The sequence below is a fragment of the Phaseolus vulgaris genome, chromosome 3 (assembly GCF_000499845.2).
Source record: "Phaseolus vulgaris cultivar G19833 chromosome 3, P. vulgaris v2.0, whole genome shotgun sequence".
In the NCBI taxonomy this organism is placed as follows: Eukaryota; Viridiplantae; Streptophyta; class Magnoliopsida; order Fabales; family Fabaceae; genus Phaseolus; species Phaseolus vulgaris.
In genome coordinates this window covers 51,976,797-52,047,343 of record NC_023757.2, presented here as the reverse complement: position 1 = coordinate 52,047,343, position 70,547 = coordinate 51,976,797, and the positions used below count along the sequence as shown (strand labels likewise).

The following is a 70,547-nucleotide window of genomic DNA, read 5'->3' as shown; positions in this document are numbered from 1 at the left end:
GAGGGACGATATTGGATTTAGGCGTGTTTGTTGTTGATGAGCTACTGGAAGGATGGGTGTGGTAAGGTAAGGGAAAACGATTTTGTTTAGGTTTTGATTGTCTTCAATTAGCTTTGCTAAATCAATGGCATGGGATATAGAATATGGGTTCAAGATGGCTAGCTCTATGTGTATCTCAATATACAAACCATAAATGAAGCAGTTAAGTATAGTCTTTGGAGTGAGACCCACAATACAATTGCATAGTCGTTCAAAACAACATTGATATTCAGTAACTGAGGTTGTTTGTTGGAGTTTGAACAACCCTACCTGGTGATTTGTATATATTGATGGGTCAAAATAGAGCTCCAAGGCCTGTGTGAATGATAGTCAATTTGTTAACAAATTGTTATTGTGCAACCATTTGAACCAAGAAAAAGTCCATCCCTACATATGAAATGCAACATGGGTACACATTGGTTTGGCGATATCTGCTAGAAGGAGAAATATTGGTCTGCTTGAAAGAGTCAATCCAATGAGTTGTTGTCATCAAAGAAAGGTAGGTTGAGTGTCGGTGATCTGAGAACAGGGGGTGGAGATTATTGATGCTGGGAGTGAGATTGATTTGAATGAGTCATTATGTTTATATGAATATTTAAAAATTATTATTGTATAGTAATATATTTTGAAGTTATTATTATGCCTGTTTGTAGTTTCGAAATGTCGGCAATGATCATATACTTTAACTTAGAAAATAATTAATGTTGATATTGAAATTTAGAATAGACAATGTTGATGAACCTAAAAATATTAATTTTGATTGTAATGGCATATTTGAAGTCAAATAATTTGGATATAATTTATTTAATTATAAAATATGAAAGATGAAATTTGTAAATTACATATTTGCATTTAAATTAATTTATACTTTTTATAAAATTTAATTGATCAAAATATTAAATGTTATAATTGTATTTGTGAAAGACATTTTGACATGGCACATGAAAGAGCTTGGTCTTTGTATTTTAACGACAGAGACATGGGTGACAATGTTGTCAATGTAGACTTTAATTTAATTTCACACTTGCAACAACAATTATTGTTGTGTACGAATAGTAGTGATGATCATTTGCATCGTTGCTTGTGGATTAAGTATGTTGCAACTGTCAAGTAGTATGACAAACAGTATTAGGAAGTTCGTACTAGAAAAATAGCGTCTTGAACATGAATTGATATCATACTTGGTGCACACTAAACAATGTTGTGATATTATTTGAATGAGACTAAAACATTTATTAACTTATGTTAGCGATTAAGGGAAACTAGTTAGTAAAGGATACATTTTGGTCAATAATTAAGGAACAAGTCATTAATTTCAACACATCAGTAGACATAACATAGAGAATCGAAATGTTTCATTCTTTTTTTCATTGATCCTGGGAAATAGAATCCTATCACTTTCATAATGTGTTGAATTCAATTTTGATGTTGGAATTTTCAATTCAACCATCTAGGAGCAAGGTGCAACCTCATATCCTAAACAACAACCAATTTTATCCATACTTTGAGGAACAGTAAGACAAACTAAAGTGTAACTTCAGATACATGATGTATGACATGATTGTTAATTACACTATGATTTTTTGTTACCTTTAGAATTGTTTGGGGTTCATAGATGACCCTCATGTACGTGTAAAGGTCTAACAATTGGATGTCCCTCGCTTTTATGGAAGAAAAGATCTGTCAACTCAAAAATGTATTTGCAGTTTATGATTTTGTTCACATATGTTCTAGCTGGGTGGTAAGAAATAATATCTTATTCAAGAATATTAAAGGATGTCCTTATTCAAGAGGATCTGCTAGTAATACATGAAGCCTAGTTCAATTTGATTTGGTGTACTTCATGTGTGGTAACTTAGTACTTAGTGCTAATTACTATAAATGCAATGATTATAGGAAAACATTATCTTGGGGATATCAACTTTATGTTAAAATCATAAATAATAACACCATATTTCACCATTAGATACCACCTAAAAGAGTATTTTCGAATAGGTTCACAAAATCCACGAGGGTTGTTTAATCAACGTCATTTGTCACTTTGAAATATAGTTGAAAGGATGTTTAGTGTGAAAAAATGATTTCCAATAATAGGTAGTGGAACAAAACCCTATTACTCCTTTGAGACAATGACAAATATAGTTTCAGCATGTTGCATTATTTACAACTTTGTTCGCATGGTGGATATTGATAAGTCATTAGTAGATGAAGTAGATTGAGAGTTGATGGAACAAGATGTAGATATTTCCCTCTCTTAAGTTCTTGAGAATGATTATAGGTAAAGGTCAAACATTAGAGATAATATAATTAATTAAATATAGAGAGATTATGAAAACAATAAAAATCATGTAACAAGTTGTATTTTGAATAAGAACTTTCTTTGCTTCTATTTTGATATCATAAGTAATTTGTTTCTTAACCATGACTTCACATCTCTTGTGTTACCATTATTGGATGAGTTTTGTTTGCTATAGGTACAACATGAATAAAGGAAATAATGTTGTACTAGAGTCATTTGCATGTAACTGTGAAGTCAAAAATAGACTGACGGCATGGACTTATGACTTTTGTCAACAATGGTTAATGAGACATAATTGTGAAATAGGGTCGATAGAAGATAAATGACTCAAGCCTACAGTGACATTATTGAGTCTCTTCGTCACTCTAGTTTAGTGGTGATAACAAAAAACAATGTAAGAAATAGGCAGAAGAGCCTCAAAGATAGATGGCACGAGGTCCAAGATTTATTTAGTGGACTTAGTGGATTTGCATGGAATGAATCAACAAAACATTTTGAGGTTGAAGCTAAAGTCTAGAATGACTTAATTAAGTAATGTATACATCTTTAGTAAATACTTATTGTTGAGATTATGAGAGTCTAAGTTTAAGAGGGGTGAATTGTACTCAGGATAATTTTTGCAAATACACTCTTTAGGAAATCCTAACAAATAAAGAACAGATTGATTTCAACAAAAACATTGATTTTCTTGTTCAGGAAGCAATTTTAGAAATAACATATTAGTTTTAGGATTAATAGAATTTATTTTTGACTTAAGACTCCTACCTAAAACAGTTCTGGTCTTTACATAGAGGGAATATTAAAAACAATATTAAACCTTGAACACAATGAATTAACAAAGATTTAATTTCGTTTTAAAAACAAGATCTTGTCAAGACAAGTGAAACTAAGATCTTTAATTCTGATTTTAAAACAAAACCTTTAAAATACTCAGTTCAAATAGTTTTACTCAAAACAGTTCTGTTAAAGAGATTCAAGAATCAGAATTTTAAAAACCAACAAATACTTTTTAGAAATCTTTTAAAACCAAATTTGATATGATGAAATCTTGAAACAACTTTTAGAACAAGATTGCTTATAAGAGTTTTTATTATGAGTATTACCCTGTCAAAGATTAAGGATACCTTGAATCTTAACATTGATTAAAGTCTTATCAAAATCTTGAAAACAAAATGTGATGCAGACCAATACAACAGTTAAGAACAACAGATTCAGTTCTAAAACAACTGATTTATTTCATCACAAATTTTCAGATTTTAGTTTTAGAGGCAGTGGTTAAGGAAGAAGAATGACACACACATATTTATACTGGTTCACTCAATAAGAGTTACATCCAGTCTCACCTTACACCAAGATGGATTCCACTAAAAGCAAAACAATCTTTACAAACAACTAAATTCTTAAACCCTTCAAGAATTAAGAACACAAGCTGGAAAACACTATTTTCGCAACACTCTACTTCTAGAAACACTATTAAGAAGTATATACAAGACACACTTTTACAAAGAAAGATATTTAGGAAAGAAAACACATTGTTTGCAGACTAAGGAATTCAAACCCAAATCCTCATTGTTGCAGCACTTGACAAACCTTCAAATCCCAAGCCAAGAGAAAACAACACAAGAACTCTTAAAAGTTTTTAAGAAAAACTTTCAAAAACTAAACTCATTTGAAAACCTCAATGAAAATCACTTGAAAACTTATGCACTTTGTAATTGGAAGGGATGATTTGAACTGTGATATTGATCTCCTTTTATAGAATCCAAATCAAAACAGTTTTCCTAAAACAATTTTAAAACTGTTATAAAACAACAGATTAAAACTTAAAAGAACAAATTATATTTTGAAAAAAACTTGGTGGTAGTAACATAACCAACCTTTGATTAGTTAAAAACGGAATATGTGAGCAAAACCGAATTTTGGAGACAAAACAAAATTTTGAAAAAATCAAAACAGTTTTGGTGCAGTACAAATGAATTAATTGTTTTGTCAAACAACATATTAAAATATAGTGCAATAAAATCAGTTTTGAAAAACTTGAGCAGATTTTTAAAACTCCATTTAAAAGATCCTTGTGCTTAATTTCATCACCATTGCTATGAGATATGAGGTTGAATCAAAATGCAAAAGGCTACTTAAACAACTTTATCCTAACCAAGAGCATGATATACAATTTTTATACACCTTTAAACATATTTTCTTCATCAAACATTTCTTCATGAAAGTTAACTAGAATCTTCACTATCCTCAAAACTTATATCACTAGTGATTAAGGAAATTCCAATGTGTTATGTGAGATGTTTTGATGAAAACCATCAAGTCTCGAAACTTTTAGCTAAGAAAATAGATGAAGATTGAGCCTTAGTGAAGAGATTGTAAAGTATTTTTCTTCTTCTTAGGCTTGTAAAAATGGTATAGAGTAGTTGAGAAGTTTTGGGCTTTGTATTTTGGACCAAAGTAGAGAAATATGTAAATGGAAAATAAAGTATAGTGTAAAATAGTAAAAAAAAGGGGTGCAAATAGAAATTTAGTCAAGGAAGGCATGAGGCTTCACATGTCCTCTCCTTAATGGATAAGATTTTACTCCAATGAAGGCATGTCTCTTGTCTATCTCCCAATAGAGAGGATTTGCACCAATAAGGTGGTGGCACTTGTCACACCCTTATTTGAGAGGTTTTGAGAGACTTTTTCTTATAAATATGAGTCTTTTGTACATGTTTTTTTAACTTTGATTTGAGTAATGAAATGTTGTCCAATTTGAGACACTTTTACTTGTTCAAAGTTCGCTCTAGAGTTGTCTCCTTGCTAGACAACTTTCTAAAGTCCTCCTAGTAGTGTTGACCCAACTTCACTCTAAAAATTAAGTATTGGCCTAACATCACTTATATTCATCGTCATAACTTTCACCTCTTCCAAATTTCTACAATTCTTCATGTTTTCGCAATAGTGTTCATCCATAAAAGATATTCAAATCAAAACAATGAATTAGAAGATCTACAAATGAAGATGCAAACTAGGATTTTGAACATGTTTTGTTGCACATGTATTGTATCATCTAATCAATTCTCATGTTTTAATTAAAATTAAACCAAATCATTGGACCATTAAAAATGAAAGTTTATAAATATAATATGTTGTGCATACATCTTCATAACATGAGTCATTTATATTACATGAGATATACATATACATATATTTCCAAATTTTGTTTGGGTTGAGCAAATAAACTAATTAATTGATTCATGTGTATTGTGGGTAGAAGGTAAAATGACACCACAACTAGACCTTCCATTACTAGTTAAACATCCCAATTTTAGGCAAAGGTGATAGTGGAATGTTATGTGCCTTTGAAAGTGACAAAACTTTCAGGTACACTAGTGGTCCAACTATTTGATGGAGGGTTAATCCCATTAGACACTACGATTTGATGGAGGAATTGTGGGGTGTTGATTGTGCCAAAGACCATAGAGTAAGAACATGTCATTAAGTCTAATGTGATATGCATAGGAAAAGTTTCAACATGGACCTTAATGACGATATGGAATACATCCTAGAGGAGCCTGCATTTCATGCTCTAGATGACCAAGCCCCTTCATCACCATCGTTGTTGAATTCATATAGTCTAGGTCTTACTCAATCTACATTATTTGGTGATACGTCTTTATTACACAATTCAAAAAGAAAAGCCTCAATGGTTGATGTGATGAATGTGTAGTTGTTAGTTAACATGAATATACAAGACGAGTAAATTATGTAGCAATGCTAATTAACAAGTCCCATACACCACATCTTTTAGGCATTGCCCTCACATTTGTTTAAACAAGTTATTAAATCTTATGAGTGGAAGTGAAAAATCATGCTATTTTTTAAGTTTATGGCTATGTAATCTTTTGAAACCATGTGACAAGCACTTTATCATGAATGTATATTCTTTTATTTTATATTATTAAATATTTTATTCATTTTTTGCTATCTTTATTAAAAATATTGTTATTGAAAACATGAAATGTGCCTTTACTGGTGTTTTCAATTATATAAAATTATGGTTCCGTACTAAAAGACAAAGAAGTGTCAACCAAAGGAAAGGAAAAGCTTCGACCACTACTGATGGGCTTCCTACTAGAAACCTCCCAATAATTAAGGACATCTTAAATCAAACATGTCTTTTTACAAGTGTGATTAGATGATTGAATATGGAAAGGGTTTTACTTTCACCATCATTTACAATTTCAAGGTTTTGAACAATTTCTTTGTATCACAACTATGTACTACGAGGATCTGATTAGAATGTTTTTTCCAACCTGAAAGTCACAACTTGGTTGTAACATTCAAAAATTTGTAATATTTTCATATACAATAATGGACCGTCTAATAGTAAGATCTTTATAAGACCGTCTAACTGTAAGGTCTTTATAAGTCCGTCTAACAGTAAGGTCTTCATAAGATGGTCTAACAGTAAGGCCTTTATAAGACCATCTAACAGTAAGGTCTTTATAAGACCGTTTAAGGAGGAAAAATCTATTAGATGGTTAGATTGTCTAATAGCATGTTAGACACTTAAATCACCTGCTACACCTTACAGTTGCACAAACCACTATTAGAATAAATAGATATTTTATTTAATTTTGTTATCATCAAAACATAAAATCATATAATTTTCAAACCAAACCATCTAATGAGTCTCGTTAATGAGACTATCTAATAAAGTTAATCTTTAATAATAATGAAAGAACAGAGATTGACTCTATATTTAGATTCCAATTATATATTTCAAGTAGAACTATAAGTAATGATTACAAAGTTCACTATAAAAAGTTAACTGGTTTTTCCTGTTGTTTTCACTACATATTTTTCCTGGTTTTTGGGTAGGATTTTGCTGAATTTACTGTATACGAAACCTTCTTACACTAATTTGTGTCATAATAATTCTATTATATGTAACCTTCTTACACTAATTTGTGTCATAATAATTCTATTATATGTATGAGTCACATGATCATGATAAAGTTAGAATGCTTATTAATGAAGGATTGAATCCCTAGGGATTAAATGAGTAGAAATTATTATTTTGTTGGTCGGATGACAATGATGTCTTGATTATTCATTTATCTCGACTAGTCAATGCAATTGTTATTCTCGATGTTATTCCTAATATTATTCTTAATCGTTTCTTCTTAATTCTCAAATGATTACTTCAAATCGTTTGATAAATCTGTTTCACTTACTATCTACTTTTTTGATGTAATTTTATTTTAACATATATATCTCACTCACTTTAGTATTCTCTCCTTTTAGCATATACAATACAAACATCAGATTAAAACAGAATAATATGGACGTGTCCAACTTTCCAAATTATTTTACTCACAATTCAGGTGTTCCTTTGGTGCTTGATGGAGCCATTGTTGTTTTTTTCTATTTACCACCCACAATATATATTAATCCTTTAATTTGATATTTTCAATATATCTCATTTAATTTTAAGTTTGTTCAAAGAAATTATTTTTTGGAAAATATACTCAAAAAAAATTTATTGTTTTCTCAAGACATCCATTGTTATTGAAATTAAAATATGATTTTCGTAGTTATTGGACACATTGGACACTTATTGAGACTAGAACCCATTGACTTTTAATTAAACATTTATTAAGACATACACTAATTTTGCAGCATAAAAGAATTAAATATTAATTTCTCTTATTCCTGTTGTAGACGGTCGATAATTTTTCTTCTTGGAAAATGATTCTAACACAACTTAGAATTAATTATTCAAAATTTAAATTTTTTATTAATAAAATAAAACTTATAACTTAATTTAATTTTAGTTTTGAGTGTCTATGATGCATAATGCAAAAAAATATAATGCATCGGAGGCTCTCTACAGGAAATAAATTAGTAGACAGTTCCTTCAAAAAAAAATGCATAAAATAGTATACTCTATCTGCAACTTATATATATAGGTAGATGCTTAGGTTAGTATAAGGATAGATATTGTATTTAATTCATTACATATTGTTTTGTTTGAATTCCTTAAACAAATTCTAATATGCAAAATTACAAGCTTTCATTTTGGGTATTAAATGTTTAAACATTCTCTTTCAACTAATATTTATCATTGAACAAATATTTATGAATCTTTAAATTAAGAAATTAAAAATAGCTAGTGATATTCTTAACATATTCAAGAAGTCTTTGTTATAGATCATATATCGACTAGAAATGAAGACAATTCATTTTATATAAGTGAGTGCAAACTTCAACTTCATGAGCCGATTTTATAGGTTGAGTTAGGCTTAAAGTCCATTTCGTAATATGGTATGATGTGACATTCAGTTTCATGACCAAAGATGTAGGATTGAAATGTCAAGAATATATGTAGTTTGAATACTAAAGACAAACTTTTGCAATACGTGTTCGAGCATATTTTGAGTTTGCAGGCTAACAATTTTGCTCAATTATTGTGTGAAGACTTTTTTTTTATGTTATGGACTATGAAAAATAATATTTTGATTAATTGGTCTCATTGTATCATGCAACACATGAATAAATGGAGGACTACAACATGCATATCCCATATGATATTTTTCTTACACAAATTGTGGCTCATAATGGCATGGACTTATCCATTGATACATTCGTTTGAATTAGGTTAGTCACACTATTCCTATGAAAAAACCTTGAAAAAATAAAATATCGTTAATGTCAAGAATGTCTAACAACATGATAGGGTCAACCAAGAGGATCAACATCCTCATGGCTGAAATTATTTCATGTAAATATAAATATGGTTTTTACAAGTGTAACATAAAATATATTGTAAATAAATAAATTACATCCAAATCATTTGACTTAAATTTAAATAAATAATGTAAGATTTTGAGGTTAATATAAAACAATATTATCATTAATATAAAATAATAGGTGATTTTTATTATTTTATTGAAAATGTGTTGATAAAAAATATTATTACCATCATTTGTCACATACACCAATGGTGATGACGACAATCTCTTAATTGTAAGAGATGATATGAAAGCCATTGAAGATCATGACATCCTTATTATTAAACCTGTTTTTAATGAAAACAAGTCCCTCTTTATTTTATATTAATTACAAAATCTCGTATTTTTTAATATTGGAAGAGAAGTAAGCAAGATGAATCATGTGACCTAGTTAAAAAAAAAATTAAACTATAGATACTAAATTAGAAAATATAAAAAATTTAAGTACTTAAAATAAAAAAGTTAATAGGGATTCAAAATTAAAAATACCCAATTTATGAATGACTCAAAATTTAATTAAGTCTAAATTAAATAAAAAATATTTTTAAATTATAATTATTGATTTTAAAATTTAGTCTATGTATTTGGGAGTTGCTTTGTCCTAAATTTATGTAAGTCACACAGTTAAAGTTGACGTAATTTAACTTAATTCATTTTTATATTAAATTATTCATTTTACATAATATTAGTTGTTAATTTTAATCTGTTAAATAAATAAAAAATAGAAAAAATGGAGGGAAACGTTTGTGAAACTGCTGAAAGCCAAAGGACTTTCCCGCCATATATAAATATTTTTGTTACACTTTGTCTTTCTCAGACGTTGGTTGCTTCTCATTGAATGGCGAAGACTCGAAGGGCTGAGAAAGCAGCGGGAGCAGAGGCGGAGGACGGCGGCGATGGCCTCGAAATAATCTCCATCGGTTCTCTCTACAAAGGAGCCTGGGACAAGAAGTACTGGACCACCACTAGGGTTTGATTCCATTCCCTCCTCTTCCCTTCCCCTCAATTTCATACTATCCATTCGCATTCTTCCATTTCTTTTACTTTCCATCAACCTTTTTCTTTTTTTTTCTCTCATAATAGCTATTTTTCATGAAATTTATAGATTACTCGTATTCAATTTAACAACTGTGCGGTTTGGAAATAAAATTGTTTTTTTGCTCTTATTTCAATTTAATTGAGTGTTTAACAATTATGGATTTTTTGTTTTTGTTTTGAAATGTCATTGCATGGGAAATCAGGATTTGTGTGGGAGTAACACTTTGTTTTGATTTGTTTTTCTCTGCTGACTGATGTAACACATTGGCATTCGCTACATTGCAGGGAAAAGATCGGTATCCATATCCTGTTGGTTATCAGGCTGTTAGAGCTTATAATGGGACCACTTATAAGATGGAAATTTGTGAAGGTGTCAATGGCCCTAAATTTTTGGTTCGTATTTGGGTTTCAATGTGCTTTATTTATGTTTTAGAGATTGATTTAATATGGTAGAGGTTCACATTTTGCTTTGGGTTTTACTAAACAGATTCAGTTGTGGATTGTAAATGCAGATTTCTTGTGATGATGGGAGTTCGTCTTCTGGGAAAACTCCTGACCAACCATGGGAGGAATTTCAGAAGAAAAGTTGCCCCCGCATCAAGATTTGGCATGGGAAGAGACTTTCATCTAAGATGGATGGCTTGGAGGTAGAAATCTGTGATGTTGACAAAATCATTTTGTAAAATTTCAGATTTTTCTCGTTTTTACGGAAATTTCCCTTTTTCTCTTATTTATTGTATGTTACAGTGTTTTTTTATTTGCTATAATATGATATTTTATCCATACTATGCTTTCTGTTTCTTATATCTTACCCTAGTCAATCATGGACGAAATATATTTTTCATCAACAACGATATCATTGTTGATTTCTAAAAGAAAGTAAGAAACAGCTAGGTCAAAAGAGACAAGAATATTAAGTTCAGGATTTAAATGTTAAAATATAAAACTATATGTTTTGTGGACTATGATAATTTTTTCATAAAAAAAGGTTAGAGTGAGTAACCAGTACCTGTTGTTTTCCGCTGCATTCTCTGTCGATCATTTATGCTATCTAACCAATCATAGGTTCTATACATGCAATGAAGACCAAACTGGAACAGTTCTCTTTTTGATGAATTTGGTTTTAGAGAAGCAAGCTTTACATTTTGTCTCAATAAGTAAACTTCTGTTAAGAGATAAAACCATTTATAAATCACCACCTTACAGCTTAAACTTTTTGAAGACTTGGTCATTGATATGGTATTAGAGACTTCCACCATGCCTCTTAGTCGCAAATACTTCTGTGAATTGTGATTCCATCATTACAGTGTTCTTCTCCTTGGGCTTCTAGAGGCATAAAACACATGCAACCTGTGTGGCAAGAGATGTTAAAGATGATGGGATTTAGGGTCCAAAGGCCAAGTATGGAATTTGAGTTCCACAGTGGAATAATGGGATTCTTATAAGGAGTTCATATGACCTTTGATTCTCTAATCTTGATGTCAGGTTCTTGGGTTACTTCTCGTAAGGTTTGTATGAACTATATATAAGACTCTAGTGGTTAGGAGTTTTATTCTTGCCTCTCATATCCTTTTAACCAAAGTTGAAATTTTGCGTAATTTTAAGCCAAAGGGGCGTGTGATAGAGATAAAACCAATCATGACCTGCTCCTAACAACATAAGCATATACTTCTACCATTATTTTCTGGTTCTGCTTCTTCACCTGTCCTTTTTCCTATTTTATTATTTTTGCTTTAGGAATTTGGATGAATAACATTTCTTCACTTGACAAGTTCACATTTGAGTGGAAATGATTGGTATGGACAACTGTAATTAAAATTGCTTTCTGACTAACCACAAAGTTCTGCTTTGGTTATTCTTATCCCCTTTGTGTCCTATGTTTTTATGGAAACAACAGTCTTTGATGTGTGCCAACTTGCCAAGTGACTATAGAATGCAGGAGGTGGATTGCTTGACTACTTGTGCATTTGCTGCATAACAATCTCTGTTTGCTTAGGTTCTGGTGTCAAAATTGTGACATGACATTGGCTATAAATTACTAATATCAAATTTCTTGTATACAGTATCCTATCAAAACAGCTACTATTAGATTCTGAACTCAAATTCTGGTTGGTAGTGTATTTAAAAAAAAGAGTAGCATATGCAAAAGCATCGCAATGTCATATGATCCCAACTAAGTTGGTACCCTATATGTTATGTCTATCATTTGTAACATACCCAAATAGCTTAAAAATAAGGAAAATAAATACTAACGAGTAGGGGGGTTAGACTAAAACCCTCTACAGAATTAACATACAAGGTAAAGAACACCTACTCCTAAAGAAATCTAATCTTAAGAGAATCTGGAATATTATCCCACCACTGAGTACAGCGTTCTCTAATTCCATAACAAGCAAGCTAGCCACAATTAATCCCTTCCCTATAAATATGAGAAACATGCATCCTCTTATTACTATATTTAAACTTCATATTATGTCACTTGGATTGCAAATATGAAGGAATAATCTGATCATTTTAAATGCTTGATTGAACAACCAGCATAGAATCATTCACCAACCACAAACTCTGTCAGCCTCTATCAAAAGCAAAATCAACTGCATAAACAGTACCCTTGATTTCAGCATAGATGGATGAATAGATTCCAAGGAAAATAGAAAAAAACATCCGAAGAAAGGTCCTCTCACAAAACAGGAATGATTTTTGGGCCAACACTAGGTTTGATATCAATGTTAAAATGCTTTAGAATACAAAACTCAGACATGTTAGAATTCATGGTATAATGAAATAAATTACCCATTCAACTTCTCATTACGAACCTTATTTTTAATCCTCTTATATGGCATATATTGACTATCAAACTGAATGAGGTTCCCACTGTACCAAATACGTAAAATCAATAACCAAAAAAACAACTTGGATGACCAATTTAGCCAGCTTACTCCAATTCCCATGAGAAGCTTGTCAATTCAATGTGCAATTATGCAAGAAAGACCCCTTATCTTATGTTGAAATTATGTCTTTATATTGGTAATCTCTTCAAGCTTTTGTAATTTGTGCTTCAAAACATGGTGAGAAAGTTTTTCTTACTTCTCTTTGGTTTCTTTAACAAGTCTTCTAGTTCTGGGATATATGCAGTGGAATTGGAAAGCTTTATCATAGTAACGACTTTGCTTATTTTTGCTGTTTCCTTTCTTTTGTTTGTGAGATTATGTTATTCTACTCTACTTGAAACCCTTCCTTTTCCTCTTAAATAAACTTTCTTCTTTATAAAGAGATCTAAAAGTGTAGAATTTGTGTCCAGGATTTGCAACCAGTCTGGGTTGAGCAATCTCATAATTTTCCTTTTTTTCTTTTAGTTCCTTTTTGTTATTTCACAATTACGCATCTTTTGTTTATACTATATTGTTTTTCATATAGTTGTGTGTTGTGCTTAATATATTTTATTCTATTTTAATCACATGCAGTTTTTTGGGTTCAAAAATCAGTCTATCCAGAGGTTACTCCGTGAACTGGTAACAAATGTAAATGGAATAGCAGAACGGAGCTTGGTATCCCCAAACATCTGTGAGGGGGTTGCTAGAACAGATCATGATGATAATTGCTGCCCAAATGTAGGCACGTATCCTGATTTACTACGTTACCTTGGAAAACAACATGTTACAGGGAAGAGAAGTAGATGTGAACTTAAAAACAAAAAATTAAATGTACGAGCTAGACCACAGTCTCCACAATTCGTATGCAGTGGACCCTCAAATGTAAAGAATGAGAAGAATCATGGTCAAGGGAGTTCTACAACTCATTATGGTTCAGAAGTACATGAAGTCCAGAATCAGATAGGTGTGCCAGCTCCATTGCAAAGGGCATCTTCCGTTTGTAAAAGCAAAAATTGCATTTCATCCAAAAATGACTTTCTGCTGAATCCTCTTGAAATATCTGATAATAAAGAAGTGGGAGCTGTGCCTTCTAAAGGATCTGCTGGTTTTCTCTTTTCTCAAAGTTGCAGTGCTAAAGAACTAACTGAAAACTTGTCCACAGAAGAACCTTCAGTAAGCATACCTCTAAACTTGTTATATTCTAGTGAACGATATTCAATGGAAACATGTTGCTTCATAAAACGCAATCTATTCAATGGTTATCATTGAAAACATGTTCTTTCCTTAATTTTCTTCATCTTGATCTATTTTAATTCTTACAACTGATTTATTTTTTCTCCTGCTTGAGATATTTCAGATTCAGTTTAAAATTTCCCAAAGATTGGGTATAAATCAAATTTAATGGTCTATTTTGTTATCGAAGAAAATATCTTAACTTCTTGCAGCTTCATAGGTCGCAGAATGTCGAGTTGAAGATGTCTAATTTGTTGGTGACATCAGAAGACAATAAACTAATGCAGTCACATTCTAAAGAAACTGTAGGTTGTATTGCCATTGATCTTTGTGCTCCTGATACCCTAGATTTTGTGCAAGGTACTTGTATTTTGTTTGTACTATAAAAGCTATTACTTTTCACTTTTAATGTTTTTCAATACCTGCAATCTCGTATCCTCATGCTCATTTCAGTTGATGGGTTGGAAGACTTTTTGGCTAAAAATACTCAGTTGTTTGACTTTTTCTATAATGTTGGGGGTTTATATCTAATTTTAAACCTTTGCAATTTGGGCTATCAAAGATTGGGTGATACTCCTTAATAACTTTAGCATTATTGAATAGTGCAGTGTGTTCTTTACAGAATGAAAGTGAGAAATGTCTTGTGATATTGTCAAATATATGACATTTATTTATTCCACTAATGTTAATACAATATTTATGGATTCACGGTTGGTCTTTGGCTTTTCTAATGTAGTTCTCAACAAGAACACATTTTGTAAACAACTCTTGGAAGCTTTTTTTCTATTTATTAACTTATTAGTATTTCCTCATTCTACAAAGCTCTCTCTCCTTTAGTATAATTTCTCTTTTATCTTTTCTATTTTCCTGTTGAACTGGATCACTTACTATAGTACACTGCAGAATATACTCCTGATTCTGCGCCAAGTGAACTGGATGAAAATGCTTACATTGAGACAACTTGTGAGATCACCTCTGAAAAATTGTCAAATGCGGAGCATGAAAAATTGGTAAAATCTAATTCAAATCCATGCTCTGAAAAAGGTGACTTTGGTTCCGCTGGCCTTGATGTAGCAAACTCAATGATGTCACTTCTGCTTCCTCAAGCAGTTCCTCTACTGAGGTCTGTTTCAACAGATAAGGAGCTTATCATTAGTCCTGCAGATATGCCACCTTCTCAGGTGAATTCTGAGGACGAACATAATAAAGTTGGATGTAGTTTGGATGTAGCCTCTTCTGGTAAATATTACCTTATCTTGATCATTGTTTCTTAGAATTTGTTATCACTGTCTGTGGGTCAAAACATTTGATATAGTATGTTGTCATTTCAATCTACCTTTTTATTTTCATGTTTGTTTATTTATGTATCCTAATGCATTATTAGAAAAAATTTATATGGCAGATGTAATAATGATAGAGGCTGCACACGGGGAACAAGGAGAGACGATACATGGGCATACAGACCCACATTCAAACACTCTTAATTCTGAACATATGAAGTGTATTGTTCCTGACAGTTTTGAATATAGTATGTTGTCTTTTCAATCTACATTTTTATTTTCATGTTTGTTTGTTTATGTATCCTTATGCATTATTAGAAAAATTTTATATGGCAGATGTAATAATGATAGAGGCTGCACATGGGGAACGAGAGACGATACATGGGCATACTGACCCACATTCAAACACTCTTAATTCTGAACATATGAAGTGTATTGTTCCTGACAGTTTTGAATATAGTGAATGTGATGATTATAAAACCAATCAGGAAAAGTTATCTTCTGATCTCGCTGAAGCTGGTAGATCAAGTTTCAACATAGAAATGGGCTCTCAGCAGCTTCTTGGTCATGACATGCCAAACATAACATCCAAAACTCATGCTTCAGGGATTGACTTTGAAGACAGTCCTCGGAATTTTGATGTATGTATTCCTGAATCTGTTCTAGATGACATGTCTCCTAAGGATCAGGTTAATTCTGAAAGAAGAGATGATGACTACTCAGGTGTGAAAGAAAATCCAGCACATGTTAGTCTCAGTCCTGCGCAAAAGGACTTCCCAACTGCCCAGGATTTTACTGGAGGTAATGTGTTTATGATATTTGACATTGACAAAACAAATTATAAAATGGCATATTGCAATATAATTCTTCAGTCTATTTTGAACTGAGATTTATGTCAAGCTATGATGCACTGTCCTCCTAAGTAGTTGTATTGTACCCATACTGAATGCAAAAATTGGTTCCTCTACTTAATGGGTACACATGGCATGGCCACCCAACACTCAATCATGACCAAGCATAATTGGTCCATGCAGAAAAGTTTGTTAGTAAATGAAACAAATTGCCGTTTCATTCTCGTCAGAACTTGTGCTTTTAAATATTTTTTGCTCACTGCGTGAACACTAGGAAAATTGTATTTATATTTAATTTTAATATATTTTTTTTAATATTTTATATAATCTATGCTCCTGCACACCTTAGATTTAGAAATTTTTTGTACCCCCTAATTTAGGAATCTTGTACCCTAATCCCTGTATTGATAATGGTATCCATACCCCATGGTACACTGATCTTGAGAACCCAATCACATGATCCAGCATCACTGGTCATGGTTGCAGCAAAATATTGGCTTATTTTGGGGCAAGGACTCGAGTGAAGAATTAAGCTTAATTGAATTGAAACTGTTGCTTACTTGAATTGTTCAGTTTGATTCAGTCATTACCATTTCTTACAAATTTTATAACACGATGCAGGTGTTAGCAATGCATTCTCTGGGGACAAGTTTAAACTTGTTACTACTCAAATGTATACTACCAAGGACACTTTACATTCCTCAGAAATTATTCTAATAAGCAATTCAAATGATAAACCATGTGAACCAGATGATGCTGCAGGTTTGTGTGTTCAAACTCCTCAAACTTGTAGGGATGTTCTGATTGAACATAGCAACATAGTGGAACAAAGCCTAGCACCATCTCAGAATCCAACCCAGTTTGCTGAAGAAAATAAGTGTTTCGGTACCAAAGAGGCTCAATTAATTTCAGAACCAATGCCCCTGCAAAACGAGGAACTCAAGAGTAATCTGGGAAGCAGTGTTAAGTTTGTGGGATGTTACTTGCACCCAATGCCAGTTTCATCATTATTTTTAAGCACAAAAGAGGATGAAGTCCATATTTGTGTCTTATGTGGCCATCTGACAGATCAGTACAGGACCTTGTTTACTTACAAGGTAGCCATTACTGAACCAACTCTAGGATACCCTTCTGTCATGGCTCACAGCTCAATACTGTTACCCGACCCAAAACATAACTTCATAAAAGAAGTAAGTTATTTTTTGCTTGGTTCATTCTCAACTCAACCCCTTTTTCCTTTTTTTATTCCAACTGTTTGGTTAGATAAATGGTCACTATCAAAATTTGTTAAAAGTACAGCTGTCATAACAGAATGTAATCTAGTTATACACTATTACATAGTAAGTGACAAAATCTATCATATTTTATGCTAGACTATGGTGGAAAGATCTGGGGTGCAGTTGACTCCTGGTGGACAGTATATTGTCTTAATAGGCAGCATAAAGGCCCCAAATTGCAGGTTAACTGTGTCTGCATGCTTCAATTGATATGTAATTTCCGTTTAAGTGGAATAACTAAATAGCGTTTCATCCCAGGGAAGGAAAAATTGATTGTTCTTGCTCAACATGTACATCAGTTTTCTATGAGAAGAATGCTTTGAAGATTGTCCAAGTAGAACATGGTTATGTATCAGTTGTAACAACATTGGAAACGGCTGACAATGTACATTGTATATTGGTTTGTGAACCTAACCGACTTGTTTCTGTTGGAGAAAGTGGGAAACTGGAGGTGTGGGTCATGAATTCAAAATGGAGGTGATTTTAGTGAATCTTCTTACACTTTGCATTCCCTAAAGCCATTTATGTCCCTTCCAGAGTAGGAATATTTTAATTAAGTTGCTGATTTATTGCATTTTTGCTTTCGTAGCTGACAGCATGGATATGAATTCCCTTTGTTTTTCCTCTGAGATTGCATGAGAATATTTGGAAAACTGTGTTTTTGAGATGTCATGACAGATTTGTCTTGGTTGTTTCCAAGTTTTTATTAAAGCTCTAATTTTATCAGAATCTAAGACCTGCCATTAGTTTTACCGACCTCTTTTCTAGAAGAGATCTACAATTATTGATGAGTTACACACTTGTAAGTTGTAACTTGTAATTATAGAATTTATTCTTGTTGATCAATGACGTCTGTATTGTCAATACCTATTAAAATTGTTGATTTTATAGCTAGCTTAATTAAATATATAACATTTGGTTATCTTGCAATTGTGCATGCAACTTAGCTTGTTGTTTACTCTTTCGTTCATATTTTGGCAGTGAAAAAACAGAGCACTTCATTATTCCAACTGATGATGGATCTGCATCCCCTGGCATTGTGGAGTTGAAGAAGGTTCCGAAGTCTACTCATTTGGTTGTTGGTCATAATAGCTATGGGGAATTTAGTTTATGGTATGCCATCTCATTCACCTTGAAAGGGTTTCACATTGTGTTCGTAACACTCAATGTGCTTTAAACCACAGATGTTGCTCATATTAGTTCTGAAGCACCTAATACACAAGTTCTTCTCAAGGACTGTTGTGTTTTTTTGGGACAATGTTGACATTTAAACATTCTCTAGACCTAACAGGTCTAGGCCAAATTGTTCAGGAATGAATTTGGGGGTTACTCATGTTGACTTTTGCATTTTTACTACATGTTATCAATTTATCATATTTGCTGTATGAATTCACTTGCACTTTTTGTCCATTTTGTAGTCATTAACATTTAGGGCATTAGTTAATGTTTTTATTGGATCTTATTTTCTTTTTTGAGTCACAAGTTGTTCGGAGCATGAATTTTGTGTCTGTCTACTTTCCATAATGACCCCCTCTTCTATGCAAATCTTCAAGATTAGGTTTCCAGTCTTAGTTTTATCTGCTTCAAAATTTAGAAAATGTTACTGCTGACTATTCTGCCATTTTTTCATCCATTATTTCGTATTCTATTCCTATTACTATTGAAATGACCTATGACCTAACCCAGCAGTTTTAAGAAATGGGAGAGAGAAGGGAGAAATAATCACTTTCGAAAAGTTTAAGTATCATTTAATCTGGGGTTACAGTTATAGTAATATGATAATATCTCATCCACTATTGTCAACATTTTTTCCAGGGACATTGCAAAGTGTAACTGTGTTGCAAGATTCTCTGCTATAAAAAGTCCAATAAATGAGTTCTTTCCAATAAGCTTGTTCCAGTGGCAAACAAAAGGCTCAGGATTCAGCTATGCTAGCATGGAGGAGCAGGCTGATAAACTTTTAAAAGCAACCAATTCGTGGTACTCACAGCAAAGAGAGACCTCTTGGCCTTCACCATTAGAGGAAAATGTTGCTATGTGGCTTTTTGTCTCGACTTACTCTGATCAGGATTGTTGCCACAATCCTACTTCAACTTCAAGTAGTTTTGATATACATACAGCTAGAAGTTGGAGGCTTGCACTTATGATGAAAAATAGCATAAATTTTGGAAGTCCCTTGAATCTAAGGTGCTATAAAGTTTTTTCTGAATTTGAATGTAATTTGTCTTGTACTTTATTCCGTTGAAAATTTTTACTATTTTAAACACTTCCATTCAAATCTCGGATTAATTATGAAGATTGTGAAAAGCCATTAGTTATAAATAATTTTTTAGTGATATGGATAGATATATGAAATTGCATCTAAAGAACGGCTGATGATATCTCAGTATAATACTCTTAGCTGCGAAGTTATTGCTTATTCTATAATTAAGATTTATCATTTAATTTACAGCTTCCAGTGTATTAACTCTATGCAGGACTTGCGGTATTGGTGTTTCCAGTGGTTATGGAATCATCGGAACAACTGAAGGAGTGGTGTATATGTGGGAGTTGTCTAAAGGATCCAAGCTTTATACTCTGCATCAGTTCCAAGGTATGTTCAACTGTTCCTCTTTCACGCATTTGCTTTGATCACTTACCTGACAACTGCTACAGAAGCACTACTGATTTGTTAAGTTTGATTGGGTTATTTAAGCTTTTTTGTTCACTATTAGTAAGAACACTTTTTCTTAAACTCGATACTAAACCTGAGTTTTTTTTATATAGAAAAAACACCAACTTTTTAAATTTGTTTTCTCTAAAGTCGTTAGTTTGTTCATGACGTTTCTATTTAGAGGAGATAGGTCCAGTGGACTTTTATGACGGGTTTATTGATCGATCTGTTTTTAAATTCTAGAACTCAAATCATATGGAATACTTCATCTGCCATCTGTAATAAAACTTCCAACAGTTGCCTTCAGTTTACGTCAGACTTGAGCGGGGACTTCTAAGTTGTCAAACCAAAAATTGATTTTTCTCGCAATTTCCAAGCACAGTTGTCTAGAGGTATCACTTAATTCCAGACCATCATAATGACTGTATGTAAGCACTACAAAATTTGTTGCCTTGCATAACTTTAGTTCAAGAATCCTGGTCCATTCAAGATCAGATTTGAGTAAACCTCAACTTAGCGTAAGAATTGCAGCTTGATTCAATTTAGGTAAGGATTTATCCCCCAAACCCCCTTCCTTTATAGACAAGCATAACTGCTGCCAAGCTACTGTGGCAGTTTTTTCCTTATTCACCAACATATGTAAAGGAAGTGACCCTTCAGAGAATTCAATAGTAACTATAGTCCTTTTCTTGTAAATAACAGACCAACTCATTGCATAGAACATGGATTTGGAGTTATTAACTTCCTGTCTGGCAATTTCTTTATAAAGTTGGAATAACCTCACTAGCTGCAATGCAACGTGTTCCATCTCCTACCCCTATGGAAAACCATTACTTCAAATGTATGAGTTGGGAAATATATACCTTTATGCCCAATCGTTGGGAATTAGCAAATTTTGTCGAACCAGATTAGAGAAGGTTCTGCTAAGAACTTCCTCAGCAAGGCAAAATAAGATGTGTCCTGACTGTTTCCCTGCATTGAGTTTTTCCTCAAACACATACTATGTACTGTGTTTCCTATCACATTTTTATCCCAAAAGGCAGGGTCACATTTTATCCCGCATGCCTACCAAACGTATATACATATTTTCCTTTCCAATCCAACCCAAAATTCAAATAAATTCCTCATCTTCATCAATTAGAAAGGTGTAGTTTTGAATAGTGTGTTTTACATCTTTGGTTGAATTTGAAAAGGGCAGCAGACTTTTGGTATCTTTCATTGCAAGGAAGAAACCGAGTCCCTTGATTTTGATGAATATTTGACCTCACGCTGACAGTAATGTAACTAAACAGCAAACTATTGGAGGTAATAAATTGGTCGTGTAATGTTTATTTGAAAATGTTAGAATGCCTACATGAATTAAGTTTAATTGGGGATGTATTTAAGAATACAGATACGTTTCTACTCTGCTCGTACTAGGTCACTCCTGGTTGCTGGCTGGCTGGCTTTAATAATGGGAATAATTATACTTATGTACAATGTGCTGTCGTTCTTTAGGTTTTCATACTTGAGACAGTATCCTGTATCCATCTCACTCCTCTTCTCGATTTGTAGACTACAGCTCGTTCCCCTTGATCATCTGAGCTTCTTAATATGAGATGGTCCCATTCCTTAAAACCAGCATCGACTGTAACACTCCTGTGTCTTTCACTTCTTCCAATGAGCAAAATAACCTTGAACCCCAGATTCAAAACATCTTCATATAGTTTTAAACTGGGTTGTAAGGATGGAGCTATCACCCTCGACGTGAGGGGGTGTGTTGAAAATCTCACATCGATTAAATATTAGAGTATTTCATAGTATATAAGTGGGTGCAAACCTCTTTTCATAAAGCTGATTTATCCTTTGCCTATGTCCATTTGTTGTCTAACCATGGACATAGGCAAAGGACAAACCGGCTTTATAGGGTGAGATTTGCACCCATATACTATGAAATGCTCTAATTTCTAGTCGATATAGAATCTTCAACACATCCCTTTCACGTCGAGAGTGATAGCTCCATCCTTACAACCTAGTTTAAAACTACATGAAGATGTTCTGAATCTAGGGTTCAAGGTTATTTTGCTCATCGGAAGAAGTGAAAGACACAGGAGTGTTACAGTCAATGCTGGTTTTAAGGAATGGGGCCATCTCTTATTAAGAAGCTCAAATGATAAAGGGGAACGAGCTATAGTCTACAGATCAGAGGAGTGAGATGGATACAAGATTCTTTGAAACTCTGGTGACCAGTGAAGCTATTATTAGGTTCTTCACTATCTGTTCGATCCTTCAAGCTTCCAAATCCCATGTATTACACCCTCATTTATTTGCGAATAATTGTATTTGAGCTCTAATATCATATCTTAATCTCATAAAACCGGCTTATGAGGTGAGGTTTGCATCTACTTATATACTGTAAAATACTCTAATCGGTGTGGGATCTCCAACATGATGCATAAGCAAAATGTTGACTGGTTTCTTTGATGTCCATCATAGAGAGGCGTCACTCTTATTGTTCTTCTATCATGTTATATATCTTTTGTTTTTTCTCCAAATTTTAAAAAATACAAGTCTTCGATGTCAGATGGCAATGTTGCATGTGTTGCTACCGATAATTCGAGAGGTGCCTTGGGAGTGGCTGGTGGAGGGCAATTGTTGCTTTATCTACACATTCCTGAGCTAGATTCAGACTAACTAGTGTACAGCAATCTTTACGAGCTTGTGTGGATACTTGGAATCATTTTTTTGTATCTGAATTTGCTAATAGTGTTTCTAATCTGTATGAACGACTATATATTCAATTTACAGTATGTATATATCACCAGGGGATGTGAATTAAGTTGTACATGCAATCAATTCTTATTTTCGTTGAAGGCGATGCAGCGGGAAAATTTGAAAGTCGATTAATTTGTTTAATACAGCAGAATTTTTAATTAAGTGATAGAAGCGACATTTATAAAAAGTTGATTTTATAACTTTGAAATTGGAAGTTTCAAAATGTAATTATTCTTCTTGAATAGAAGCTTGAGAAAATTGGTTGCCCAATCGAATTTTGTATCATAAACATAATTTTATGATTGATTTTGTAACTAAAGTTTGAGTCAAGGTAATTTTAATTTGGAAGATTGCAGTTCATTTAGAATTATGTTAAGCGATGTTCATATAATTTTATAGTTTAAACAACATCTTTAATAAAATAATGCTCACTTTTTATTTTATTTAAAACTACCATATTCCTTAAAACTTTGAAAATTAGTAATTGAAAACTTCATTGTTTGTGTTGAATATGATTTGCAGTTACATAACATCTTGTTAGTTGCTGTCCAACTTATCCTGTACAACAATGAGCACATTAAATCTCACTCCTTTGAATAAATCTTGTTTTCAAAGTACATTAGATTTACATGCAAACGATTGCACATGCCTAAACGTGTTCTCTGTTACTTGGATGTGTAGGTTATCTTCCCCCACCCATTTGTCATAGATGGCAGTCTCAACCTAATAAAGGAAAATAAATATTAATAAACTTCGATTTCCAATTAAATGCGTCAAAGTACATGCTTAAGTACATTTTATTACCTGTTGTGTTACTTAAGTGCAACTTATTCATGTCTTGACAAATTTTTCTTCTTATGAAATTAACCAAGTAGCATTGGGGATGTTTTGGACTGACAAAGCAGTTATGAGTTTCATATTATTACACGTAAATAATACACATAATTTAAACAATTTTTGTAATTAACTATATAAATAATATTCTGTGGCATGAATATATGAACATTTCTTAAACATGAACATTAGGGTACGTACCAAGAGCTCTTTCCTCGGATGTATCGCCATGTCGTAGAACAATTGTTTTATGAGGGTGCAATGCAAAACTCTTTAATACTGTTGTAAACTAAGATTTTATCAACAAATGGAAATGCTTGACAAAAATAAATTTAAAACTTGCATTAAATATTATTTTGAGACCTATCAATCATTAGTGATTAAATTAAAAAACACACGTCCATGTACAATTTGATACCGCAGGTGTTTTTTCTTTTGGTATTAATTTATTTACTTTACAAGAATGAAATAAAATACAAATTGTATAACAGCAGCAAAACAAAGGATCTTGCCAGCAACCTTGATTTTGGCTGTGCGTAAGAGAGAAAGCCATGAAGACTGTAGCATCCAGATCTGAAAGTCACCAGAAATTATTACCAGTGCTCCAATCCTTCATCTGTTACATCAACCACGAACTAAAACAGATTGGCTGCTGTATATGCTTCTTGTTTTAACAGTTATCGTCAACATATGTAAAGCCACATTTGAAGGCCCCCTTTCTTGTACATGCCAAAACCCAACTTAGATCACCTCATTCCTTGTACATGTAACGCATTCGGGAAGACAACTTGAGTTCCAACTATGGGACATCTCGTGAAGGAAATATGTCTCTGTTTGAAACAAGGGTATAAAAGAAGTACTAGATTCTTTAAGTTTGGCAACCCAATTCTTGCTCCACGCACTTCTTTCTTCTTCTCCATGACGGTTGTCTTTGAGGCTTTCACAATCCCATGCATGTAGAGATATATACAAATTTCATCAGTTAGACTTGCCTCCCAGTACCACAGGAAAAGGTAGTACTAGATAAGTAACCCGAGTTTCTGAGAGTCTAGTTAAAAAAATATGTAGACTCCAAAACCTCCCGAAGATCGAAGTCTCCTCGTGCTGGTAAGGGAGGAAAGTTCAATGTCGGAAAATTCTTTTGGAAGCTCTCGGACAACTGCATTTACAAGTAAAGAATGAACTATTAAACAACCAAGTCATTTGGTATCCAATGACGAGTTTACTTGTATACAAAATATGTCAAATAATAATCCAAAAGCAACATGCAAGGCTACCAAAAAATTGAGTCTGGTACGTTGATTGATTTGGTCAAGTAGAAAGGTAAGTTAGATGATTCAAGATAAATCATAAATGCTTTACACAATTACAAAATGCATCAAAAAGACTTAATAAGCAAATGGTTTGAATGACACAGGAAGCCATAAAAAGAGAAAGTTTGAGTGGATTGAATGACAACAGACAAGCATTTACCAAAAGTTAAGAGTATAAAAGGAAAGGATTGAGTCAGAATGGATTGATTTGAAGAAAATGCTTCACCTTGGCAATCTAATATCTAAGTAACCAAATTAGAAGTCAAATTCAACCCAATCAAACAACCTATGTAGTTTAAAAGATAAAAAACACTTTACATTTTCCAATATTGGAGCCTCGTAGAGTTCAACAAACTTTTCCCTGAGTATCCTGTTCATTTCATCGACATCACATGCATGCGTCCAGTATGAATCATGAACCCCTGCAATTAAGCATTAGATTACAAATTTAAATTCTTAATGGAAAGTCAAATTGCATTCACCCAAGACTATTTATGTTTTTTATATAAACCAATATGCACCTGCAAAGTTCAAGCCCGCTTTTTTACAAGCAACTGCAGTCATCATCATGTGAGAACCATCAAGAGAGTGAACAAAATTTGGGGGAAAAGCTGTCCTCTGCCTTTTAACCATGACCTGTAACATTAGTGTGGATATTCTATTAGCTTAACAATAGTATGCTTAGGGAAAGACACCTAGATTGTCCCAAGGGCATTGCAGGTTTTGACAAATAATACCAACATAATAACAAAGTAATACATACAGCAAAAAGAACATAAATCGGATGGTGCAACTAAGCCTGTCAAAACATGAACTACTCTAAGTTGATATGGTAATGCGTCAAGAATCGTACAAATATAGGATCTTATTCACAGATGAAACTGTGATATATTCAAAAAAGAACAATTAGTTCCAAAGACAAGTCTTACCTTGTCAGTCTCCCGTTGTAATGTCAATATCTGAAGGGAAGTTTTGATCTGTGCATCATATCCAATTACCATATTAGTGACAAAAAATGTGTTAACTACTTCCAATTTATTTAACTAGTAGAGAGGAAGAAAAAAGAGACAATGAAAAATAGGAAGAAAAAATATAGGCCAACAGTTGAGAAATTACAAGATGCCTTCCTAATTGTCGATAGGGTTGTACTACAGGTAGACCGAGGGGAGTGATCCACCGGACTGCTTGGTTAGTGGAAGCAATCACCTATTCGATGTTCAAAATTTAAATCATTACAATGATTGAGATGTAAACAGGTAAAAGCATGCGAACATAGTGTTAGAATAACATAAAATTCTTTAATAACATGTTCAATTCCTGTAGCACTTTTGGAGAGAAAAAAGGGCATGTTGTAAAATCTGTGCCTATAATACAAAACAAAAACTCAACTATATATCCTCAGAATAAAAAATATAAGGATTTGCTGTTACCCTAACAACAAATACATTCTAAAAGTCCCACGCAATATGGAGCATATAAAATATACGCACCACACTTTTCACATATAACTTGCCATAAGATATCTCAATCACTTAGAGAATACATATTCTAGCTGACCATTTGAATTTACAGTTGGAAATGTCCCAAGTTCACAAAAGCTTGACCCCTGAAGTCATAGGGGTGTCAACAGGCTGATTATATAACAGAACTGGTTCCTTAATGATCCCCATTTATACTTTCCCTATAAAATTATGATACCATCCTCGGATTATTCCATCTCCATTCAATCAAATACTGAAGTTATTAAAGATCTCTTGTAAAATTGATATGAAAGAAGTTTCACCTAAATGATGTCAACATGCCTTGGTGATTGTTGAAAACTACACATCTATTGGGATGTGCTGCATTAAAAGTTTAGGTTCATGTAACTTTAATTTTACTTAAGTTTAAATTTCAAATAAGGATTCTAGAAGATTCAGGTAGTTAAGATTAAGGAATAATTTAGATTAGATTTGATGCTCCTACTAGTACCCAAAGAGATTCTAAAGCCACATATATGGATTATTGATTTTGGTGCTACTGACAAATTGTTCAAAGACTATTCTCCATGTATAGCTTTTGCCAGTATAAAAAGATCAGATAATAACTTTAAACAAATATATGAGAATATGGATTAAGTTACTCCAAGATTAACTTTAAAAAAACTAATCTTCATTCACTTCTTTCATTTTTTTAGTATAATGTTTGTGAAGAGTAACGCATTCTTTTATCATTAGATAAAAAAGGAAGAGCGAAGATGAGAAGTAAATCTTTTAGAGTGTTTGAGTAACTTTAAAAAGAATAATCTTCCTTCTCGCCTTTCATTTTCTTATACTATAATGGTTCTAATGTGCAACTTAGTGTTTACCATTAGATAAAAAAAGGAAGAGTAAAAATGGAAATAACTCTTTCATAGCACACATATATAAATATTCTTTCTAGATTTTTACATGAGGATATATTATATAACAATATATGCATTGATTAGTAATATTTATTTCTCTTTAGTTAATATATATCTATAGAATTTTTATATTTACAATTTTTTAACTTATCATGTTTTATTTAGTTTTTATTATTATTATTATATACATAGTAAGTCTTAGGTTAAGGGGGAGTGTAAGAGTTAGAGAAATTATGTAATATTGTTTTAAAGATAGCACCTAGCAAGCCATTTCATTTCACCCATGATTAGTTTTGGCTGTTTTGCATAATCTATTATAGTGGACCACTTTCCTGTGTTGAATCCAGAAAGGTGGAGTGGAATAGCTTGAGTAACACTTTTTGAGATATAATTTACAAGGCTATGAATAAGTGAGTCTTATTTCCCAAAAACGTATTCCAATGAAATCTGAATGCACCTGAGCTACATGTGGTTATTCTAAGACTCCCCCTTAACCTAAAACTTACTATGTATTAAATGTCACAAATAACACTAGATCCTCAAGGTCACTGTTAGCATGTCATTTGGCTTATATGTAGAAGATAACTAAGCACCTAATCATAGAAGAGAATGTAGAATAGTGACAATTCAACACCAACAACGATAAACAAAATCTCCAATTTTAGAAAAAAAATGCTACTTATTAAGAGAATAATGAGTGTCGTCTGCCACAAACCTCTAAAAGTCTTGAAGGTCGGCTTGTGTTACTATTCACACACACATGTATTCATTAAAGATAACATCTTACCATAACCCTAGACTGTCAATTTTTGAACAAATTGTATCAAAAAGAGACATATATTAAAAACAATAAGATTACACATACAGAATTTAAATAAACTAGATAGATAAACTATGAAAAGTATATCATGATAAACATAAATATATTAGAAATTTTTCAGATTAGCTATATTTCACAATTAATTAGCACTACAACTTTTACCAATCATATGCAGCATTCTTAATACAATTAATAGAAAAAAAGAAATACAAAAGTGGGGGGATCAAACCAAAACCCACCAAGAGAATCTAAAACATGGGAAGCAACATCTGTCTCTACAAAATTTAGAGACAATACAAGGATGCACTCACTCATTCATTTAATCAATGATAATCAACAGAAAATTAGACATACCTTTGCGCAATCACCTAGCCAATCCATAATACTTCTTGCAGCCTCAAACATCTCTTCTAAGGCGGTGAGAGTGGTCTATAAAGCAATGACTAATAAGTAAAAGTAAAATAAATAATAGAATAGATTTAGAAATGTTAACATACAATTCCACTAAATCAAATTTTCATACTTTTGCAGCATAACAAGCAGCAGTAAACAGCTCTACATCATCCTCAATGGCACAACGCTCCTTTAGCCTCTTCTTCATCTGGTCCCTGGCCCCAATGTAAGTCACTCCATAGACTGATGTCATCACAGTTTGTTTTACCAACTTTCGGTCCACCTAATGTTAATTATGATAGTATTTAATTTATATAAGTTTAAGGCTGACAAAAATGTATATCCTTTCATATTACATTATAAAGAAAAAATATCAAAGCCACTTGTAATGTCAGAGAAGTCAACAATGTTGTTAATAATAATAAGTCTACAAGCTCCTACCATTTGATCTTCAAATATTCCAGAGGAAAACATTCAAAAAAGAAAAAGAACTGTTTGAAACTTGCAATTAAAAGAAACCTGGCTGATTAAGCGCCTAGCATGCAATGCATTTGGACTAGTTTGGGGATCTTTCTCTGCATCCTTTTTCATGATTTCAAGTACTCTGCACCATATTGCCAGAGCCAAAGACGTCAAAAGGCATAAACTTCTTTCCAACAGCAAATAAATTTAGAGTGTTCATAGATAGAGGAATAAAAAGACAGTAGTAGTAATATATATAATTTAATAGGGTCTCCTCATTCATTTCTGGGGGAAATACTACAATACAACTATATAATGCAATCAAATAGTTAGAGAGAAATTGAAAAGCGGAGTAGTAGCTTCTTCTCTTAAAATAATCAGTTATTACTTAGATACCAATCCATGGTTGAAAACTACTAGGATGGAATAGCAAGGTATTAGACTCAATTCCTACTTTGAAAGTGTTGAGTTCCACTATTACAGGTAGCTTTTTTACTAAGGTCCTCTCAAAGTTCTTATCAATTCACAACTTTTTACCATGCCTCTCTCAACTGCAATTGAGAGACAATGGTAGTGATTCCAACATTGCAGAATTCATCCGGGATAAGTCAAAGGGCTAGTACACAAACAATGAGCTACTTCCTTTAAAAGTTCAACGACCAGTGCAGTTTTAGAAATATCAGTGATAATTACCTGGCCGCAATTCCTGAGTAAACATCAGCAGGCTGGTCTCCACAAACAAGATTGACTGCAGCAGCTCCCAACTTCAAAAAGAGAAGTAAAATTGATGATGAGGCAGAATAGAAAAAGAGGGTGAACTGAAGTAAGACAATGTTGTCATGCCAAAACTACCAAAAGTTGACCCTACTTTATGTTAGAATGGATGTTTATAATTGAAAAGTGATTAATTTATAAAGAATCATAGCAACGTGCTGTCATTAATATTGATAAAAGTTTACAGCAACTATTCTTAAGCGTGCAAGGTCCAACCTTTCCGAGCATATATATCAAACCATAAAGAAAACATCCTACCTTCAACACAATGTAAGAAATCCAAATGGTTCCTTCATCTCGTTAGGTTATAAATATAGAATAGCAAATGATGACTGAAAATGAAATTAAACTAGTGTAATATTGACATTAGTGGAGTTTTCTACCCTACTGTCTGCCTCCCTCTCAAATACTTTATGTTAGAATGGATGTTTATAATTGAAAAGTGATTAATTTATAAAGAATCATAGCAACATGCTGTCATTAATATTGATAAAAGTTTACAGCAACTATTCTTAAGCGTGCAAGGTCCAACCTTTCCGAGCATATATATCAAACCATAAAGAAAACATCCTACCCTCAACACAATGTAAGAAATCCAAATGGTTCCTTCATCTCGTTAGGTTATAAATATAGAATAGCAAATGATGACTGAAAATGAAATTAAACTAGTGTAATATTGACATTGGTGGAGTTTTCTACCCTACTGTCTGCCTCCCTCTCAAATACTTATATATGCCACAAATCTTCAGAAAACCCTTCTCGCACTAGATTGCTGAACTCTGACAGCAATAGGATTTTAAAATATTTCAGCATCCCCAACTTCAACAGAATTTAAGAACTACCTCAAAATCCATGTCATTGAATTTTAAGATATCACTTTTAAGTTTCCAGACAATAAAAAGAAGGAAACTATTTTAGTTGATAAAAAATTCAACTTTAGGCTTTTTTAATTTGGCAATCAATGTAAAATACGAATTTATTTTAATTTGGCAATCATTGCATTTCCATGGTTTCAGTTTCTAGAAGAATCAGGAAATTTCAAGCAGTTGAGAAAAGATAAAAAATAAATTTAAAAGTTAATAATATTTTAATTCTATCAATCAAGCTATATTGAATAACAATCCCATGAAACAAATAAAGTCTTGCTCTCACAGACAAGATGGGGAAGGAGCTTAAAAGCCATTTGCATGAAGGGTTGGTTCATTATTCAATTTCAATTGGGTCTTACTAAACCCCAGAAACTAGCTAATAAAGTGAGGATTGCCCAAGCATTTATATGATTTTCTTTGGTTATATACCTACAATTGATGCAGCATCTCAACATTAGAGACAAGGAACATCCCAACTAAACATTTAACAAACTCCTATAGACTCTGACCCGCTCATCATACACACAAAAAACCTTAGAAAAAATAAGAAATGCAAAATACCTTGTCTCGCCCAAGTGCTGCATAGTGCTGTAAGCCATTGCATGAACCATCCTAGCAAGCATGGGGAAAAATTAAAATTAGGAGAGAAATACTAAAGAATGGATTAGTGGCCTTCAAGCCTCAACTTCATCAGCATGCATGCTGCAGTGAGTGACTAGGAAATGTCAGAGCAATACTGGGATACAGTTTAAGTATACCAACTTAGTTGAAGTCTAAAATTAATAAGGTATTTGATACCTGAAAACCTCGCATTATGATCAACACAAACTCATCTTTTTTATTATGTATTCCTAGGTACAGCTGAATGAAAACCCAAGTTCTTACACATTGAATGAACAGCATGTTGCTGTATACTAGTATGCAACAAGCAAATACGACTAATATACATCTAATTTTACATGTAATATTAATATTGATTAGATATTTGTCACAACTCAATTTCAAAATGTACCAAGGAAAAACTTCCAAGAGAGGTGAAAATAATCCTAGTAAACACATTTTTAAAATAAATAAGTTGCCTGAGTGATGTGATTATTATAATTAACACATTTCTCAATTATCAAGAGTTATTATGACTACGTTTTACTGTGTCTTCCTCCCAAAAGGTAAACTTTATCTGCATGAATATATATTGTTGCATAAGGAGAATTATGTTATAATTAAGTGCAGATTCCATTTTATTAGGACAGATTTGTTAGTGATTTTATTTTATTTTATTTGTACAGCTTTAAACACCCATTATTTCTGGCTTTCATTACCTATTATTTCTTTCCTTAATTAGGTTGTAAAACTGTCTATAAATAGAGACTGTAATCACATTTGTAAAATATCTCAGAAATATATTTCATCTATTTCTTTCAACTTATATGATTAAGATGCAACTCCAATTTAAAGGTTTTCACCCTCCTGCTAACAACTATGCTTCTGAAAGAAAAAATTATACTGTTCCATTTAGATGAAAATTTCAATTAAAAATGGTAGCAGAGTTGTCTTTGTAGTATAAAATGTAAAATCAGTTAATATAGTTGTTCCCAAATAACAATTTCTGACATCCCACACAACGTACCTGGTGTACTGGCATATGAGAAATGGTAGTCTCAGGATTAGGACTTCTCAATGCTTCAGAGAGATTCATGCATGCTGCCAAGCACTGAAAAGGATCCTCTGCTTGCAACCACCAGCGATTACCTTCAAGAGGCCTGTCTGCAGAATCAAATATATCATCCAGGTGGTTCTCAGTAAATGCTATTCGATCATTGTAAGATAACTTGTCGACACCGCCAGCATACAAATTTGCAAGATGTATTTTTAACCAATGCAACCCTGACTTCCCTAGAGGACGTCCCTCTGCAAACTCAAGTATGCCTCGGCATAAATCAGAACCAAGATGGTTCAAATATGGGTGCATGGGATAAGCTCGCCCTCGAAAATCAAGATTATGAGGATAATAGAAACCTTCTTCATCCTTCATCTTTCGTGCAACCTACAGCCAAAAAAGCCAATGTAATGCAACAATGATAAATATATGCAACATATCCTGGAAAGCATTTACTACATAACTCAATCTCTCTAAAAGTAGCAGATTTCTTACAGCCAGTTTAAGTTCTATGTCACATCGCTGTGAATGTCTCTCATTATTCTCCTTTTTCACAGTTTTGACTTTCCACTTCCATTTTCGGACTTCTGCTTCATCTTCTGTATCTGGTTCCTCAGGGAGGGGAACCTTTGAGATTAAAAAGAGAATTCAATCAAAAACCAGTGAACAACCCTGGTGTCTTGAGTTATATTTGACAACACATTCAAAAATTTATATCCAATAGAAACTTTGAAGCAACTGATACAAACTTTATTGTAAAAGACCATTGACACTGATATCACTAAGTCCGCAGATCGATATAAATGTAGAAGAATAAAATAAAATATAAAAAATGAACCAAGGCAATGCAGAACTTCAGGGGATTACTTCCTCACTGCCCAAAGGTCCCAATTTTGTCTCAATGAGTAGATACCCAATAACTCAATTAGGAAGGATCCTTCTTTCACAAACACCTAGCTGCATTTGTAAGTTCATTACAACTATATTCCCACTTATGCCCCTTGTTATCTTTTCCCTCACTCTTCAATTGATAGGAAAATGTAAATTAAGAATTCAGATGTTTTTTTTATCGATTAATACATATCAAACCCTAAACGAAAAATAAAAATCATGCATGATTCCAAGAAATATATACTGTTGTGCTGGAAGCTACTCAAGTGGAATATCATTTCTTCCAATAAAGTGGGCCAAGTTTTGTGGGAATCTGGGTATTCAACAGATAAATATAGCAACAAGGTTTGTTTATTGCTTACATCATCACGATCCACCAAATCGGCCAAGCGTCCTCCATTAGCCCATATTTGATCCATCACACACAGAACCCTTTTGTTTACCCTCCATTTGGTACTGCCAAGAGTATTAAGGGCCTAGTAACAGAACAATACCAGAATTAATTTCAACAACTATCAACAGCAATCCATGAATAGACTTAGAAAAACATAATTTTAAAAAGAATATCCAAACCTCAAAAACAGGATCAAGTTGATTCTTGGTAGCCCTCTTAACTGCTTCACGTTGCTGCTTAGCTCCATGGATTCTCATCACATACGATGGCAAAAAAAAGTATGCTCCTCTGTCATAGCTACAAAAGATATTGCAATAAGCAAAATGTAGTCATTACTCAATCCGAAGTGGGATGCCAAAAGGTTCTTATCACAGAAAAATCAGTAAAGCATACACAAAGTAATTAGATGTTTGAACTTGTTCATGTGATTCAAATTATACTATCAAAAAATGTAGGTATTACATTAGGGAATTAAACTAAAGATAAAACGAATGGGAAAAAGCTAAATCTTTATAATAAGAAAACAAAATGTATAAACATCTATAGTACCCTGTCCAGCTAATGGGTGGCACCAACATTGGCATGTAAGGGATGACCACGTGCCGTGCCTGCCAAAATAAACAAAATTTTATGTTAGCATCAAACTCACAAACTTAAGCATGAAGTATAGCTGAAAGTACAAGACATGTTAGCATGACCTATAATAATTCTGCCTATAACCTACTTAAAGAAAAGGGGACATGAATTCAAGAAGAAGCATTCCGTAGAGTTACTTACAGACTTCTCAAGGCCATTTTGCACCAGAGAATCACATTCAATAACACCATATCTCCTAGTTTCCTTCCTAGTTAAGTAGAAAGCATCGATTGTTTAGGAATGAAAAAGTAATCGTTCAAATTTGTAGATATTGATTGTGAAAGAGTACTGTCAATCTCACTGTGACTCGTTTGAAAGTGTCTTAAGGGTATGCTTAAATGCTGGGCGTATATCCGGTGGACCATCTCCAAACTGATTGGCAGGCGGTTGAATGTAAGCTGTTTCTATTAGCATTTCAATCAATCGAGAGCCAACCTGGAACGTACAATAAATACATTGTAATACAAACAGAATAAACTTTCCATGTTCGCAGGTACAACTTACAAGTACAAGCATCACAAACCTTTACTTGAGCTTCTTGCCCCCAAGGTTTCCAATAATCTTGACCCCGAACTATTCCCATCGCTTGTCGCCTCTTCTGTTTTTTCATCAAACCAGCAACTCTTTTCCGAAGCTTGTTCTTCTTTTGTTCCATTTCCTCGGTCTCTCCAGTCACTTTTCCGCTTTGTACTGCAGGAGCAAGATGAGATGAGTTGTCAGCGGTGGTTTTCTTCTCCCTCATCATAAAATGGAATATCCTAGCCTGATCCACATAGAAGGGTAGCATTTCAGTTAACGAACACTTGAACATTGCGAATTCAACAGAGTAATACCCAAGTTGAACAATAAAAACCGAAATCAATCACACTTGCGTTAGCGAATTAATGTCGCAGTCATAGATAGAGAGACTCGTATACCTCATGTTCAATTGCTTCACCTACTTGGCAAGCGGCTTGGATGACTCTGGCGGTGCCCACGCCATTCGAATTGGTCATCAACAGAGCCACCAACTTGTGCATGGTGACCACAGCCATCATGTCCGCGGGCAAATCGTTGAAATAAGGACCGTGGTTCAATCGGCACCTGCTATCTTTACAAAGCTCTTGTTCAGCGAGAATCGCATTCCTTAGCGGCTCGAACCAACCAAGGAAGAGCGACTTCATGAATGGCAAATTGGGAGCAAGCTTCTGCTTGCGCATGTCCTCCAACAGCTCCTCGTACTCCCTCGCCGCTTCTTCCCACGCCTCCGTCTCCGCCTTTATCTGCCTCCTCTTCAGCATCTTGTACTTGTAGCTGCTGCAGTCCAATTTCTGTTCCGCCTTCGCCATTTCCTGCAACAGTTCCTGAACCTCCTCGTGATCGTCTTCGGTGTCCGTCGATTCAATTGCCTCCGCAACCGTGGCGTAACCTTTACCGGCCACCATCAAAGACGGCGAAGAAAAACCTTCGTAAAAAAACGAGGACCGATTCACTCCCACTCTGGCTAAACCCTGGCATGGGTATGTGCATAGTATTGTACTTGTTTGAGGCTGCAAAAATCTGGGAGATAAAGAAGAAACACGGAAACTGTTCCTTATTGTTGATGAAGCTCGCTTCGCTAATTTGGTCCACATTTCGGAGATAAGAGAAAGAGAAGAGAAAGCGTTACGGTGTTGTGTTAACTGCAAAAGATCTGAAACAAACACCACACAACCCAGCCGCCAATAAACCCTCCATAAAACCTATTATGTTACCGCTGCTATGCTTCTCAACAGGGTTTCGGGTTTCACGTTTCGGGTTTCGAATTCGGGTTACGGTTCGGGCCAACCCACTCCCTTCTCGGATCTTAATCATAAAAACACTGATACCTCAAACATTATATTATTAAAATAAAATAAATAAAAAAATTAAAAAATATGAAAAAATAGAGAGAATCTTATATGTTAACAAAAATACATAATTAAATTATATCTATTTATACCGATTTCTAAAAATAAATTAAAAAAAATTTATTATACCAATAAAATATTTTTTTATAAATAAATCTTAAATATACCAACCCATCAACACAATTTTTTTAAAAAAATATATATATAAGTAAACTTAAATCTAATTTTATCAAATAGTTAAAACCAGTATGCTATCCATTACAAAAAAATACTAATTAAATAAAATAATTTAATCATTAAGAAAAAAACATTTAACCCTACCTATATTTTAATGGTGTTAACAACACAAAAATAGATATTTTATAAAAAAGAATTACAAATTATCATGAATGTGGAAATTATAATGACTCGATTCTATTTCGTTAACGAAAATTATTACTAACAATATTTACATATTCTTTTATGTATGAACCCATACATAATTTGTTATTTTAATGGCAAACACTAATTTGTTAACGTGTTAAATAATTTAACAAAAGTAACATGGTAACTATTTAAGTGATTTTTTATTTTAAAAAGATAGTTTCTCTCCATGGGATTTTTTTGTGGAAAATTTAACTAAGACTTATAATCGAATAATTAGTTTAGTGATAATTTTATTTTCTAAAAAGTAAATTAAATGTGAAAACATATTTTTCCAACTTCAAATTCCTATAAAAATATTAAAAAATACACTGATATTAAAATTATATTTGAAGAATGGGTTGTCGCTGTTGAAAGGTGTACTAAATAAATTGGATTTATGTGGCAGAATCACCTTAGTTAGAATGAGGATAAGATAAAATAAAATAAAATAAAAGTGATCTTATTTTATACATATTAAATAGGAATGATAATGGAAGCTAGCCTATTTAATATTTGGCTACTAATTGTTTGATTTTATAGGTTTATTCCGCATTCATTAACAAAAGAAAAATATTTTTGAAAAAATTATATATATATATAAATGTATTTTAATGAAATTTTATTAATTATAAAAAATATATAATTTAATAATTTGATTATTTTGACTCATTTTCTCAATAACTCATGCAAAAAAATTTGTGGTTAAGAAAACTATATGTAAGAGAAATTATGTTTAAGGTTGGTTGCACTCCCCGTGTTATTTTTAGGTACTGAAATAAAATTTTAAGATATGAGGTTATGCGGGGTTGATCAACTTCATCTCGTACTTAGTTTGTATGGATCGCTAGTTATATGGGATGAACCTAAACAAGTTAATATGTTAAAATAGTAAGTTTATCTAGTGTTTTTTCCTATCAGACCACGAGTTGTCCTATCCAACCTACCCGCATTATCAATTTTAAGATCAAATGATATGTGAAAATTTGAAAAAGAAAAATAAGTAAAAAATAAAAACTATTTCTTATGTTGTTTTGTTTAAAAATAATTTTGTTCATATATTTAAATTTACCATTTAAGAAATTTGAAATGATATCGAGTGTGAGATAATTGTGATAGAAATAAAAGAAAACCAAAAAAAATTTTGATTTTAGACTAATATAGAAAAGAAAAATATTTACGCAAAGAAAGTCTCTTTTATGTATAATTATAAATTATAAATTATATTATATATGTGATACGAAATGGACTTTAGCCTAACTCAACCCCATAAAACCGGCTCATGAGGTTAAGGTTTGCACCCACTTATATACGATGAAAGGCTCTAATCTCTAGTCGATGTGGGATCTCCAACAATATGTAATTTTATAACCATTAATTATTGAGTACATTTTAATTATGAAAACACATGTCTGTGTTGCATTTTAAAAACTTTTAAAATAATACGAGTCATTATTAAATATTATAATTAAGAAGTTATAAGAAAAATATTCTTTAAAATATAATTAACAAAATAATTTAACGTTAAAGAAAAAGATAATTGTAATATGTTATGTAGAGAGATGTGAGAATGTGTGATTAGAGTAATATTTTGTGTTCTCAATTCAATTGTTTTTTTAAAATTTTTGTTAAGATTTCGATACAAAGGAAATATTTCGCTATGAAATAGAAATAGAAAAGAAAGTAGCAAAAAGTTTTGGTTTCTTTGATCACCCTTAAAAAAAACACTACATTTTGTAACCTTTGAACTTAAACCCCTAATTATCCATGGAATTCTAAAACATAAACAACTCAATCAAAAGCTCTATGAGCAGTTCAATTTAACGAAATGTCCACCAATAATGAAAAGGACATTTCTCTCTCTATTAGTTTCTTGACCATTTATTCTATGAATTTGATGTTATTTATTCGTTAAAGTATAAAGAGCTTTATATTTTATGAAAAAGGCATACACTCCCCACCTGTCTTATTAGCGCAAATTTTTGTTAATGATAAAAGTCGCTAAACTCAAAACTCAAGTTGAGAAATAAGAGTAAGCCAAGATACAAGGGCTTTCAGAAACTAGGAAAAATGAGTGGATTCTAAAGTTACGAGTGGAACAAAGGTTTTCCCAGTGGGACTAAGCAAGTTAGCATAATAATAATAACAAATCTATCTTATTACATCATAAAACAATGTAAGATGAAAGAAAATGTTTGGGATTTAAGTCAAACCAACCTTCCCTCTCATCCCAAAGTGAGACAAGGTGGCTCGCTCAAATGTTAATTGTTCAATATATTGACAACTCAATAAGTTAGATTAGTTACTCCTTTACCCCTAAAACTCAAAGTGGATTTTAAGGGAAGGGCAGAGTATCACCTTACAATAGGAAGGTCTTCGTTGTTGGGACGAGTTCAATTTGGATTGAAGCGACAAGGAATGAAAGACTCCAATCTTAATAGAAACTCATCATTGGTTAGGGTGAATCAAAGCATGAGCTACTACAAGTAAAAGGAAACATTAAATTGTTGATTGAGAGTTAGGTTAATCAACTTTTACTGAGACTCATAATGATTCAACTAAAGGGACTCCTAACAACTTAACGGGAGATCCAAGGAGATATGGGAATCGGATTGACTCGTAAATATATGATAGGTCAGAAGGATGCCAACTTGGTCTTTTAAATGTAGTCATCGTCTAAACTTTAATCTTCAACTACCTAACATTGTGGTTAGTCACGGTGCTCTTATCATTTGATAAATGATTTACTTGTATGGTTTGATTTTCGTCATATCAAACACAACTTCATGCTTTATTACTTTAAATACTTAATCAAAACTACATGGTGTTGGATTTTTGCTCTAACAGTAACAATTTTCCAAGCTAAACATAATTAATTGTTTTTATTACTAAAGACATAATGATAACACTCAACTTTTACGCTTGATGCTTGTTGTGATTTTATCACCCATAACTTGATATTTGATTCATTGGGTATTGAAAAACATCGTTTGTAATTTATAACCAAAGTAAAATACCTACTAAAGCTTGTATCTATAAATGAAACTTAACTCCTTAGTTGTCTTAAATCCTTATTGTGAAAGCAAAATTGTTTATTAAATGCTTAAGGATCTGACTCTTAACAAGGAAACTTAAAACTCATTTTACTAAGAAAATTGAGTTTGAGAAAACTCATGGATTGACTATAGTATTAAATTGGAAAAAAGTCGAGTGATTATGTGCATGAGAGTGAGGTTCAATGAAGTCTAACCCTAGCAATAACACATCACATCTAATTTCATATACATTTTAAGTGGTTTGATAAAATCCCAAAAAAGGTTTTAATTATTTATGCACGGTTTTAATTTTGTTAACATCAAAACAATGTATGGAAATATTCTTTAGTCTAAATTAGTTATGAGTTGTAATTATTGTCGTGCATTTCACAAGTCCTTTAGGAGAACGATAATTACTTACTACTTACTATCGTGCGATTGATATACTTGTCATTAAACGATTTGTGCTAATAATTATGAAAGTAAAAATGGATATATAAACTTAATAGTATAATAATAATTAGAGGTAAGACCAAATCTAAATGATTAATGGTGACAACTCATTAATAGATCTTAATCCCTTTTGATCAACCTTTCCCTATTACAGGAGAGTATGACATGCAATATCCTTTAATTTGATGGGGCATAAAATGATTTATTTGTCGCATCTTTCCATATAACATCGACTGTATCACTCATATTATTTTTATTGTCTGTTCATTGTTAAGGTTCACATATATCCATCATTTGTTGTATTTTTTCCCTAACAAAAAGTAAAGAGCAAGGTTGAAAATCAATGTTGTTTTTATTAAATTTCAATATTGTCTCACTAAAAGACGTGAACCAAGTGTTAATCTCTAATTTCTTAGTGGAAAGAGCTTACAGATAATCGACTAATGATCACTTGGGGTTTCAAGTATTGTGATGTTGTTTAGTCGAATATCAATTGGAGAAATATAATAAAAGATAATTAAGTTATTTGTGTTGTAGTTTTGTGTATATCAAAAGGTTGAAAAAGTCTCCCATTGTTTGGTTCAATATTTTTCAAAATAATTTATTTACCCAACATGATTGTTATACTTTGAAAGTAGATAACTAGAATCATAAATTTTGCACGAGAATTAAGTCATGTGTTTTGGATCTCTTTTGAACTTAAAAGATTTCAATTTAAGCAAGTTTCATGTTTTATTTTACATTTTTCTTCTATTCTTTTTTATATAATATGTGCTATATTAGTTTTTTTATGCTTAAGATGAAGATTCTATTATAGCATCACAAACTTAATCAACACAAATAAGTCCTTAAGAACTAAACTCAACCACACCTTAGCAAAATATTTTGTAGATGTTTTTAGTCAAATTTTAATAAGAAATTTGGTAGTAAATTATCGAAATTATTCAAAATTTAATAATTTAATTGATTGATTTAATTCGTATATATAATATTTATGATACTGTTTCTTATTATAATTAAATAAATATTATTAATAAGTACTAGTTAAAACACAAGTATTTTTACACACGTATATTTACATTTTGATTATATTAAAAATGCATAGCTTTATAATCTATATAGTTTTATTATTTTTATAAATAATTAATTAAAAAAATAATAGAATTTAATATATATATATAATTTTGTAAAAATGATATTAAAAATTATATACCCGTTATTTAAAAAAAGTTATTTAATTATTTTAAAATAAAAAATCAATTATTCATTTTATTAATTAAATTAAAAAATAACATTAAAAAAAGTTATCTTTATACAGTGAAATAGATTAACATGTGATAAATTATTGTTAAAAATATTTTTTAAAATTATATTTGCCAATATAATAATAATATGTAAAAGTTAGGAAGAGAAACATTCTAATAATAATAATTTATTATTGTTATTATTATTTCACAAAAACATTAAAGATTACAGAGAAGAGTGTGTTAGTTGGTTAATGAGTACTCATATTCTTCTTCATCTTCTTCCTCTGGATTGGAACGAACCCTAATCCCTTCTCGATCGGAATCAATGGAAGGAGTGCTGTCCACGAACGAGCAGCAGAGCATGGTTTCTTCGTTTCTTGAGGTCGCTCAGGGCCAGACTGCCGAAACTGCGCGCCAGTTCCTCCAGGTTTCGCTCTCTCCCAAATTCCCCAATTTCACATCTTTCTACACTCATTATTGTGTAATCTTGAAACTTCCTACCACTCATAGGGGCGGGGAGTGAATTTTAATCAAGAGAGAAGTGTAGACTATTGTTATTTGTTAACAGATCTACGGAATATTAGGGTTGTTGTTGTGATTGATGTTGTAACAGGCTACCAGTTGGAAGCTTGAGGAGGCCCTCCAGTTGTTTTTGATAGGTAGTGAAAGTGGGGCAGTGCCGCCTCCAACTTTGCACACCCCACCTTTGGAAAATGTTGATTCCTGGACTGACCAACCTCCGAGGTTGTACTCCGATTCCTGTGCTATTTGTAAGTGATTTTTGTGGGTTGCTTTCTCTCTAACTTGTACTTGTTGTTTCAGTGAACCGAGGAAGGACGCAACGGCGAGTGAAAGTGTTGGACTCAACGAGGCAGATGAAGTGCGCCCTCCCTTGCCTGTAATAAGGGAAACTCTCTATGACGATGCAATGCTGTATGGGTATGTTTTTTTTTCCTCATTTGTTCTTTTGTTTTGTCAGAGATGCATATTATTCGGTGTTTTTTATTCTCTGGATTATATATTTGTATAATCTGCAAGCTGTTTATGTGTGCCTTTGAGTTGTGAAACAAAATTAGGTGAAAGAAGAATCAATTGTTGAATCTAGATAGACAGTCTTGATATCCATACATAACTGGAAGGTTTAACTTTTTGAATATGGCGTGTCTTGGCGTGTCTGTTTGATGACTACCCACCAAGAAGTATAATGCCGACAATTTTTTTTTATGGTATTTGAGATGTATCATAAAGGATTAATGTTGTTTTTACTTTTTAGTCCTTGATATTGTAGCCTGAATTCAATTAATGTTGTTTTATTACTTGTCTTATCTTTAAGAAATATTTGCGTATTTTTTAGTTTGGCTCATTGAGTTTTATAAGTCTACTTTCTTGTGCTATAGTATATATGTTGCTTTGACATTCAAACTATGTATTTATGTTGTTTTTTGTCATGTTTATGCAGAGCATCAAGGGTTGGGCATCGTTCACAAGAACCAAGCACCCTAGTTGCATTTCGTAACTTTGAAGAGGAAATGAGAAATCCAGGAGTTTGGGAGCCAGAGCAAGGTGCTGCTTCTACAGCAGAGACTTCTCGGGACAACCTTGCTTCACTTTATCGCCCACCATTTCATCTGATGTTCAATGGTCCTTTTGATAAGGTAAACATGCTTCTTAGATTGGATTTTCCAGATTCTGTTGGAGTGGAAAGAGTGAAGCCAAACACAATGTGGAGAGAATTTAAAAAACACACACTAGTACTGTGTTAGGCTCACGGAATTTAGCACACTAAATTCTCAATAAAGATAAAATTATATTAGTCTTTAGGACATATTTGTGTACAAACTAGGGGTTTCCCCCTAACGTAGGTGTTTCCTGCTCCCAAGAGGCAAGGAATAACAATTTGGCACTTTAATTTCCTTTCACAAGCCTGTCACACAATTTGTGTATAATTATTAGATATCATAATGTTTAACTACCTAATTCGAAATTAACATTAAATTTTTTAGATTGGTATGCCATAGAGATAATTTAGAGAAAACAAAGAAAACAAGCTATCGATAATCTTTGTTGTAAAGTACAATTGATCACAATTTATGGATGACTTTAGTTGGTTATATCTAACAACCAAAGGATGGTTAGGTACAACTGAATTATAACCAAATTTAGGTGACAACTAACTAATCGTATACAATATGCTTTAGCATGTCCCCTATAACTCAGGGTGATTGGTGATGTTTGAGAACTTGAGTTTGTCTGAGTTATAGATCTGAGTTTAGAGAGAGGCTTGGTGAAATGTTTGCAATTTGATCTTGAGCAACACGAGCAACTATGTGGGAATGATCTATAGCCTTCTTCTTTGACAAAAAGATGTTCACTTCCATGTATTTTGTTTAATGGTGCAACACAAGGCTTCAACTCAAAGCAACAATGCTTTGATTGTCAAGGTATATTGTAGGTGTGGAGCAAACAACCTGTAGTTGTTTCAGTTGAGACTGTACCCATTGATTCTCCGAGGCTGAAGTAACAAGACTCCTTTATTCTGCTTCAGTAATGCATTTGGTAACCAAGGTTTATTTCTTGGACCACCAATAAGTGACATCAGGTTGGGAGGCCTAAGGAATGAAATGAACAAGCAAAAGAAGTATATTTTTAGTCATTAATATCTGAACCATAGTCATCATTACATATGTTAGATGTAATGGGCTTAGCCCATATCTTTTGTATGTTTCTTATCTATAAATACATAATCCTATGTGTTCATTATACACAAGGGATTAATCCTATACCTCTTTTTACTTTATTTTCGCATGGTATCTAGAGTTAGGTAAATCCTGGTGAACCCATTGTTCACCAGTGACTTTTTTTTTCGAGCCACCGTTGTGCAGTTGTCATCGCTGTTTGAACCGACGACACCATTGTTCAGATTGTCTCGATCAGGCGACCGCCATGCACAAAGATTGTGGCGATTGACACTCCGACGCACCCTCACGCCCTTGATTTCCCAAAAACTCCCCCTCATGCTGCTCTTGAATAAGCATTTTTACTTCTTTTTACGACACCTATGGAATGGCCAAATTGTTTGTTACAGTGAGAACAGTGAACTTTTCTCTCTTCTCCTCACATACTCCTGGTATGATAAGTTTCTAGCACCTCTGTTTCTGAACTCAGAAGTTTGTTAATTACTTCTTTCAGAATTGGTATTGGGTTGCCCAACTGATGCTAATGTTTTAGAATTCTGCACCCTTGCTCGACTATCACCCAATTGATTAGGGTTAGGGTGAAAACCAGACTGACCCAACATCTTCCCTTTCTCTTCCTAACATTCCGAGTTTAGTTGTCACAAACTCACCTGTTTGCCAGGCATTAGGGAAAGATTCTACATATTGTTCTCTTTGACTCAAAACCCATTGTTTCTCCATACAATTCAATTTATGTCGAGTTTGAAAGACCAATTTCCTTTGGTACATCTTTTGGTTGCAAGTTCACAACTTTCTCGTAGTAACATTATTAATCCCGTTCATAAAATACTCCAAACCCTTGTATTCTGGTATTTCTAGCTATTGGGCAAACAACATTTCAAAATTTGCATATAATCTTCAATCAGCCTTGTTTAACATAGGACTGGGAGTTGTTATAGTGATCTCCATCACCACCACTTAAATAATTTTCCTTCTCTAGTAATGTGTTGGACTCAAGAATTAAACAAGCTGAGTTCTAAATAAAGAAAGAAATAACTTGGGTTTTAGGACATATTTGTTTGTGTATATACTCAGAGTGTTTCCCTAACAATGTTGTCAAACTCAATGATTGTAAGAGAACCGGAAGGGGGATAACAGATCTTAACTCGACTCATAAGACATATAGGAAAAACTACATTTATAGACATGAACTATATTTTAAAATAATATAGACAATAATCATAAATATCTCCAATACATAACACAAATAGTTTCATAAGCCATAGAATAACTGATAATAACTAGTAAATTCATAATTGCTTAATACAAATTATGAACTTGACATAATGCTCCCAATCTAAATGGAAGCAAGAATAAGAGAAAATATTCAGAAGAAAAATTATAGAACAAACACTGAGAAGAAATGTCTTTTAAATTGTGATGGTTAACTAAAATAATAAAATAAGTATCTCTGAGAAGAAAAACTCTGAACAGCCAAAGCAACAAGAAAAAATGGCACCCCCAAGAGTTGGTGCCAGCGATGGTGATGTGAACCTTGTCTACGGTGATGCAAGCGTCAGTGCTAGTTGTGATGGCTGGCAACTACTGAGACACGAGTGTTACAAGGGCCAGAGATGACTATGGTACGCTGCTATGGTCAGTGACAACCTGTCGTTGATGAGCATAGTGGAACAGAGTAGGATGTTTGATTCTGATTTGCAATTGGTAATCCAAGGGTCATATTTTATATTTTTTTAAATTGGGTCATTATAACCCAAACTGGAAAGCCAACTACAGGAGTTGGGAACTAGAACTGGGCAACAAAGTCTGAGTCTGCATGAACGCTTTCAGGATTGACATGATGCATGATCTGCTGATTTCATGAGCGAAGTTGCAATCTTGCAACGATCCGTGACCTTCATGTTCTGCTTTGCACTTGTTCTCTCTTTGGTCTTCCGTACTCATAGATTGTGTGAGTTTGCAAGTATACTTGCGATTTTGATAACATTGCTCCTAAGAAAGAGTTTCATCATTCCTTACAGACAAGGGATAACAATTCAACACTGTAATTGTCTTCTACAAGTCAGTCACAGAACCTATAAATCACTGTAACTGTCATATCAGACATATACTGCCTAATATGAAATTAATGTAAAAATAATTGCTTAATAACTTGTACAAAATTAGAACTGGCTAATACCTACCTATTTCAGGAATTGGTCTATCATAGTGAGATCTCTAATAAGATATAGATTATTTCTGTTTTGCATACATGATAGAGTGCTTAAGTTGCCACTTCCTTTTTTTTTCTTTTTCATCTGTCTGTTAATAGTACAAGTTGATGCCCTAAACTCATTTGGATTACAATCATTTCCATCTCCATAGTTTATGGGAATTTTTGCCTAAAAGTTGTAGCAGGTCCGTCTAGATGAGCAGTGCATATATTTTGAAATGTAAATGTAAATGGTATACGTTGTGACTAAACATTTGGCCTTTGTATGCAGGCAAAAGATGCTGCTTCCGTGCAGAACAAATGGTTGTTGGTGAACATACAATCTACCAAGGAATTCAGCTCCCATATGGTACTATTTTCTTGGTTTTCCATTTTCATTTCTCTTGATCTGTTTCAGCATTGGCACTAATATCATGATCACTTTGTGAAGCTAAATCGTGATACATGGGCCAATGAAGCTGTTTCTCAGACTATTAGTACAAACTGTATATTCTGGCAGGTCAGTTTCCTACTCTGTTGACTTGAACACTGGTGGTTAATTTTTTTTCTATTTTCAAAATGTTATTTACCTGGCATTTATATAAGAGTACGTATAATTTCTCAAATTTCTTCAAAAAAGTTTCTGGATATTATCTTGCCCATAATACACAGAATGGCACTCTAACGGTATGCGGTTAAGCTTAACCATGTCTTATTGTAATTTTTGGATAAAAGAACAAATTCACTCAGATTAATTAAATTAATTATGAAGTTTGGAGGATTTTGATATTTGGACTTCAAAATGGGCTCATGTCAGATTACATTTTCTCTTGTGTTTAGTTAAATTTTATGTATATCTTTCTCTTAACTGTGTCTATTATTAGTTTGATGGACATTTACATTTAGTTGGTAGTTTAGACAGCAGCTTTCAATTAAAGTATAGAGCACTTGAGTCAGTGAGACCCAGTTAAATTAGGTTTACAGTAACTGGAATTTGTCTATGCCTCTTGATTCATAATATTTTCTATCTGTATGGATGATAAAATGGATGAATCAAATCAATTCTTAGCCAGATCATTACAGATCGGATACAAATAATTTATTTTGTTCCACTAACAATTCCAATCCATCCATGATCCATCTAATAAAATCCAATGCAATCCATCCATTATAATTTTTAATGGATGGGCATCCAATAAAATAATATATTTTAAAAATGAAATAAATTTATTTGTTAAATATTCTCTTCTTTCTCTATTCCCTGCCCCCCATTTCCCTCTCCCCTTTCTGTTAATGAATTGGAATTGGATTTAGGTGGTCGAAAATTCTTGATAAAATAAATACTATTTGAAAACTAAGAGATAAAAAAATACTTTTTGACAAATTAAAATATCATAGTTTTTGAAAGTTGAAAGCAAACTCCAATTGTTCTTTCAATATACCATGGGTTCAATTCGTTGGTTGATTAAAAGATTATAGCTAGCTGAAAGCCGAAGGAGGATTTAGGATGAATGAACTAGAATAATTGTTTAAATATTGAAATTGTGAATCTGTGATCTATCTGTAGTACAAGATTCATTGTTAATAATTCAATCTTTCCACATGGTATAAGACTTCAGATATTTCTAAATAAAATTTTAGTTTCACTTCAAACACTATTGATTTTTTCTGGTGCAAGTAGTAACTAAAGTAAATAACCCAGTCTGTTTGTTTATGTTCAATGAGTGTTTTCTTGTTCAACTTAATTTGGTGAAACTTTCTTTATCAGTAATTTTGTATGCTTGTATTTGATCTTAAATCATGTTTTGAGTGAAAACAACATTGAATGTGTGTCTATTATTTTAATGACATTTTTAATTTGTTAGAAAATATTATTTATCTCTTAGAGTTTTTAAATACAATTTTTTTATTAAGAATTTTGAATTTTGGACTTGATAGATCCAATTCCAATCCATTGAGAGAGAATGGGCGAGGAGAGAATACTAAAAAAATTAAATATGAAAAAATTTATGATGAATTGACTTTGATCCATTAAGTATTAATTAGATCAGTCCTTGGTTGTTAGCTTTGGGATATTGCATGGATCATGTCCTTGAAACAAAAAAATATGATCCATTGGATTTAAAAATAAAAGTGAATGAATTATTATATATGTGTTTAGATATTGTGATGATGTGTGTGTGTGTGTAAGTGTAACAATTGCTTTTGGTGGGAGAATCATCAGGTTGATACTTTATGGGATCGGGTTGGATGATTGAAATAATACTTTCTTTAATTTAGGAGCATCCATTACTTAAGTCTTCTTTCTTGTCCTTCTCAAATCTTGTACTCTTGGCAATTTTGCTTATGTAAACTTGCTCTAACCAGTGAATGGCAACTGCTTTCCCCCTGTGGTAGCTGTTTTAAGTCCTCTATAGTTCCAATTCTTTAAGAGTGGTTGCTGCTTGCATTTGGGTTTATGGTGATATTTTCAAAAGTATTTGTTGCTGATATTAAACACGTACATTTGTTGTATTTTTTTTGTATTATATACAATTTTTCATTGTCAATTATTGTTTTTGCATATAGGTATATGATGATACAACTGAAGGCAGAAAAGTCTGCACTTATTACCGACTGGATTCAATTCCTGTTGTACTTGTTATTGACCCCATCACTGGCCAAAAGATGCGCTCTTGGATTGGAATGGTTCCACCCGAAAGCTTATTGGAAGTATGTGATACAGTTTTTTTAACTTGCTATGATCAAGACATTTTTTATTGAGAAATTGAAACATTATTCATAAATAAATCCTGAACTAGGTTATTTTTTAACTTACTGATGCAGGGTCTACTAGCATTCCTTGATGCAGGGCCTAAGGATCATCATATTACATTGTCTCACAAGCGTCCTAGAGGAAGTTCTAGCCCACCAAAACCTAAAGGTTTTTTGCTAGTCTCTGTCTATATTCTAGGTGTTTGTTTGGTGTTAGATGACTTGATGTTAACAAGTTCTAGCACACCAATGCGTTCCTAAGTATTCCTGTTTGTTTTTTGAACATCAAATCTGTGCTATACTCACCAACCAATCATAAACCCAATCTTAAATAATATAATCAGGATGGAAAAGAAGGAAACACCATAGGTACGTACGCATACACTTTTTGTTCAGTTTCATGTAGTGTTATTAAACTCAGGTCAGATTGGCTGGTTGGTTTGACCATAAACCAAACTTGTGACCAGTTCAGTCAGTCATAATATTGGATCTGTTCTCAAACTGGTGTCTATGCAACTCTGTTCTATACTCACCAGCCTATTATAATCCCAGTCTATGCTTGTTTAGTTTCAAGTAGTGTTATTAAACTTTCTTGGATTGGCTGATTTGATTATAAACCGAACTTGTGGTCAGTTGGATCAAGTCACAAGATTGGACCTGCTCTCGAACTGGTGTCAATGTCATTGAACTGGATCTGAATCAGATTAGACTGGACAAAATCAGTGAATTCGGTCGCACTAGAAATACCTTTATTGGCACAAAAAAAAAGTAGTTGTCTCTTAAAGTTTGTTGTAGCGTAGAGGGAGCATAAGAAGAGAGAAAAAGAAAGAGAGAAGAGAGAGGAAAAATTAAACTATGCTTGTGTGTATGTGAGGGCTTGTGGTGGCTCATCACATTTGTATGTAGATGAGATTTAGGTTTATGATGGCTTATTGGGCTTGAGTGATGTGGGATTGGGCATGTAATTTCTAAATAGCTTACAAAGCTAGGTTGGGAAGGGTCAAATATAGGGCATGTACAAACATTAGTCAAGGCAACCACTGTGTCAATGCACTTTTTTATAAATTTATTTAAATATATAGCACTGGTCGGAGTCTGCCAAGCCAATGGTGGTTCCAAACAAAGACCATGTTTCAACTTTGGACTATTGAACCTTTTTTTTATTCATATATGATTTTCTAACAGCAGAATATTGAATATAATTTGAGTAAATCACAGAGACCCCCGACTTTTGTCATTATGAAATGTAAAATGGGATTGCATGGGGGTACATGTTTACTGTAAAAAGGGGGGCAAATGTAATGTTTTTAAAACAAAGGGGAGGTTTGAGTAAAGTTTTTAAAGAACTGGGGTGTTAGTGTCATTCGAAAAAACCTCACTGGCTATGAGTGTGATTTATGCTACATTTTAATGGTAGAATATTTATTATAAATTTTAATAGTATTATTATAACATTAAATAGAGTGGTTATCTCGCACTCTGCTATCATGCTATAATGTTTTTGTGGGTGAAAACTCTGCAGCTATCTGTTATTAGCTATTATCATTCCAAATAAATGTCTTTGAAAAAAGGCTACAATGATAACCCTAATTAATAGGATCATAACTAAAAAATATCCTAATTAATAATAAAGAGATCCTTTGTCAGTATTATCATATCTAACAATTATGCTAATAAAAAAATAAAGAAACCCCTAATTAATAGAATCATAACTAACAAATATTCTAAGAAAATAATAAGTGATAAGGATCTGAAATCTGGGATTATGATATGCTGATTTTATCAAAATGGGAATAGATGAAAAACAAAGATAATCAAGGTTTATATTTTAGTATAGAGATATGTCTACCTTACATTTCTAATGATGAAACCGTCTTTTTTAATTTTTTCATCATCATGTTGTTTGATGTTATAGCCTTGGTAGAATCAAATGAAAATAAAGAGGAGGATGAGGAAGTTCAACGAGCTCTGGCAGCTTCTATGGAAAGCATGAAAGAATCAACTGCTATGGCTGGTGGTGGAGACAATAAAGATGCTGATGTTGCAGTCAACGGGCAAGAAACAAAATTGGCTAAGAGGCCCACATATCCACCCCTGCCTGAAGAACCCAAGGCTGAAAGAAATCTCCTCTGCAGAGTTGGTGTGCGGCTTCCAGGTGGTCAACGTGTTCAGCGTAATTTCTTACGCACGGATCCAATTCAGGTAACAGATGTTGCTCTCATACCTATAGGAATTCATCCAACCTAATGTTCTCATTTTTCTTAAAGATGATCTTCTGCCAATTTAATATGATTTCTGGATGCTGTACATTCTTTATCCCCTTCAAAGACTACTGGATATTATTTATATCTGCATGTCTTTCGATATTGCTACATTGTTCTTGAAATTATGATTGTTATGGATGTATATGATATGGGTGTATGGCAAAGGGAAATATTTTAATTATTAAATTTATCATGGACACTCTTACTCAAACATGAGTTAATTATGTATTGTAGTACAGTAGTACTGTTAATTGTTACGTTTTATTTGATGACTGCTGGATACTGCAAAGTTAATGATAATAATTATGTACCCTGGTTTAAATTGCAAGCTTATTTTCTTGTTAATTTGGAGAACAGAGTTATTGACCCTCAGTTGAATTCCTGAATTTCTTACACCACCCATTATTCAGAATAAGTATTAGTGTTGTGTGGAGATTTGTATGAAAGGATCTTTGCCTTTTGGGATGCAAGTTGATTGTGTTTTTTGTTAGTTTATTTGTCTGGTTTTGATTTTCTTTGTTTTTCTTGAAGCTGCTGTGGTCTTTTATTTCCACCCAACTAGGGGAGGATGAAACAAAGCCATTTAGACTAACTCATGCAATTCCCGGAGCATCTAAAAATCTGGACTATGAAAGTAATTCAACCTTCCAGGATTCAGGCCTTGCCAACTCTATGATTTCGGTGACATGGGATTGAGTTCGTGTTCATTACCGGGTTAAATTGGAGACTGAGAACTTCAGATTGGTGATTCCCATCAATATGATCCCCTTTTTCATCTTTTTATGAGGATCTTTATGTTCAAAGAAAAGGTTATTAACTCTTTGTGTATACCACGAATCGAATGATGGGTTAAACGAAGTTAATGGAAATATATTAACCTTGTTAATATTCTCTCCTATAGCCTTGTGTTTTTTTGTTTAGTAAAATGTTATTGGTTAGTAAATTAACGGTAAGCTTGTTTTTAACTGGAAAACTGACACGGGTATTGATGAAGCTCTAATGTTAGTAAAGTCAATGATCTGTCACATAAATGTTTCTTGGATAAGAATCCAGCAATTCGATTCAAGAACCAAGAGAAAATACTGACACTAGTTGCTATTTTGTTTCAAAATTATTGAAGTTTTTGTGTCAGAAAATTATTTCCAACAAGAGAATTCTAAATTTTATATGAAATGATGAACACAGGTGTACATTTTTCTAAAATCTACTGCAGTTTCGATAAGGATCACTGACTACTGATACGATACACAACACAGATGCACTGATATAGATATATGTATACAATTTTTAAAATATAGAACATAGAAACATAATTTTATATATAAAATAAATATGAATTATATAAATTGACAATAAAGATTTATGTGTACAAGTATGTTTTGGTTTTTTTGGAGCAGATGTTTGTTTTGACTGGTTCAAAATGATTTGTTTCTTATTTTTATAATCATAATAAAAAAATTTATAATAATTTTTTACTCAGTTTTAAAATTGTGTTAGAATTGTCAGAAATCCAACAAATATTCTTTTAATAGGACGTTTCACTAATATGTGTCCTACAAATATCGTACGAGTGTCAATGTCCGATACATGTGTACGATATTTTAAGAGATGTGTTCGAACCTTATATATCACTTATCTAAAAGCTCAATTAATAGTTTCATATATAGTCAAAATTACGAACAAACATTCACATTGAGATTTTGATAAAAAATCAAAAGAGGGTTTTTATGAAAAATTTTGTAGCAAAAGAAAAGTTCTATAAATAAGGTTTTATAAATGAAACAAAATTAAAGACAAAGAGCACAAAGACGTTAAGTTTTGTATGTTACATAATAAACTAACTTTATACTACCCAACACTTAAAATTGAGGGTAGGATGTTCACATGTGACAAAAATAACCAATAAATAAAAAATATTTAAAAAAGTGAAAATAATCAAATGTATGCCTAGTTTCATTGAATGTAATTGATGTTTGTCCTTCCTAAAATGTAATACACCTTATAAACGAAATCTCACAAATGAAAAAGTGTGTAATCAAAGGTTGTGATAAGAGAAAAAATATATTGAGGATCTGAATGAACTTATAAAAAAAAAAGTGTAGTGAAAAAGAGTCATCTAGATGAGAGTGAAAGTTAGAACCAAAAAGAAAACATGAAATAAGTTTTTATATTACCTAATAAACTAAAACAAGTTTAATAATTTAAAACCAAGACATGTATATGAGGTTAGAGATGAGACAAATATGTACATACCTATACTCGTACCTCTTCCCATATCTTATATACAAAATTGGATATTATTCGTACTCATATTCAATCAATACGAAAATTCTCCATGTCAAAACGTGATTTTCTTACTAACACAATTTTAATTTCATATTAAAATATACAAATCAAACATTACTTTTTTCTTAAAATCAACAAAATCATTTTCTTAATTCGAAATACAACAATAGCTAATTTACTATAAGAAAAAAAAAGAGTATACAAATAGTAACTAGAATAAAAATCTATCTATATATATAATTTACTGCATATTCAACAAATATTTGCTCTGAAATAATCTCCTTCTCTTTCACTTTTGTGTACACATTCATTCTTTGTAATAATGAGTGATGACACCTTTTTTCCGCAAATTCGTACCACATCCTTCCACTGAGTGGTAAAGCAAGATACACAAATCTAAAAGAGGGACATGTGTTCCCCAAAATTGCTAATACTAATAATACTTCCAACTTTCATTCATTCATCTTATATTTCATCCATGGATTTAACACACACACACACTTTTTAAAAGAAAAAGTTACTTTTAAAATAGTCATATAAGCTTCTTATCTTAAACATCCTAATATGAAAAACCCAATTAAACTTGGAAAAAAAATACATATCCAACACTTCGTTATCGGAGTTGTTTAAGATGATACAAAGTTAAATATCCTTCAATATGATACAACATTAAAAAGTTGAAAATTTCTTAGAAAATATTTCGAAAGATTTTCTCAAAGTTGAAAAAAATAAAAATGTGAATTCACTAATGATTCATTTAGAATGAGATATCATGACTCTACTGATATATTAGAATCATACATATGAAGATTATTAGGTGATGAGAGTCGAAAGATATTCGTATGAATGAGTTTACAGTTTGAAAAATAACTGGTTTGGTCTGTTGTATGAATTAACCATGTCATATGAGATGAATTGATATTAAGATTATTATGCGCATTATTGTGTAAATTTCATAGTCAAGTAATATGATAGATACATATATTTGAGTTTAAATCCATGCATAAATCTTTTAGAAGTAGAATCAAGTGTTTGTGTATGTTAATTAGTGAATTTCTAACATGAGTAATATGTATTATAAATTACTATAAACTTAGAAAGAATAAAGTGTTTGTGTAGGTTAATTAGTGAATTTCTGATCTAAGTAATATGTATTATAAATTACTATAAACTTAGAAAAAATCAAGTGTTTGTGTAGGTTAATTAGTGAATTTTTGATGAGTAATATGTATTATAAATTACTATAAACGATTTTGTAAAAATGTATGAAAAAGAATGAATTTTATATTTGTAATTTAAAGTTATATTTATATTAAAAATTCTAAAAATTACTAACATACCCTATTTATTTTATTTATCTATATGATTGTTTTTTATTTTGTTTTCAAGATAAGTAATTAGCATGAACTATTTCAGTATTAAGCAAATCTCGTATAATGTGACAAGTTCTGTCATGAAGCTCTGCGAACTTCTTTTACAGCATTCCAAACATGACATAACCTTTCTTTATCTCTTTCTTTTTTTCTCCATTAAGTTAGATAATGTGTTGCAATATTATTAATGACAATTCATTGGATTGGTGAAATAATATAGGGTGTAGGGTGGTTCACACTGATTTCGTACTATGAACACTATTAAAAATTAAGAATATTAATAATAATAAATAAATAATAATGATAATCAAAATAAATTTATAAAATAATAAGTAATCTTTATTGGGTGAGACTAACAAAACAAAAATTATTCATTATTAACGTAGTACAAATAACATATTATACTAAACTAATAATTTACTTTACAAAATTGTGAATAAAACTTATCTTCAAGTAACTTTTCCATATTTCATCATATATATATATATATATATATATTGAACCGACGAGTCTAATAATAGGTGATTACTAAATAAGTTATACACTTTAAGATTATATTAGATTTCAACTTAAAAATGATTAACATTAAAGTTTAACAAATATATAAACCTCTTCAGGAAGGATTTCCGGAAAAAAATTAGAAAATATAATTCATTTTTATATACAACTTATTAGCATCATATAATCTATTTTTTTATAGTCCTCACCAAGAGGTACAACTAATTTTTATATAATTATTATCATACCAAATTAACGTAATGAACATGAAAAAAATCCAATTAAAATATTAATAGAAAACAATTGCATAAATAAATAAGAGATATAAATCCACATATAAAATAAATAAATACATATTTAAAGAGGGAGAAGTAAATTATTTTTATAACCATAGTGGATTATGTGATACTTACAATCAAATTAAAGGTGTGTTTTTTTTTTATTTTTTACAACTTTTTATCTTTTATAATGATAGTAAATAGTTAAAGAAATGTTAATATTAATAAATAATAATAATAAATGAAATATTTTTTTATCATTTGATATTGTACTGGTCGGTACGAACGACACCTGAAAGTTTAGTACCTGTCAAGAACGATCGACGCAACCTAAACCATCCAAACAGATGATTAATTAGACTAATTAATGATGAAATATTATGTAATACATTCTTAACTATGATTCAAATCCTTAATCCGGTCCAATAAAATATCCATGATAATCATATAAGTAGATACAGATTTCAAGAATCAAGTACTTCATCATCCAGTACTAATAACACCGAGTAGTCTTACTTTAATGTAAGAATGTCTTTTATAAGTATTATCAAAGTATAGAATTTAAAAAAACGAAAAACAGATAAACAAGATAAGTACGAGAAAATCGTTAAAATAATAAAATAAAATAATTCGATCGACCAACCGAAAAAAATAATAATAATTCTCTTAATTCCATCCCCATATTTTCTATTTCTTCTGTCTATTCCCTCTTTACAAAAAGTGATGTTTAAAGAAATATGAATACGTAATACTCTACAACCAAATTCAAAGAAATGAAAAAAAGTAAATAAAAAAGTGAGCGAAAGGTCCTGTTTGGTACGAGCGAAGGGACCCACTTACCAGCCCATGTGATACAGAATGAGCAAAGAAGGAAACGCGCTTACGTGTAGTGATGAGTTCTGAAATGTTAAAAAAACGTGAAAATGGAAAAGCTGAAGGTCGACACCGTGTTTGTCATAAAGATTGTCTCAAAGCGATAAAGCCTCTCTCATCACCACCGCTTCTCAATAATGATGCTTCCTCACCTTTTTCTCGATCATTCATTTCACAAATAATCATCTTTTTCTCCTAAAGCATTTTAAAACAAACAGGGTCTTAATGCAAACCAGAAAACATTATTTTCTTTTCATTATATAATTCAGGACTCGAAAGTATAAATTATTTTCTTTTCATTTTTATATTCATTGTCATAGTTAAACTCCTTATTTAGTAACTATTTTATAATTTTTAACTTGTTTAAGTTGAATATCGAAATTTATTATCTTTAACTAGTTCTTCAGAAATTTTAAATTCCCGGTATAAAATTCAATTAAAAAACTATTTAAATTCAGTATTTTTTTTTTTTACATTTTTTATTACTCTAAACTTTATAGATTCACTCAATCTTGCTATATTTTCACGAGTTCTCAAAAGTGGCTAGAATACACTTTTTGTACAATTAATTAAAAAATAATAATTAAAAAATAATAAAATAAAAGTTGAAGAATGAATTAAAAGATGCAATTAAAATTACTAAATAATTGATTAAGTAATTTAATGTAAGTAAGAAATATTACCACATGTTTTTACCTTGATGATCTCTATTTAAGGCAAAGCAGCTCCATTGCATTTCGCTATCAACCCCAGCTTCTTCAGTTGTTCTTCAAACTTGCTCACTCTCTCATCCATGGCTCGCTCTGTGTCTTTTGTCTCAACCATCTTCGTCTTTCTTCTGCTTCTTCTCGCCACTGGTAAGCTTTTCTCCATGCTCAATACTTCCATTTTAGGGTTTTCTTTATTGTGATCTTGTCTATAAGTTGTGTTGCATAATGTGTTGAGCAGAGATGGGACCAAGAATGGTGGCGGAGGCAAGAACTTGTGAGTCTCAGAGCCACCGTTTCAAGGGACCATGTGTGAGTGACACCAACTGTGCTTCTGTCTGCCGAACTGAACGTTTCAGCGGAGGACACTGCCGTGGCTTCCGTCGTAGATGCTTCTGCACCAAACACTGTTAAAACTTCAATCTCCATATATAGAAGATGATTTATGTATCATCTTTCTATAGCTGTGTTGTTGAGTTAAGTTAAGTACTTGTGTTTCAGAATAAATCTTTGTTTGTTTGTTTATCTCCTATTCTACAGATCTTTTTCTAAGACCAGTGGGATTCAGTAATGTAATCTGTTCATCATCTAATACTATATTTTATGCTCTTACTTTCACAATTACGATTCACCTAACCCTATTATTGTTATCATCAATGATATTTTATACTCAATACCATAAATAAAAATATAAAAAATAACATAATGATAAAAATAAATAAAATATATAATAAACAACATAATGCTCTAAATCAATCACTAAAAAAAAAAAATTATTACTGAATCTCACAAACTTCTATTAAATTACGCGGTGGATATTCATATTGAACACGACACTCATACGTGTTCGTGAAGTGTGCAATTCAAAATTATTTATTAAATTTCTGACAATTCTAATACAGTTCTAATATAATTTAAAAAAAAATATTAATTTTCTAAAAACTCAAACTTATTTATTATGATTATAAAAATAAAAAATACATTTTGAATTAATGAAAAACAGTTTTATGTTCCAAAAAATAATCTGAAACGTACTTATGCAAATAAATATTCATTATCAATTTATATAATTTATAATTATATAATATATAAATTTCATGTCTCATATCCTACATGTTAAATATTATATATATCTTCATGTCCGTGTTCACTTTATACCATTGTCCGTGACAGGACTACATAACTTACTATCTATATATAAACGCAAGAAGTGCTTACTAAAATAGCAAGAAGTGCTTACTAAAATAAAATATTTTAACTTTTAAGTTGATATAAGATTTTGAACCCAATTTTTTATCAAAAACTATTAACTAATAGATAGACTATATATTAATAAATATATAAATATGAACCAGTGTATAAACTATATATTTATAAATAATACAATAAAATTACATTATAACATATTATCTTATCTGTTTGGATATGAAATCTTCATAATTGATAACTATTTTCTTTATGTCACATCAAAACTGGACAATTATTGTACTTTGTCCCATCAAAACTGAAGATGGAAATATTAATTAAAGAAAAATATAAGTTCTACTGTTGAGATCCGAAACTTACCGACAGTTCATGATTCATTTTCTCAATATTAAAAATATGTTTTTTTTAATGATTTCCTAAAATTATAAAAAGTTATTTAAAATTGGGTCTGACCATTTCTCCTACTTCAAAATTTACCTGTTTAGAAATTAGTTACCTTTTTAATCTTTAAAATTTTATAATGATATATTTATCAAATGGAATAGTTAAATAGGTAATTTATAAATCGTTTAAAGAAAAAACAAAAAATAATTGCAGGAAGAAAACAAGAAGAATAAAGGTACAAAGATTCCTTTATTATTCCTTTGTCTAAGATTGCATCACATCATTTTCATGTCTACCAACTCGCGTAGGATGAGAGGGATAGATTTGGCATTTTTCATTTATTGGGTTTTAGTGATAAGCTAAGACCATAAAATTTTAGGATGTTTTCACAATATAGTATAATTTTACATTTTAATTAATAAAAGGTGAGAAATTTAAAAAAATTATTAAAATAAATAAATCATCATATAATTTTATTATGTCACAATTTTTAATTAACGTGATTTCAATATAATAAAATTCAATTAAAGTCGTTTATTTATCCATTTTATTAATTTTTTAAAATTTAACTATTTTAATAATTATGATATAAAATTATACAATAAAAAAATCCAAATTTTTTACCATTGCACAATATTTCCAAAAAATAATTATTTAGAAGAGAAAAAAAAAAATGTCGGCACCATGTTATTGTCATGCTTCTAAAGGAAGCTACTCGGGAATAATTGATTTATTGAATAAACTCTATAAACATTTAAAAGAAGTTGAAGACTATTGAAAAATAACTACACAGATTTAAAATTAGTTTCAGATCATTCTTATATTTTGAATTTTTTATAATTATATTTTTTTAATGACATATAATATCATAAATAAGAATTTCATTTTTAAATTAGTAATATAGTTAGTATGGTTGGTAACTATAATTATTAAAAAAATTATTATTACTGTTAGGGAAAACAAACGCAATAGAATAAGTGTGCCTGTAATTTTTTTATCATGATATATTATTTTAGTGAGTTAAAATTTAATATTTATATTTATTTAAATTTATATACATAATTTTTACATTTAATGTGTAATATAGAATATGAATACAAATAATATTAAAGAAGTAATATATATTATTATGAATTTACATAAAAGAAAGGAAAAGGCATAATTATATTGTGGGATAACAGTGTATTGTTATTTTAAGTGGACAAATATAGTGTATTTTCACTATTTTTTTAATTGATGCTTGCTTAACAAAATGATAATTTTAATATTCAAAATATTGAAATTTAAAATATAATTCAGGGTAAAATAAAAATAAAAATAAAAAACTGTATAAATAATAAGAGTATCTTATTATATATTGTTATAAATAAAGATAACTTTTTTTTAATATAATAGTTGTATTTTCAAATCAATGGATAATAGAAAATGAATAGTTCAAATGAATTTTAAATGAACATTGAGAACATGGACAATGCAAACATATTAATGAATAACACAGAAAAAAAAACAAGACAAAGATAATTAGATACAAGAACCATGGTAGTTGAATCGTGAATCGTATCGTGAATCGGAGAGTCTATATTTCGAATCTTGAATAGTTTCGTATCGCAAATCGTAAGATTCATAAACATTTAAAAATATAACATAATATTTAAAAAATATAACATAAGACATATAAACATGTAAAAATATAATTAATAATCACAATCACATTAAAAAAGAGTTGTTATATCACTGGTCATATTAAGTTAATATTTGGTCAGATTAGGTTAATATTATAATGGTTGGATTGGGCTTGGTTATATGGCCCAATTCCTTGTAAAAATATAATTAATAATCACAATCACTTTAAGAAAAGAGTTATTATATCATTGGCCACATAAGTTAATATTTGGACAGATTAGGTTAATATTATAATGGTTGGATAGACACGTTTCCAGGATCTCTCTCTGCAACCCTCAGAAAAAGGGATAGTGTTCTCCAAAGGTTTCAAGAAGCCTTAATAACCGGTTTTATACGGAGAGATTGGGAATGGAGAGGAGAGGCCGCACGGAGAGAGGACGAAGAAACGGTACTGCGCAAGACTACATAACTTTCTTCTTCTCGAATTTCCCAAGTGAGCTTGGAGAACTCGATATGTTCAAGATCTTTCAGAAATGGGCCAGAGTGAAAGAGGTCTTTATCCCACGAAGACTTAACAAATGGGGACGGAGGTTTGGGTTTGTGAGCTTCTTTGGTGTTAGAAATGCAGGGCAGTTGGAGAAAGAGCTGGATTAGGTGTACATAGGGAGTAGGAAACTCTACGTTAACACTCCAAAATATAAGAGAACTTACTCCGAATCACGCAGACTGGACACGAAGGTCTCGAGGTTATCCACGCAGAAAAACAATCGGAACAAAGGAAGCGATATCAGAACGTAGCTGAGCCTAGCAGAAAACAGAGTAGTCAGGAGACCTGGGTGGAGAAGAAGGGGAGAAGATCCTATGCTGAAGCTGTGACGGGAGAACACTCGGAACAATGGAAGGGTCCGAGCATCAAAACCCATTTCTCTGTTTTTCCGTGGATGGAAAGAAGTGCCATTGGGAAGCTTCGAGACGCTATGGATAATGACAGATTGGGGTAGGAAGTAGTGAAAGGGGGAATGAGTATGCTTACATTGAGGGTCATGGGGGACAACCTCATAATGCTTACCCTGAGAGAAGGGGAGAGTATGGAGGAGATTATTAAACAAAATGGTGAATGGTTTGACAATGTTTTTGCCAGCATAATGCCTTGGACGGTATCTAGCGGATCGAGTCATAGAATAGTATGGATAAGATGTTATGGTCTACCGCTGCCATATTGGAATAGGGACTGCTTTGCCAAGTTGATCGGAATTGTGAACCCTTCGGCTTCACTTTTATCCATTGACAAGGTGACTGAATCGTGGGAGATGTTGGCATATGCACGGGTCCAAGTTCGCATTTTGAAAGTTGATAGTGCGAGATTAGCAAAATGTGTGCAAATTAATAAGCAGCTATGCAATATTCTTATTGAGGAGGAGATACCAATGTGTTGTGAAGATAGTTATAAGTTTAAAAGTGCCCAGTCAGAATCATCAGACAGCGTTTCCTCCTCAGAAACTTATGTAGAAGAAACAGATTTTACAGCCAATAATGGTTTGGAGGAGCACCGGCCGTGGGAGGGGGAGAACCACTGGTCAATCGGGGCGAAAGAAGGATGGGAGACAAAGGAAGAAGATGAACAGTGTTCGCAAACGACAAAGCTGCTAACGCCACTCACTAGGGGCTACACTGCGGAAAATATCACATGTCAGGGGAAAAGTTACACAGCTATAACGAATGTAGCAAGGAATGAGCAAAAGGTGTCTGAAGATGTTGACTTCTACCTTTCTGAAGGTGTCTGTGGCGCTGTCCTACGTAGTGCCCCTGCAAAACCTAAGGCGGCAAGACTTGTGATTGACATAGAATGTGGTACTAACTTAAAAGAAGCCAACGTAGGGTTGGGCTGTGCAAGGGAGATGAAGGCCCATTGTATCCCAGCCCAAATAGAAGCGGAACAGAGTGGGTCTGCGAAATGGTCAATAGAAGTGGCTAGTGGTGGTAGGGGTGCCAACGGTAATATAGGTAAAACTGGGGAAAGCCTTGTAAGAGGCCCGATGAGTAAGGAAAATCATGGTTCAAGTCAGCATCTTTATGGAGGTAGCCCAATGGGAGCAACCATGCTTGAGAATGGATCGCCGAAAATCATGAAGAAAGGGAAAGGTGTGGAGCAAGAGGAAGGGACTCAAGAAGATGACGGAACAAAAGGAGATACATGGTTGTGTGCATCCGCTATAAAATTTACAGGAGAGGGGGGACTAAAGGCAAGAAGTATGTCTAATTCTCCTTTACGAAGGAGAAAGAAGAAAATTTTGTCTGAACTAGGGGATTCGGTACCCAATCCGAGACGGTCAACAAGGATTAAGTGTTTTTCTTTGTGGGGGAATAACAATATCGGGTGGTTACATTATGAAGGTGATAACGGAAGTGGTAGCATTCTGTCAATGTGGCATAAAGAGGCCTTCAATTACGATAGTCATGTCATGGGAAAGGGGTTCATTGTGGTGTTTGGTTATTATTCAAAAACCAACATAAGATGTGTAGTGGTAAATGTGTATGCTGCATGTAATCTGAGTGATAAGAGGTTACTTTGGGAGGAGTTGTCTAATATTAAAGCGTCTTCACAGGATATGGTATGGTGTATGTGTGGTGATTTCAATGCCATTAGAAGACGAGGTGAAAGGAAAGGAAGTAAGGATAGGGTTGACCAATCAAGTGAGATGGATGGGTTTAACAGGTTCATTGATACAAACCTGCTGCTTAATATACCTATTGTGGGTAAAAAATTCACATGGTTCAAATCTAATGGCTCGGCGAAAAGCAGACTGGATAGGGTGCTTATTACAGAAGAGTGGTTGGATCATTGGCCTATGAGCAAACAGTATGTTCAACAAAGGGAAGTATCTGACCATTGTGCTATTGTGGTCAAATCTATGGCTAAAGATTGGGGGCCTAAGCCTTTCCGAACAATCGATGCCTGGATGTTGGAAAAAGGTTTTAGTGAGATGTTAAAGGAAAAATGGTCCTCTTACGATGTCCAGGGGTGTGAATTCGTTAAGTGTAAAGAGAAGTTGAAGCGGATGAAGGGTGATCTAAAAGCATGGAATAGGGATGTCTTTGGTAATATTCATTCCAAGAAGAGGGAGATATTGCAGGCAATTGCGAATTTTGATAACCAAGATTGTCTCAGTAACCTTACGGAAAGTGATAGGGCTAAGAGGTGTGAGTTGATTGGTTGTCTGAGGGATATTGACAAGAAGCTGAAGTCTGTCATGTGTCAAAAGGCTAGAGTAAACTGGCTTAAGTATGGGGGCTCATGTACTAAGTTCTACAACTCAACTCTGAGGTGGAGACGTTTGAGGAATGAAGTAAAAGGTGTGGAGGTAGGGGATCAATGGTGTGAAGAACCTAGTACAGTTCTCCTGGAAGCCAAGAAGATCTTTGAGAAGAGGTTTAAAGCAACTAAAGATTTTGGAGTACGTCTTGATGGGGTTGAGTTTAAATCCCTCTCAGAGGAAGACAATGCGAGTCTGATAGCTAGTTTTACTGAGGAAGAAATAAGGAATGCAGTGTGGCAGTGCGAAGGCACAAAGAGTCCAGACCCTGATGGGTTCAATTTTAATTTCCTTAAGAAAAGTTGGGATTTCATTAAAGAAGACATTGTGGCAGCGGTGTGTCTTTTACATGAGAAAGGGTGTATACCGAAGGGCTGTAACGCCTCTTTCATAGCTTTGATTCCTAAAGTAAGGGATCCGTTCACTTTCGAGCAATATAGGCCAATATCTCTGGTGGGAGCTGTATATAAGATCATAACAAAGGTGATGGCGGAAAGGATTAAGAAAGTGCTATCGGCTGTTATCGATGAAAGACAGTCGGCTTTCTTAAAGAACAGAGGAATTCTTGACAGTGTCGTTTTGGCCAATGAAACGGTGGAGGATCTAAAGAGGGGAGGGAGGAGCGGTCTGTGTTTAAAAGTGGACTTTGAAAAAGCGTATGATTCAGTAAGATGGGAGTTCCTGTATGATATGTTACAGAGGTTGGGGTTCCACAAGAGGTGGATTATGTGGGTTCAGGGGTGTATGGAAAGTGCAACGGTGTCAGTACTCGTAAATGGGAGTCCTACGGAAGAATTTAAACAATCAAGGGGGCTAAGGCAGGGTGACCCTTTAGCTCCATTTCTCTTTTTAGTGGTTGCTGAAGGCATGACAGGGCTAGTAAGGCAATTGTGAAGGCTGATTTATTAAAGGGCCTTAAGATCGGAAGAAAGGAGGTTGAATTGAATCTTCTCCAGTTTGCAGATGACACCTTGTTCCTATGTGAGAATTCTTATGCCAATATAGTCACTCTCAAGGCTATTCTTAGGGGATTTGAGCTGGCATCTGGCCTGAAGATCAATTTCCATAAGTCAAAGATAACTGGTATCAATGTCCCCCAACATGATTTGGAGTGTTACGCAAAGACTCTGAATTGTGATCAAATGGGAATCCCGTTTACTTATTTGGGATTAGAAGTGGGGGGTAATCCAAGGAAGAAGAAGTTTTGGGAGCCGGTTCTGAACAAGCTGAAATCGAGGCTTAGTGTATGGAAAGGGCGGTTTTTGTCTATGGATGGTAGAATATGTTTAATAAAATCTGTTATCACGGCTATTCCGCTCTACTATCTGTCTCTTTTCAAAGCACCAGACTCGGTATGCAAAAGTATCATCAGCATTCAAAGAAGGTTTCTTTGGGGATGGGGCAAGGAGAAGATACCGATATCATGGGTAAGCTGGAAAATCATATGTAAACCGAGGGAGGAAGGTGGTCTAGGTATAAGAGATATTCGGAAGTTTAATGTAGCTCTTCTAGCTAAGTGGAGATGACGGTGTATTTCGAGTGAGAAAGGAAAATGGAAAGAATGCCTGGACTCTAAGTATGATCTGAAACATGGTGGTAATCATACATCTATGAGACTACAATCCTGGTGGTGGAAAGACCTTGGGAAGGTTTGTGGGGAGGGCGACGAAGATGGGTGGTTTCAAGAAGCTGTGGGGTGGAAAGTAGGAAGGGGTGATAAAGCAAGGTTTTGGGAGGATGTATGGTTAGGAAATGTCAACTTAAAAACATTGTTCCCTAGATTGTATTCTGTGTCGTTGAACCAAGGTCAGAAGGTGGAGGAGATAGGTATGTGGGACGACGCGAGGTGGAAGTGGTGTTTAAGATGGAGGCGTACAAGATTTGAGTGGGAAATCCCGATGGAAGAGGAGCTCGGTATACTCTTAACTAGAGCCATCATCATTAAGGATGTAAAGGATATACAGGTATGGTCAGGTGATGAATCTGGATGTTATAATGTCAGTTCTGCTTATGTTTGCCTTGATAAAATTGATAGGGGACCACACTATGATGCCTTTAAGTATTTATGGAAGGCTAAGGCGTTCCCTAACGTGTTAACCACAACATGGAGGGTTTTGATGGGCAGAATGCCAACTAGGGTGTCTTTGGGCAGGAGAGGAGTTATGTTAAGCACACTAGTGTGTCCGATATGCCAGACAAAGGAGGAATCATGCCAACATCTGTTCTTGGAATGTAAGATTGCAATACATGTATGGGCTTTATGCTTCAGATGGAGTGGACTAGTGTTTGTCCAACATAATGACATTATGGCCCACTTTGTGAGTTTCCATTTAATGCAGAGCAGCAAGATACAAAATGAGGTTTGGAAAGGTGTGTGGGCAGCCATAGTATGGTGCTTATGGGAGCATAGAAACCTAGTGGTGTTCAATCAAGGAGTAGCTGATGCGGAAGAAGTGTTTCACAATGCCCAACTCAAATCGTGGTTATGGCTGAAAAATAAGGCACAACATTTCAATTACTCTTTTGCTGAATGGATGATGAATCCTCTGGTGTGCATCACCAACTGCAAATGAGTAAGGCAGAGGACATCAACGAAGGTATCAGGGGAAGGGGAAGAGCTGGCTGAATGCAGTGTTGGAGCAGGCTTTCATTCGAAGGAAGGAGGGTCTGGGATCACATTGACAAAGGAGGTGAAATGCTGGATGCAGGGAGAGAATACCTTGGCATAGGATCTCAAGCAATATGCTGCAGTTGTGGTTTTACTGCAACCTGCAGGGTTAGTGAATTATTCTAGGCGTGAGGTGGAATGGTGTTAGAGGGTCTAATGCCTAGATGTTTGTCACGCGTGCTTGGACGCCACTGCAGATCCAAAGACCCTAAACGGGTTGTGAAGTATGAGAGGTGTGCATGGTTTGGCTTTTGGCACTACATGGATCGACTTTTAAGTGTGGAATGTTTAGTGGCTCGTCTTTTGTGGGTTGGAAAAGGAACAATTGATAATCATATAGAGCAATATATGGCCTTCTTATATCAGATACACTCAATGTGTGCGTAGTCGGTGGTCGCCGAAGGTATCCAAAGGTCTACATGATCGCCGGTTGATGAAGCGGCGTTCTCAATGTCAACATGATCGTCGATCGATGAAGCGGCGTTCTCCATATGTGTGGAGTTAGACAAGGTCAACGTGATCGCCGGTCGATGAAACGGCGATCTCCATGCATGCGTAGTCGGTGGTCGTCGAAGTTATGCAAAGGTCAACATGATCGCCGGTCGATGAAACGGCGATTTCCATGCGTGTGTAGTCGGTGATCATCGAAGTTGGTCAACATGATCGCCGGTTGATGAAGCGACGTTCTCCATATATGTGTAGTCGGTGGTCGCCGAAGTTAGACAAGGTCAACATAATCGCCGGTCGATGAAACAACGATCTCCATGCATGCGTAGTCGGTGGTCGTCGAAGTTATGCAAAGATCAACATGATCGCCGGTCGATGAAACGACGATCTCCATGTGTGCGTGTGGCGTGGTGAATGTAGGTGGCCTCGGTTCTGGGTGTTTTGGTAAAGCTGAATGATGCTATGAGGTAACCTGTTGGTTATGTTTTGGGTATGGTTCTCTCACTTTAAGGTTGTTATGATCCAACCATAAAGGAGAGTTTCTTTTGTGAATGAAATAGGAAGTCCACTTCTGGTCACTGTATATGGGTTGGGATACCCCTGAAGTATCCCTTTAATTTTATTTATTCATTGCTGATAAAAAAAAATTATAATGGTTGGATTAGGCTGGGTTATATTATATGCCTACAGCACCTACGACTACAACACCTGTCTCGCGCCTCACGCTGCTCCAGCGTTTGCTTCACCGTCGTTCTGACATTTACTTCGCCAACTTGCCTTCGTCGTTGTTCGCACCTTCCGATCGTCCACCTCAAGTTCAATAATGGTGCAGGTTTGCGAGTAAAAAAATTAAAATTAGGTTTTTTATAAAACCAATTTAAGTAACCCAACCCAATTCACACCTAAACCCAGAATAAAACTCAAGTCGCGATACTGAACTGTTTTGCCATTCAAACGATTCATGATACGATTCACACGATACGGGAGTGAAAATGATTCTTCTCATGATTCGTATCGCTGGTATCTGGAACCGCGTGTACGATTCGTATCGTGAATTGTACGATACTTACTACCATGACAAGAACAATAAAAAGCAACATTAAAACTGGACAAAACACTTCACGAGGACAGATTCCTGCATAACTCATAAACTTCTAAATAATTTATATTTTTTTCTAAGATTTTAATTCATTATTCCTCTCTTCAACAATTATATTATAGTTAGTAGATTGAAATATCTTAACTAGAATCTTAATCTATATATATATATATATGTTACTATTTTTCCTACTACTGATTTTTTTTTTTTTATGGCTTTAAGAAAGTTTTGTACTCAATTTGCTTGAATCAATTGAGAAACATAAATGTTATAGTAATCTAAATAAGTGAGAGATATTGATTGTATAAGTTGAAGCTTTGAGGGTTTTATCAGCTTTGCTTATTTTGAAGGTTTGTGGTTACTTGAGTCACTTTTCTTACCAGGCAAGATAGCTTAAGGTAAAGAAAGATAATTACTTACATCTATTCAATTATTTTTTGTTTGAATGTGTTGGAATTATGTGAAATATTATGGGGTTAAATTTGTATGTTTAGGAATTTGAAATATTAGAGTTGTTGTGATTTTGAATCCTTGCCTTATGCTAAATTTTGAGCCCATTATGATGTTGATGAGTCATATTTTTTTTGTTGGTTTGGTGTTTCTACCCTTTTTTTTAAGAGAAAATAGTTAGTTGTTGATGGTTAAAACTTGTTAGAAGTGTTAGAATTGAAATTTCTAAATTGTGCAATCACTTATTTGTTCTATCATTTTTTTTACATATATTATTTGATTTTCAAGTTGTCATTCAAATAATATTGAAAGCAGTTGTCATTATTACTTACAATCACATGATCACGTAAGTGACAATGTTTCTTATTTATGTCATGACTTGAGATTTGAGTTAGAGATGCTGAAAAAATTATATTTTTTTAAAACTCCCACTATTCAAGCAATAAATGGTCACTTAAACTCAAGTGATGAATCATTAGAGTTGTAGGAAGTATTTTAGAACTTTGTGGCTTCTGCAACGTGTCAAGTCACTCCATCAATTGTAACGCTTGAGGGAGGAATAGTCAATATAAATTATTTTTCTTTTGGAGACTTGATCACTCGAATGACAAGTGGATGCTCGAGCGAGACATATGTAGAATTTCAATGAGAGCAAGGAAGTATAAAAGTCAAATTTCAACGAAAAGGTTTCTTCTGCAAGAACTAAATAATATAGTTTTTTTTTTCAGCCATGCCAAAACAAGTTCCCACCGCAGACACGTTGTAAAATTTGCATTGGTAAAAGAATAAAGAACAAAGAATGCATTGATTTAAGTGAATATTCGCCAGAGAATAAACAATGTTTTGACAGATGAACTGAATATTCGCCAGAGAATATGATAATATGAAACAAAAAAACACAAAAATAAAAGAGAAAGATTATCGAAGGAAGCGAAATGAGAGAAGTGCGATAGAGAGCGACAACGACGAGGCAGAAAAACAACGACGATTCTAGTGACTACTCTGCACATTGTTGTGAAGGGTAGAGAACGAGAGTGAGGTAGTGTGAGTTCCCGCCACAGAGTGAAAAGATAGAAACCAAAACCATATTTAGAACACGAGCCTGTGTCTTAATGAGGGTGTCTGTCGTGATTTTTCTTTTTAAATATTATAAGAAAATTATATAAGAAGATGGTAAAAAAAATGAAGATGTCTTTATTCTCTTGCGTGTATTTACATTCGTGTATAGAAAATATATAAACATGTTGAAGTAACTTTTTGAAGAGAAAACAAAACATGTGTATTTATGAGAAGAAACTCTAAAATGACTTACCACTTCAAACTTGTCATTCTCTTAACCATTTTTTGTACTCTAAATATCTAGGAGTAACTCACTCCTATTTTGGAGGTAATGAATCTCTACTATGGGTAGTTTGTTACAATTTTTTTTTTTTCATGTTTTGTGTTTGATTATCTATCTTTGAATTATTTATGAAAAATATTTTTAGAACTTAAAGAACTTAGGAATACAATTCTAAACATAATTTGATATCTTTATGCAAATCATGTTTAGAAAAAACTAATTAAATAATATTTTCTTATTAAAATTTAGAATTAGACTAATACATTTTTTTATGTGAATATTAAAGTTATATTAATTAGAAAATGTGCTTGAGTTGATGAAATTCAATTTCATTAAACCTAATTTAGATTTGATATCCGCTTTTAAAATTTGTATGAATCCATGGCATTAATGTTGTAAGGAAGGAGGAGTGGGAGAAACTGTGTCTCTGCGTACCCTCTTCCAAACAAGCATGCGTCCCCAAAATCAATTATTATACTATGAATATACTATTATTATATTCATATTATTATTATTAATATTGAATATTGCTTTTATTAAAATTATTATTACTATTAATATTATTATAATTATTATCAATTTAT

At 32.8% G+C, this 70,547-nt stretch overlaps 4 protein-coding genes and 1 long non-coding RNA gene across 5 annotated transcripts; 3 read left to right on the top strand and 2 right to left on the bottom strand.

Moving 5' to 3' along the window:
• The first annotated feature begins 9,932 nt into the window (after positions 1-9,932).
• LOC137808647 (uncharacterized) lies at positions 9,933-23,177 on the top strand. The gene is made up of 15 exons (XM_068609870.1): positions 9,933-10,090; positions 10,444-10,551; positions 10,671-10,805; positions 13,623-14,204; positions 14,477-14,624; positions 15,168-15,503; positions 15,667-15,792; positions 15,881-16,345; positions 17,017-17,585; positions 17,769-17,854; positions 17,931-18,149; positions 18,654-18,785; positions 19,488-19,859; positions 20,150-20,265; positions 22,889-23,177. Exons 1-15 carry the CDS (start codon positions 9,959-9,961, stop codon positions 22,996-22,998), a joined length of 3,636 nt encoding a protein of 1,211 aa, XP_068465971.1. The 5' UTR covers positions 9,933-9,958; the 3' UTR covers positions 22,999-23,177.
• A 1,050-nt stretch (positions 23,178-24,227) lies between these two features.
• LOC137808646 (DNA-directed RNA polymerase 1B, mitochondrial-like) lies at positions 24,228-36,222 on the bottom strand. The gene is made up of 19 exons (XM_068609869.1): positions 35,423-36,222; positions 35,029-35,268; positions 34,807-34,940; positions 34,647-34,713; positions 34,419-34,477; positions 34,049-34,166; positions 33,838-33,951; positions 33,080-33,211; positions 32,555-32,971; positions 31,489-31,539; positions 29,978-30,048; positions 29,342-29,426; positions 28,953-29,105; positions 28,784-28,858; positions 26,343-26,432; positions 26,156-26,203; positions 25,748-25,862; positions 25,545-25,648; positions 24,228-25,072 (listed from the first exon to the last, which is right to left on the bottom strand). Exons 1-19 carry the CDS (start codon positions 36,116-36,118, stop codon positions 24,962-24,964), a joined length of 2,880 nt encoding a protein of 959 aa, XP_068465970.1. The 5' UTR covers positions 36,119-36,222; the 3' UTR covers positions 24,228-24,961.
• A 5,490-nt stretch (positions 36,223-41,712) lies between these two features.
• On the top strand, positions 41,713-52,301 carry LOC137808655 (plant UBX domain-containing protein 7). Its single transcript, XM_068609886.1, has 10 exons — positions 41,713-41,937; positions 42,124-42,254; positions 42,333-42,449; positions 42,970-43,165; positions 46,690-46,767; positions 46,849-46,917; positions 48,966-49,109; positions 49,224-49,320; positions 51,067-51,353; positions 51,947-52,301. Exons 1-10 carry the CDS (start codon positions 41,836-41,838, stop codon positions 52,109-52,111), a joined length of 1,386 nt encoding a protein of 461 aa, XP_068465987.1. The 5' UTR covers positions 41,713-41,835; the 3' UTR covers positions 52,112-52,301.
• A 4,193-nt stretch (positions 52,302-56,494) lies between these two features.
• LOC137808654 (uncharacterized) lies at positions 56,495-57,557 on the bottom strand. The gene is made up of 2 exons (XR_011080725.1): positions 57,420-57,557; positions 56,495-56,918 (listed from the first exon to the last, which is right to left on the bottom strand). It is a non-coding gene; the product is annotated as an uncharacterized lncRNA (long non-coding RNA).
• Positions 57,464-58,051, top strand: LOC137808653 (defensin Ec-AMP-D2-like). The gene is made up of 2 exons (XM_068609885.1): positions 57,464-57,580; positions 57,672-58,051. Exons 1-2 carry the CDS (start codon positions 57,517-57,519, stop codon positions 57,842-57,844), a joined length of 237 nt encoding a protein of 78 aa, XP_068465986.1. The 5' UTR covers positions 57,464-57,516; the 3' UTR covers positions 57,845-58,051.
• Positions 58,052-70,547: the final 12,496 nt, after the last annotated feature.

Bases quoted from the DNA above. Each gene is read 5' to 3' on its own strand.
- LOC137808646 (XM_068609869.1), bottom strand. From the start codon at position 36,118: ATGTGGACCAAATTAGCGAAGCGAGCTTCATCAACAATAAGGAACAGT. The intron at 34,714-34,806 runs GTGAGATTGACA...CTACTTAACTAG, and splicing joins ACACTTTCAAACGAGTCACA to GAAGGAAACTAGGAGATATG. The intron at 25,649-25,747 runs GTGCATATTGGT...GCTTAATTGCAG, and splicing joins AGCGGGCTTGAACTTTGCAG to GGGTTCATGATTCATACTGG.
- LOC137808653 (XM_068609885.1), top strand. From the start codon at position 57,517: ATGGCTCGCTCTGTGTCTTTTGTCTCAACCATCTTCGTCTTTCTTCTG. The intron at 57,581-57,671 runs GTAAGCTTTTCT...TGTGTTGAGCAG, and splicing joins TCTGCTTCTTCTCGCCACTG to AGATGGGACCAAGAATGGTG.
- LOC137808647 (XM_068609870.1), top strand. From the start codon at position 9,959: ATGGCGAAGACTCGAAGGGCTGAGAAAGCAGCGGGAGCAGAGGCGGAG. The intron at 14,205-14,476 runs GTAAGCATACCT...AACTTCTTGCAG, and splicing joins TGTCCACAGAAGAACCTTCA to CTTCATAGGTCGCAGAATGT. The intron at 15,793-15,880 runs GTATGTTGTCTT...TTTATATGGCAG, and splicing joins TCCTGACAGTTTTGAATATA to ATGTAATAATGATAGAGGCT.
- LOC137808655 (XM_068609886.1), top strand. From the start codon at position 41,836: ATGGAAGGAGTGCTGTCCACGAACGAGCAGCAGAGCATGGTTTCTTCG. The intron at 42,450-42,969 runs GTATGTTTTTTT...ATGTTTATGCAG, and splicing joins GACGATGCAATGCTGTATGG to AGCATCAAGGGTTGGGCATC. The intron at 43,166-46,689 runs GTAAACATGCTT...CTTTGTATGCAG, and splicing joins TCAATGGTCCTTTTGATAAG to GCAAAAGATGCTGCTTCCGT.